Here is a 72,089-nt window from a genome sequence, read left to right as displayed (position 1 = left end):
GATTGCTTTGCTCTTTCATGCAGCGCCATATTTATCCTCAGCTCCTATGGGTCCACTGCACGGCGATTCTCTATTCACCCTCTCTTATGCGAGCTGATATCATTTTATACCCACCAACTCATTTCATCTCCCCACCTCACCCTCTGGCATCCGAGGCTGTGTTTGGCGCCCCTTTGTGTCTATGGCGCCGCCAGCTAACCGTCAACCGTGTGCCAATGTCTATGTGCGAAGATGCCATAAAACATCAGCGAAAGAGAGAGAGAGAGGACAGAAATTCTTCGTTTGGCTGGGATCATCTAGCCTGAGTCTTAAGGTGAGTGACCCCCTCAGACCAGGTCACCATCGCCAGCTCCGCCTCCTGAGCACTATTTAGCAAACGTGGCTTGCATCTCTCACAAAGCCTAGAGATATCCATTGACCCAAGGCAATTTTATTAAAACATCATAAGAAAACCTTTCATAAGGAAGAATTTAAGAAAAGAAAAAAGGTCACAGTGCATTTCAGAAAGTTGCCTTATTTAGTTTTAAGGCATCCTTACGGAAGGAGGCTTTTTCACCGTTAGAAACGAGCATGGGATTGATGTTATGAACTTTATAGGCTCACTGCTCATTTTTAAGCTAGAAAAAAGTGCTACACGCTCTAAAAGTCAATGAAACAATTGCAGGAACACCTGTGCAAAATTTGGAAGGATGGTGTCTGGTATGGACACGCCGTCTGCCCCTTTAGTTTTTAAAAGGTTTACCGTTGTCATAGAAACTGGCGGCTCGCGGGGCCGGACAAGGTGGTTAACTAGAGACGCGTGAAGTTGCGAGTGGCGTTTTCTCCGTCTGTCCCTGTTTGTTTGTGCGTGCGTGTCGGCGTCTGAATGTTTGTTTGTGTGTATATGCTTAGTTATTGAGTGCTTACGTATTTGTTTGATTATTTATGCTTGTGGGTAATGTGTTGCAGAGGCGGCAGTAAAGCGAAAATTGAATTTTATTGAAGGAGCAGACCTACTTCTTGATCTGAAAGCATCGAGTTACGATACCAAACATTGTGATTGCACACGACATTACACACGTACAAGATAGATTGTCAGAAGCTTAAAGAGCAGTTGAACAGCCAGAGATTGACTTGCGACCGCGCACCGAGCAACGACCTTATGCATTCAAATACCAAAAAAATGGCAGATCCCACGTACAGTAGGAATAGATGAAATGAGAAGCACGATTGAGAAAGGTTGATATGTCACTTTATAATAAGCACAGTGTTACGAGGTGGAGGTAAATGACGTCTTGCATAACTTACGTGTCATGACTATCATGTTTGTATGTCTCGTTTACCTTCGTCATCTATTCAAGTCACGTGATACCAAATTTGGTATATGTGGAGCTAGCGCAACGGCCGCGAGCGCATCATGAAGGGCCCAATATACTCCAATGTAGCGTCGACGCGCATGCACGCTGGGCACAGCGACGCTACGTTACAAAACACGAGCACTCTATAGTTGACGCAAGGCGCGACTGGCGCGACAAGCGTCCGTCGGCGCGGCCCGATGGAAACCGGCGCGACGGGGGACGCCGGACGAGCTGAAACGCGCATGCGTCAAAGCAACTCAGCGCGGCGTGCACCTGCGAGTATATGGCAGGACTGGAGCCCGGTGTGGCAACGCCAGCGTGACGCCACGAAATGGAACGCTGGAGAGCACGTGTGCCGCGTCACGTCGGTATGTATTCGCGCGTTGACTGTGGCATGCAGCCATGTTCTCACATGACACAAATCTCAGGATTATCAACTTTGCACCAGTCACATACCTTCGTCATCCATTGGCGTCACGTATTAAGGAATACGGCATATGTGAAGCTAGCGAAACGGGCACGAACGCATCATGAGTGGGGCGTGTAGTCATGTTGTTACATGACACGCATGTCATGGTTACCATGTTTGGATGTGTCATTTACCTATGTCTTCCATTCGCGTCACGTAATACCAAGTTTGGTACATGTGAAGCTAGCGAAACGGCCACGAGCACATTATGAGCGTAGCATGTAGTCATGTTGTTACATGACACCCATCTCATGTTTACAATGTTTGAACCATTATCATACATTCGTCATTCATTCACGCCCCGTAAACCAAATTCGGTATATGCGACGCTAGCGAAACGGCCGCGAGCGAATCATGTGCGCGCAGTGTTGTCATGTTGTTACATGATATGCATGTCATGATTTTCATGTTAGGGTCTGCTGCTTGCGTTCGTCATGCAATCACGTCATGCCATAGCAGTTCCTAAACATGTCATGTGAACAAATCCACCGCAAAAGTAGCAGGATAATGAATTTTAATTGATGACATTCATAAGATACATGTCAGGATTTTCATGTTATGACTTGTCACATATGTGCTTCGTACAGTCATGTTATGTCTAACCTAGTTTGGTACCTGTACGATTATCGAAACGGCCAGGAGAGCTAAAGGTCGTAGGCGACAAGATAGATAGATAGATAGATAGATAGATAGATAGATAGATAGATAGATAGATAGATAGATAGATAGATAGATAGATAGATAGATAGAATGATAGATAGATAGATAGATAGATAGATAGATAGATAGATAGATAGATAGATAGATAGATAGATAGATAGATAGATAGATAGATAGATAGATAGATAGATAGATAGATAGATAGATAGATAGATAGATAGATAGATAGATAGATAGATAGATACGCTCAGTCGTCGAAGTTCGCTAAAAAATGCTTCGCATTTAAAATTTCTGCCTCCCTCTTCTCCCCACCTCACCCGAAAAAAACTGCCGTGCATTTAGGAAAATTTATTCGATCATTAATTCTTGCAGTAGTAAGTAGAACTAACAGACAATGATGCCAAAAAATATAGGGCATTTTACTGTTAGTAACCGCAATGCCAACTTCAATAAAGTCAAGGAGACGAAAAATAACGTGCCGCTGGGAAGGACTTAACCGGTGATATCCGGATAACGTGTCCGATGTTCTGCTAACTCAGCTACACCTTGGTCATACCGCCATGATATGGTCCTCCTTATGACGTATATGGAGGAGGAGGAGGAAGAGGAAGAGGAAAAGGACGAAGAAAAGGCAGGAAGGTCAACCAGAAGCGTGTCACGTTTGCTATCCTCTATATACAGAGGGAAGGAGATTAAGGGATGAATAGATAGAGAGAGAAAGAAAGGAGCACGAAAGAAAGGTACACGTGAGCCTAAAGTACACTGCGGCATTCGGTAGTGGAGGAAGAAGGACTTCAGGCATATCACGTGTAGACCACCCAGTTCTGGGACTACTGAAGGTTTGCAAGCAACGGACATAGAGCCTCCTGTATCTCATGTACGGACTCCCGGTGTGGTGATTTCATTCAGCCGACAAACACGTGAAATGGGCCTCACTGGGATCGTAGCATTGTGAGGACTAACTTGTCTTCTGGGAACTTGACAGTCGTGGATGATGGGTTCACAGTTGGCGATGTGCGTAGTGAATTTGCCTAATGTGGAGACTTTGGCACCGGAGGCCAAGCTGCGTCAGTTAAGCGTCCATGCCTTTCGCGAATATTCTGATTTGTGCCAGCCGCCACCGATCGGTGTGTTTGTGGCTTCGGCAATGTTGGCCTAAAGGAATCCACCGCAACCATGCCTCTCATTGCTATCTCAATCGAACCAGCCGTGTAGCGTCCGGGTTGCAAAGTAGGTGAAGCTGGTCGTCGAATACGACGTTACTACCAGCGGTGCTGATAGCACATATATTTCCCGTAAAATAGACGGGAGATGGCCGCGTCTGTAGCTCTGTCCACAGAGCATCAGACGCATCATTTGAAGATCGCAGGCTCGGTGTTCTTTAGCTGTAAATGGCCTTTTCATCAACATTTTCGCTTTACATTCACATTACAATTACTAACATACCCTACACTTTTCTTGACATCATTGTCTGTTAAATTTAATTATTGTGGTGTCTATTAAGGAAAAAGTAACAAGCGCTCAAATTTCCACTTCCTTCCTTCCTGTGGTGAAGCGCATTCATCGTCGAGCCATGTCCGCAATTTACTTTGTATGTTTATAATGCAGAGTATAGTGTGGCCGGGGTATTTCCACCAAGTCGCTGTTCACAATTTTTAAAAGTGTCTGCACTGAAGAAACATAACGCCTGTCTAGCTGAGATATTGTGGGAGGGAAAACCGCGGTAGTTGGGCTCAATTTAGCAGTAGCTTCAGGACATCTTGATGAAGTTCTCTCTTCGTGAAGCGGAATGTACTCAAGAACACACCATCTCTAAACTTTCAACATGGGCCTGAAATTCTTCACTGATTGCATTAGTTTCCTCTCATTTTAGCAGCGAGGTGGATGCGGTGGAACGTTATGGTTGTTTGTGCAACCCTGCTCTTTGTGGTGCAGGATGCGTCGCCTGTGTTAAAAAAAAAAGAGAAAGGCATTTGTTACAACAGTAATTTTGTCTAGGAACTCAGTACTCGCCCGCATTTGTTCAATTTCTTGTTTCTTTCAAATTCTGGGTAGGTGCGTCATATTTAGGTTTGATTTACATCACTGTGTAAGAGTGTTGGTAAAGAGTTATATGACTTGCGGCTGTAAAAATACTTCATTCGTGAAGCAGTGCAGCCACACAAGTGTTTAGTAGTGCTGCTTGCATAGTTGCCGGAACTAACTATTGAACAACGCTATATGTATTTTTTTGTCAGTGTTAAAAGAGGTCAATCTAGTGTACGTCGCCCAACGAACGTATTATTTCCTGTTACCAAAAAATGAACTTCAATTTAATCACACTCATTCATCTATGTCTCGCTTCATCAAAGTCTTTTTTATAATGCCGTGAAATAAAAAAAAACAGCACCGAAGGGTGAAGGGCTACAGAACGAAACATCTCGTCACTGTGGCGCCTTCCAAAGGGTGCTGCCTTTGTAAAGATTGAACGCGATAGTGCCGTTCCCCGATCGTGGAGCTTCAACTTTCACTTGCTATTCTTTTTTTTTTTTTGCTTTTGTATACCACTCCCACACTGTCGGCAGCCTCAAGCCATATTGAACGAAAACAAACTTGAAGCGCGGCTTCATTACTTCACGTCTACCGCTTTCATCCAAGTTCCCAACGTCACGATCTCTGGATCAGTGAAAACAGCGTTACTTACATTACTCCTTCGTCAAAAAGAAAAAAATGTATAAAGGCAAGCACAAATAAGCTGAAGTTCCCACTATGTTTACTGGTTTATATGTTTTCTTGGCAAGCATTCTTCCCGCTATTGCGCAAACACATTTTTTTGTTTTCTTTTTCTCAAAAATTTTTATGGTGCTAATACTGAAGTTGCCAATACGAACAAAAGAGAAAAGTACCTCCAACTTTGTATTTCATAGATTTTTCTCCGTCCGATGAAAAAATGTTTTTTTCTATAAAACAAGACACAAACCGAAAATTTCACACCGTGTCGGGGAATTCGAGTTTATTTCGAACACTCAGTTTCAGATCTGATACTCACAAGAACATTCCATGCTAAAAAGCTTTTGAAAAACATTTCAGCATATTACAATGTGCGAAATACCATTGATGAAGCGGACTGACCAAGGAGAAAGCACACTTACAACAGAGAAATTTCATGAACTGGGCACCAAATCCTTTATTTCATGATAACATACTAAATTGTTTTCATCGTGCAAGGTTTTTGACTTTGAAAGTGAAGTTAGGTATTCGCTTTCATGATACGACACAAGTTTTGGGCGTTGTTTTGTGCTTTGCGTATCATTCACTTTATGGACAATTAAACAATTTACTTTATGGCGCTCTGACAAGTGCACTTCTAACAGTAACACGTTTTTACGTTGGAGTCTACTCGAGGCAAGCTGAATTGTGATTTCTCATGCTTATTCAATAACTTGACCTGAGGTCTCTACAATATTATTTCATAACATCTAGCAATACTTAATAGAATTTGTTTCTTTATTGTGATCATTTTTTAGAATTCAGCGTTTCTGTAACCGTAAATAGCTATATTTGACCAGGGATAATTAGGAAAATGACGCGAGAATGAGGGAGAATGATAGCCGCTACCGCATATTTTCAATACCTTTATCATAATTTTACATCTCGCAGTATACTGCTGTGGCGCAGCAATTAATTCCCTAAAGAATACTGAAGTTTTAATCAGCTTAGTTTTGGAGTTGACTGGTTAAAAATTTAAGTTAGAATAAAGCGTGCACTTTGCAAGAGTGGGTGAAACTACCCGCTCTTGCAAACCGCAATATAAATGGATCCCACGAAATATATCAACCACTCCTACGAACAGGTCACCTACCTGTGGCGCTCACACAAATATTTGCACTGACGGGTGATTACGTTACTCAAAGGTCTCACCGCCATGACACCTCTTCTCCAATACAGCTGCCCACCACCACGCCTGAAAAATTTTACGAACACGGCAGCACAGTCTTGGGTGACGTTCCTCATGCAGAGCGTTCCCAACGCCAAGCAACAAGTAGACTAAGAGCACAGGTGCTTGCTGGCGCACACCGGCACCGTTCTTTATCGGCTTTCCCCTCTTTTGCTACGAGACGCCACTGCGGGCGCTATTCGTGTTGTCTCAGCGGCGTAGCGCAAGAGTGTGGATAGGGCTGGCAGAAAGGTACCATTAGTTATTGCGCGGAAGGCCACAGCCTAAATGCCTGCCTACCCTGTGGTGTCATGGATGAATACTGGGCTCTTATTAATGCGGTGGCCTCATCTCGTGTTAAGGGTGGCATTCATTTGTGAATGCGGCGAATGCGCGTAGCTGCCGTCCTCTTCAATAAACACGTTCTGAGATGCATGGGATCGTCTGTACAAAAAGTGCATCGGAAAAATAGGCTTTCATTTTTGTTTAGGTCATTTCCAGGCTCAGTAAATGCGAAATTTTGACCATGACACAGTGCACGTTGCTAAAAGCCTTTCATGAAGATCTTTAACTATACGATTCAAACATATCGTCCTCAGACAATATGTGTATGAAGCTCTCCTGTGTGTCCGCGTTGTACTGGAATCTGAAAGCGCTCTGTAAGGCGATATAGACGAGAACATATAAAGCTCTAGATTACTTCTATGATTCTGTCGCTGACAGAAAAGCTCTTCTCAGGCATGGTGTTTCGGGGACCCCTTGAAACATGTTGAAGTGATAAGTGGTCCTTGCAGCGTGTAAAAGAGAGGGGACAGGTCACAACACAACCCGTGAAATAGGTGCCTCTTATCTCTTTATTGTGCAGTTTCGCAAATTAGCGACATACCAAAATATTCTACGTAAGGAAGTCACGAAATACGTGCTGGCTTTAATTCCGGCTGTTAATCTGGCATCAAAATCTGGCATCATTTCGTGTAAGGTATTCTGGCCGGAAGCAAGTGTAGCTGATGGCGGAGAGCGTGAAGCACGTGCAAGAGCTCTCACGTGTTCATTTCTTCTCGCCTGAATGACGTAAGTTGAATGTTTTCTATTTACTTTATGTAATGTGTGTAAACCGAAGAGGTGGAACATGACATGCTACGTAGTTCTGAAGTATAGCTTTTCTTTTTGTTGCAAGGTCTTCGCTTCTGCGGCATGTCGCAAATTCACAGCATACCTACACGTATGCAATAAAAAGAAAACTTGGGTAACTTGAATACAGAATGAATGAAAATTTGATATTTCAAGCTGCGAAGATGAAACAAATTTCTTAGGCAGTTTTGTAATTCAGGCAATAAATGGATAAATGACTAAGCATGGCCAAACTGAATTGCCACTTCTATTCGATATGAAAAGTTAGTCATTAAATTGTGCGGTCTGCAGCAATATGGAGCCAGTCTATAGGTGTGCTTGTTCTACAAATTTGCTAGCCTATATTTAGTGTTCTCTCGTGCTTACGTCACAGAAAACTATGACAAAAGTTTACAGCTGTGTCTTGGAGAAAAGAAACGTAAGTTAGATTTGTCGTAATGCTATAACACTATACGGCAAATCAGTAAACAAAAGATCATAAGGCGTCGCTGCCACGAGACATAGTAGTACGCAACCGAAAACGTTTTATTCACAAACGGGCATCACACACCCCTAAAACTGGCATCATACTTCCCTGGAATCCACCAACCTCCATTTCAAAACCACTTGACTAGACCTCCAGTGACTGGCTCATTTACTGACGCAGTAGCTAAAATTTTGTTTCATCTCTTGAATATAATATTAGCAGGTTTTAAGAGAGCATACCACGAATTCCGAGCATATATACCTTAAGATGCTGACTGCCAACCTCAGACATGTACCCGCCAGTCGCTATAACCAGTAGAGCCCGGACAAACGACACCCCTTACCCTTAGATCCCTATCTCTCTGTCCTCTTTACAACCACTAAAATTCTAACTCCTGCGCTGGTTTGCAAACATGTTACTTTAACCAGGTTGACCTCCCTGCATTTTACTTATATCTCCCTCGCCTAAATGAAACAGGTTATTCGTTCGCAGTCGCTCTCTAGGACCTAAGTGATCATTGGTCGTATGAATTAGAAGCAGTGTGGGCTTGCGCATAACCTTGCGCACACTCAGGCCTCGCCCCCCTATTCGGCTGTGACCAGACTAAGCTAAACATATCATTTAATGGCAACTCCGGTTTCTTTTATACGGTCATTCCTTCCCCCAGTGTATGGTAGCAAACCGGACTCACGTTTAGTTGACCTCCTTGCATTTCTTACGTTTTCCTTGTTTCATTTCCTCCTGTTCGCTTTTATTCGTATTTAGTGACCGTGATAGCAACAGTGATGTGGTAATGAGTTTATTGTCTTGCTGCTATGCTTGAGGACACGTGTTCAATTATCGTTGACGGCGGCTGCATATTGACGGGGATAAAAATCGGTAAAGGCTATCGCACATCCCCAATACTGGCATCGTATATGCCCTGGCATTCAAGGACCCCCATTTCATAACCACTTTCAGTGATTATGAAATAAGGATCCGTGGATTCCAGGGGGTATATTATGCCGTCACTAGGCCTCCAGTGACGGCCTGGCTCGCTGAAGCTGTAGCTAAAATTTTGTTTTAGATCTCCATTATACTATGCGCAGGTTGCATGGAAGCATACCAGAACTTCTGAGCACATATACGCTAAGATGTGGACTGCCAACCTCATACTGGTACCCGGTGTGCTTTGATTTGGGGCCAACTTAAATAACGCAGCGGGGTCTCATAATGATATCTTGGTTTCCGGAGCATTCACAAGAAATCTACAGCAGATCAACTGCCGCCACAGTGTTCGATAAAAAAAACCAAAGAATACCAATAAAGAAGGCTGTAACACAAGGGAATACGATCTCTTTAATGCCATTTACTGTGTGCTTACAGGAGGCTTTCAGAAGCCTAAAATAGGAAGAGTTAGGCATATGAGTCATTGGAGAGTACCTTAGTAAAAATCGCTTCGCAGATGGTATCATAACTTCAAGTGGCTCGGGGGCCGAATTGCTGTTCATGATTACTGAATTAGACAAGAGGAGCATAAAGGTAGACTTCAAAGTTAATCTGCAGAAAAAAAGTAATGTGCAACAACCTGGGAAGAAAACAGTGCTTCGAGATGGGTAGCAGCGTCCTCGAAGCTGTAAAAGAGTACGTCTACTTAGGGCAGGTAGTAACCACGGAGCCGAACCACAACATTTAGGTAACTAGAAGAATAAAACTGGAGTGGAGCACATTCGGCAAGCATCCACCAACGCAAGCAAGCCACCAACGGAAAGGAAAACTATAGGTGTAACCCTAATATACAACAAAAGTGCAGAGTAGATTAGGGAACCGACCGTTGTTAAAGATATTATAGTCGAAATAGGAAATTTTCTTGGGCAGTGAACATAATCATTGGCAAGATAGCCGCTGGTCATTAAGGATCACAGACTGGATTCACAGAGAAGGCAAGTGGTTGAAGGGGAGAGAGTAAGTTAGGTGGGTAAATGAAAGTAGGAAGTTTGCAGATATAAAGTCGCAGCAGCGAGCACAGGGCACAGTTGACTGGCGGAACATTGGAGAGGCGTCCTGCAGTGGGCGTAGGCAGGTTGATGATGATATGAGCCATGGCTGCCCGGATAAAACCTTCTCAGACCACGAATATAAGTTTTTGCAAAGCTTGCTGGCATGCTATGAATCCAGATCACTCCAGAATGATGAAAACATGTTGTCACGGGGCAACCCTGCATGCCCATAACCCTTCGCCCTCCACTTCACACGCGCGAGCTGCCATCTCCCGTGGCCCCGCCGCGGTGGTCTAGGGGCTAAGCTACTCGGCTGCTGACCCGCAGGTCACGGGCTCGAATGCCGGCAGCGGCGGCTGTATTTCCGATGGAGGCTGAAATGTTGTAGGCCCGTGTGCTCAGACTTGCGTGCACGTTAAAGAACCCCAGGTGGTCGAAATTTCCGGAGCCCTCCACTACGGCGTCTCATAAAAATAGCAGTGCCATCTCCCGTGCTCTCACCGCCCGTGCCCGGTTCTCATCGCCCCAGAGCGCACAAAAGTCGCTTGACGACAGCCAACATAGGAATGTCGATTTTACTCCGGGCACTATCGTGCTACTGTGGCTCCGATCCCATCGTGTCGGCCTTTGCGAGAACATTTTATCAAGATATGTTGGGCCTTACTGAGTTCTGCGCCAGGTGACATCCATCATCTATGCAATTTCCCATAGTATGAACTCCACTGTTACATCCAGAAATGACATTGTGCATGTTTCTTGCGTGAAGCCATGTCACAGTGACACCTCCGTCTAACAACAGCAGGCACCGGGATGATGCTTTTTCGTCCGGGGTAATGTCACCGTAATAGAAAGATACCTTGGGCACGGGCACCGGAATGACACAGAAGGAATAAAGATGACGATCTAGTTTTAGGGCTCTGTCTGGGCTGCCTTGATGTTCTGCATCCTTGTGCACTGTGTGCAGTGTTAACCCGACCGGCGTTAACGTGTTAAATACTATCCGCTAAAATTATACTAGCAACTGCTAAAAAACGAAACACCTTACTAAGGACACCATAATGTCTCTGAAAAAAAAAATTAGCTTTGCATCGAAATAGCGAAGAGATGTAAGAGTGAAACTCACATGCCAATTGCTTTAGGTCGCATGTTTTTTACATGAAAGAACCAAGGTGATAATGTTAAAAAGCACAACGTATCGGCGAACTCGTTCTTCTTTTGAATGCCTGATGTTTTGTAGCATTTCTTAGCAAATTTTGGGGACATTGAGCTTATCTATCTATCTATCTATCTATCTATCTATCTATCTATCTATCTATCTATCTATCTATCTATCTATCTATCTATCTATCTATCTATCTATCTATCGATCTATCTATCTATCTATCTATCTATCTATCTATCTATCTATCTATCTATCTATCTGTCTGTCTGTCTGTCTGTCTGTCTGTCTGTCTGTCTGTCTGTCTGTCTGTCTGTCTGTCTGTCTGACTGTCTGTCTGTCTGTCTGTCTGTCTGTCTGTCTGTCTGTCTGTTCATGAGATATGTGAAAATCTTCTCGTGTACGACGTCAAACTAGTATTTAGCAGAACTAGTATTTAGCACTACTATAAAAGGAGTGACTAAATAACACGTGGGCTAAGAAAGGCATTTTGCATCGGAAACGTAAAAGCGTGTTCTTAAGCCAGGAATAACTAACCTTGTAAAATACAGCAGTTTGTGCACTGATAAGTCTTCAGTTCATTGATTGTATGACACGTATTTGTAATGTTGCCTTTTTGGCGGATTGTTGCATTTCGTTTTCTTCCTTGTTTCTTGGGAGGAGGTTTCATCTCTATACATATTCAGCAATGCTTCCCAAGAAAATTTCAGTTTCCTCTTCTGTGCCTAGCTTAGCGGTCTTTCATGCCTTCGGCAACAGCTGTTTTTTTGTGAGTACTCTCTCGATTGGGCGCAATTTCTAAGTATCATATTACGTGCGGAGTACTTTGGTGAAGCAGGCTGTCGTATGTTGTCGTCGTTGCTTGGTGTAACATAGGCAAAACCATACATAGGGTGCCTATGTGTAGCATAAGGAGCGAAGCACACGCTCACAACAAAGACAAGTTATTTTTCTGTTGTGCTTCGAGTCCCTTGATGGTGTGTTTAACGCGAGTATTTTTTTTTCGCTCTTCGAACGCTTTGATGGTTGCATTGACGAAGGCAAAACTACATATTCGCGTGCACATACACTGTACAGAGAAAATGGTCCAATGCATCTTCGAAATAGGGTGATGTTGCAAGTTGTACAACAACACCTAATAAACTATTCCACATTACTATTGCATAACGGGAAAAAGGAGTGTCGGAAAGCATTCGTGCGTTTGAAATAAGGTCGAACAGGTCTAGTGTTATTAAGACAACCACATCGCCTTCCAGAAGTAAGGGTACGTGCTAGTCCCAGTATTCGGGTCTAATCGATATTTTATGAGGTTTTAAAGGGTCAGTCACCAGGCCCCTTACCAAATTTTAGTTAGACCATGGAACTTGTTGGGCGTCCAATCAGGAACATTTGGCCCCCCAAATTTTTTTATCGGTTCATTAGGAGCTGAAAAAACTGTTTTTTAGAAGCGGCGCGAAACGAGGACGAGAGGAGGCGAGCTCGAAACAGTTGCCGCTCCTCCGCGTTGCCTTCGCAAACCGAAACTTTTTCCTACCCTCTCCAGCATCCGACCAAGGAGTCACGTGTGCACGACGTGCCCGAACAAGCCCAGCCGTTGTGCACGAGAGCAGCATTTTTTTGAATGCGAAGCATTTCTTAGAGAACTTCGGCAACTTCAAGCTTATCTATCTATCTATCTATCTATCTATCTATCTATCTATCTATCTATCTATCTATCTATCTATCTATCTATCTATCTATCTATCTATCTATCTATCTATCTATCTATCTATCTATCTAGCCGCCTACGACTTTTAGCTCTCCTGGCCGTGTCGCTAATGGTGCTGATACCGAAATTGCTATGGCATAACATGACTGTATGAAGAACATTTTTGACTAGTCATACCAGGAAAATCATGCCATGTATGTCATGAATGTCATGATTTACAGTTCACGGTCCTGCAGCTTTGGAGGTGGTTTCGTACACACGGCATGTTGCAAAACTGGTATGGTTTGACATGATTGCATGGCGAACACAAGCGACTGACCCTAACGTGAAAAATCATGACATGCGTGTCATGTAACGACATTATGACATGTCTCGCTCATGATGCGCTGGCGGCTGTTTCACTAGCATTAAATGTAGCAAATTTGGTAATACGCGACGCGAACGAACATTATAGGTAAATAGTACATACAAACGTGATAATCACGACATGCGTGTCTTGTAACAACATGACTACACGCCAATTTCATGATGCGCTCGCGGCCGTTTTGTTTGCTTTACACATGCTAAATTTGGTACTGCGTGACATCAATGGATGACGAAGGTATGTGCCTGGTGCAAACTTGATAATCATAAGATGCGTGTCATGTGAGAACATGACTATACATGCCGCAGACTAGGCGCCAATACATTTTAACGGGATGTGGTGCGCGTGCTCGCCGGCATTCCATTTGTGGGGTCACGCCAGCGTTGCCACGCCAAGCACCGATCCTGCCATATACTCGCAGGCGCGCCGAGATGCTTTGCTTTCACGCACGCGCATTTCAGCGCGTTCTGCGTCCCTCTATCACGGAAAAAGGGAGACGCGGTGTTGTCTGGGTAACGCATTGGCGCGAAATGCTGCATGTCGCATTTCGCGCCGGTTTTTGACGATTCCCGCTGACGGACGCTGGTCGCGCCGGACGCGCCTTGCGTGAGACTGCTGTCGTTTTGCTAACGTAGCGTCGCTGTGCCCAGTGTGCACGTGCGTCAACGTTATATTGGAGTATATTGGGCCTTTCATGATGCACTCGCGGCTGCTTTGCTAGCTCCACGTATACAAAATGTGGTGTTACGTGACGTCGATGGATGACGAGTGTATTTGACTGCTGCAAACATGATAATCCTGACACACGTTTCATGTAGGAACATTGCAACATACCACGTTCATAGCGTGCTCTTGGTCGTTTCGCTAGTTACACATATATTAAATTTGGCAGCACGAGACGTGATAGATGACGAAGATAAACGGCACATGCAAACATGATAATCATGACACGGAAGTCATGTACGGCATCGTTTACCTCTACCTCGTAGCTTTATGCTGATTTTAAAGTGGCATATCAACCTTTCTCATTCGGGGTTCGCATATCATGGATTCCCACTTTACGCGGGATCTGCCGTTTTTTTTCTAGATTTCTTTACTTCTTGCGTTTTCTTATATATAGATACGCATACATATACGGTGAATGGCATCGACGGCGTCGTCGACGCCGACGAGGGCAGCAAAATCCAGCCGAAAGTGCCTATATAATTGCTGTCACAAAAAAAAAAAACTTAACAGGAACAAAGAGCCCCGCACTTCCTCCAGGTTTGGCACTACGCGGGTGAAGCTGCTTTAATTTTTGTTTGCACCATGGCAGGCGAACGTACAGATGCACAAGTAATGAGGTGCAGAAATATGTAATCGTCACTTTGTAGTAGTTACCTATGATTCATTTTGTGTGAAAGAGCTAGAGCTGAAGCGGTTGTGGAGCAAAGCGTGCACATACCACGGCTTCTTAGGGGGAAGCGCAAAGTCTCACGTTCGCGATAAACGGAGGCTTCACTCATTGTTTTACATTGTTGGAGGGTGAACACACTTCTTTCGCATTCACGTATCGGTGTTTTTTTATGTCTTCTCAGCAGTGCCGACTGCACAAAAAACATATAAACAACTACCACCAGTGCGATAAATTGTTACAAAGCAATAACACGTTTGGCGATAAAATGAAGATGGAGCCGTGACTGTTCAAAAGTGAGGAGCTCGCGTTGTCCAACAAGTTAGTTGTTTATATATCAGATATCATTCTCTATATATAAAAGGCTTCATCGCGATAGGCCCGGGATTGCATAGAATTCCTTAAGAGTCACGCAATCGGTGATTGACTCCCATTCATCAGCTGGCCCCTGGAGTGGATGAAAGGTCACATATATATATATATATATATATATATATATATATATATATATATATATATATATATATATATATATATATATATATATATATATATATATATATATATATATATTTTTTCACCTAACGATGCTGTGTGACTCTATTCACACCCCTTGATTCCTTTCGTGTTAGCAGCTCTGTGCGAGAAAAGATATCGCGTCTCTCATAATCAAACGGTGGTTTTGGGACGTTAAACCCCACAAATCAATCAATGCGAGAAAAGATACTAGAGGTGAAAGAGGAGAGGGAAGGAGGCAGGAACAACTTTCAAGAGGCTTCGAACCCTATATATGTTGGTTGCTGGGTTCGCACCAGTGCCCGCCTTGCCTGGGCCATATTTGCTTGTTCTAAGCTCCTGGGTCGCAGCCCTTTGATGCCCCCCACAGTGATCGATCGAAGCAATCGCCTGGCTCTCTCGTGCTTCACAGTGAAAAAATGTTTTCGATGCCAGCACCGCCCTTTCCACGCGCGGCTGGTTCCGCCCGATCAATCTACTTCCTCCCGTGCTCGATTGTCTCGCATGAACGTTACTAACAAGCCTCCGAGTGAAGCCTTACCACTATTTTACTTCACAAACCAACAAGAAGAAAAATTGCCGCACTGTTTTCGAAGTCGGTATTGTTACCTCAGTGTATCACTGGCGCATACGCACATAAGATAATGATTCTCCCGACGCAAACGGCTTATTTTAATTGGAAGATGCGGTGATCGGTCATCGTTTGCTTGCAAGTGAGATAGATTCTGTAGTAGAGTGAATTCTCGTGTTTTTCATCCCTGAGCAGAAAGTGTCCCAAGGGACCTGTTTTTCTTACTTCGAAGGGCTCATATAGAACACGCCGTCAGACGGAGTGAATTCGCATATTCCTACGCGAGCAGTGCCCACACGACAGAGTAGATCGTTTTTGGGTCAGGGGGTGTCGTGATGATAATATGGTTCAGCTCCCAGGGGCGCAAATCTAAAGCTTATATGCCAGGCGAAATTCGTGGTTGAGGATGGACAAAAATGCAGAAGGCTATGATATGCGGCGGTGATGATGGAGCAGATCGTTTCTTACGATGATGTTATGATGGGTAGCGCCATGATTCTACAATAAATCCTGTCTAAACACCAGAAGTTGTCAACAGTAATTCTACATCAATGTCTCCATTAGCCATTTTTCAATAGAAATGGTGGCCTTTGTAGTTCATCAGCATAACTTCACGCTTTATACGCTGAAACCAAAGTTGAGGCATTGTTGTTGATTTTTTTGTTTTAGGCAACGAAAAACATGGGGTCAGGTTCTTTTTTGCCGTCATTGTGATGTCCGTATATAGACGAACAGTATTACATCTGCCCGAGCCTCATATGTTCCACTTGGAGTAAACATGTCTAGCTTTCACCGATGAGCGCAGCTGAAGCAGAGAGTAAACGAGCCAGCCTTCTACACAGCCCGAAGGGCACATTCCATAAAGTTGCACCACGTTCGAGGCTTGCCATCGATGGCTACTCAAGCAAAAGCGAAACATCCTGTCCGTCAGTTGTAGTGTGAAGGAGAATAAGAGGAGGTTGGGGAGAGGGAGGGCTGAGTTGCTCGGGTAGCAACAAGACATATCCCGCGACTGCAAACTCTCAGCATAAAGGTGCGGTCGCAAGCACTGGCGGCGTGCTATCCCTACAATTATCAGTAGTCAGCTCGTACACACGTGTAAGTTGCTGTGCTCTCACCGCTTAGTATACGCGTCAGACGACAGGAAAGGGCGACAATCTTTTCGTTTTCTGGAGCGGCCGTATCCTCTTACAACAGCATATTGTAGAATTAGGCAAGATAGGGTTCATAAGAGTTGCGAGTAACCTTACTTTATAGAACACTCTCATTTGTTTCTATCACATCCATTGCTTCAACTTCGCGGCACTTTTTTCAATTGTTTATTTAACAGCATCGTTCAAGCTTCTCTTCGCAACAACGCTAATCTGCGCCTTGCATATGAGTATTTGATATTTGTTTCAAAAAGTTTGGAGTCTTTATTTCCCATGCTTTCCTCAATAAACCTGGTCCTATTGTAATACATTGCGTCAATACTTGAATCTTTGATCAAGGAGCTCATTTTGTCCTTACATAAAACCTTGTAAAGCCAACAGACAATCAAGCGAAGGAGAGCATGGCTGAAAATTTGAGTAGTTTTCAGGCATAGTAGAGTAAATATAAGATAGATAGAAATCTAAAGTAGGCGAAAGGGAAAGCTTGCAATCGATGTGGACCAAACTTTCAAGCATGTATTGAAGGTTGTAGTAGATGTACTAACGTTAAAGCTGTTCAAAGAAACTTGCGGGTCGAGTTACGACCACCTTAATAAATTATCGCTTGGACCAGAAATACGAAACTGAAAGCAATAAACTGAAGATTTTCAAAGTAATAAACTGAAACTGAAACTGAAACAGTTGAATATTCCACTTGAGCGTTCCTTGGCCTAAGTCTCTGCCTGATTACTACCCACCACGGCAGTCGAGTGATTAGGGTCCTAGAATGCTTACCAGGAGGTCATGGGATCGAATACCGGCCGTGACGGCCGCCTTTTCGATGGAAGCGAAATTGTTCGATGTCCGTGTGTTTAGATATAGGTCCACAATAAAAACCCCAGGTGTCCGAAATTTCCGGAACCCTGCACTACGCCGTATCTCATACTTGTCATACTATTGGGCCATAAAACCTAAATAATTACCCTTACGTCCGCTGCCTTAATAGAATATAAAATCAACGTTTTTTAGCAACCAAACATGGCCTTCCATCCCCCCCCCTTATTTGCTCACTAAAAATCAAAAATATAGTAATGAGAATGCGTGCTTTGTAGACTGGACAATGAAAACGTGGGTAGATCACCTGTCAAGCTCTGTATTTGAAATCATTGTTTTAGAACAGAACACCTACGTACGCCTATAGTAGTTGCAGACATAATTTACACTTTTTTATGACTGGGTGAGTGAAGGCTGCTGATCATTTCTCACTTCAGGAGATGTCACAGACTTTAATAGAAGCCTGCAGACCTGTCTAGTCGAGTTGATATTTATGAAAAATTATAGCTGTCATTCGTGATATAGGATACAATCAGCTTTAAATGTATATGACCATTGATCCAAATCTCACTTTCGTGCTTTTTGAGGCTTGCTGCGCTAGCGCTTGTTCTGTTTTCTATCTTGCCTCGCCGTTTTTCTGGCTTTAAAACCTTATTGTTGTCGGATTGGGTGTTCGCATTTAACTGGCCACACCGAGGTAATTGCGTCAGTCCACTTTCTGGAGAGGCGTGTGATGTAATTTTGGCAGCAAAAACTGCTCCGGACAAAAAACGGTGACATAGAGGCATCATATTGATTACGATTCGGCAAATTTAGGATAACACTGAGGCCGGAAAGAACGCGTATTAGCCTCTCAGCGACAGCAAGCAACTTAGGTCGCTCCTTTGAAAACGGTATTGTTGCCGCAGCAGCGCTGTTACAGCACTCATTTTGAAATCTTATGCATACAAAATTGAAGAGAAATTTTAGGGTGCGTAATGCTGGCTGCATTCACCTACAACCGTGAAAAATACCAGCTATAAAGAGCATTATAATTGAATTCACGCATTTGATTATTCATATTTCAAGCCCCTATATTTTATCGTAGTGCTCGGATTATTATCACATACATGAAAAATTCTATATAGGTGCGATAATTTGGTTACTACGCATCACTTCTGCTACGATACAGTATTGATGCCCCCAGATCGTGGAAACGAGAAACTGAAGTCTCTCTAGATCCACATATGGTGCATGACTGCGAAAAACAACTTATACTTTTATGAAATGCTGATCAAATAGCTCGCGGCGTTCTGCATTTGTTCACTGGTAGGTACTACATTGAAGGGGAATCGACACCATTTTTTCGGAGGTGAGCTTACTCTCCCATAAATATCTACTCTATGCAGAGACTACTCTGAGCAAGTTTGAAACTCAGCAGTTGGCAAGAATATGCAATATTTTGTTATAAACAAGCAATAAGCAATTTTTATCAATGAAGTTAGTATCAGAGCTTGACACTAACTTCACGTTAAGCCGGAGTACTAATTCTGATTCTGGTGACTTGACGCAGCAGTCTGGCTAATGATGACCTCAGGTGCTAAAACTTTCAAAATGGCCAATTTTGTGTCACTTACGAACCAACAGTGCGAAATGGTAGCGAAAATGCCACAATATATTGCGTTGGCACGTGACCAGAAGCTCATACCGCACTGTGACGTCAGAGGTCAGTATGAACCGAAACTGCCTTTTCCAAACATTTCGCCATTAATTTTGCATAGTGCACTATTTGAGGCTCCTCAGTGCTTGACTTTACATTTCATGCAGGAAGACGAGAATACAAACTTTTCTTGTCGGTGCGCCTTTAAATCATTGTTCAAGGTATTTAGGGCCATAAACGTCGTATTACTCATGAATCCTTTTTCTATGTGAAGATAAAACACATGTATATTGAACGCAACTTTGTTTTTTCCATAGGAAAATTCTATTCACGACATGTAGATAAAAAATCGTAAAAGCAAAAAGCGTCTAATATTGTTTTTCACGCATAAAAACTACATCATTTGCATCTAAAAATAAGGATAGCTGATAGAGTAGCTGAAGACATAGTTTGAAGTGGTAGTGACAATAACAATATTAATCCAAAGCGACCCGCATTAGAAAATTTGGAAATGGGCTAGTAAATTTGCTCGATGTCTATTGCAGCAGTTGAAGTATCACGTGAGCTCTGAAGACGAGGACCAGCAAAAGTAAACGTAACTCTGTAAGGAGACCAGCCGATACATTTAGAAGGTCAGCTGTCAGTCCCAATTTGCGACGCGCTATTCCTTATCTGCTTAGCCAACGAGTCCAAGTCCAATGTTGTCGCTCCATTTTTGGCAACTGAACCTCACAAAATATGGCTCCGCTGTATTCGCCGATTAAACACATACACCAACTGACAGCATACAGAACTGATTTGTTGAATTGTCATGTGCAGCTGCTTTCAAAGAGCATCCCAAGTACTTCTTGGTCATGATTTTTTCAGACGCCGGAGGGTATAGATTTTCTGGGTGCTGATGCCATAAACGAAAGGAAAGCGCTGTCGGTGACACATGTGGGGCTCGAAATAGGTACCTGTCAACCATGTTAGTTTGAAAGCACGAGCGCGAACAATTTTGACGACCTGTTTGGGTCAGGAACACTCGTGGATTGCTCCATGTGACGTCAGGCAGTGGACAAACTCTATATCATGCTCTTTTTGTATCATCTTTCCCGCACCTTTTTTTTTTTTATTTCGGAAGCATTGCACGAGTAAGCATTTTTCGTCTGAAGAGTTGGATAACAGTTATTGAAGCTTCGAGAACAATTTTAGAAGAAAACAATTGGAGATGGCATTCAAATTTTGGGTCCGACCTGAAGCACACTGTGTTCTTGACCTTTCGTCATTTTCGTGATCCTTGACGTAGACGAAATGTGAACTTACGGCACTGAGAAAAAGCGCAGAGTTGTGGTCTAGTCTTGTAGCATGCTGTGGTGTTTTTTTTTTATGTAGCACTGTGCAAATAACTCCATACGACAGCTCCAGACTTTGTACACTTCGCATGCACAAGGACACGTTTTTAGTCTGACGGTTAACTTAAACTTTCACACCAAGGCCTCTATTTACTGTCTCGTCTTTCTCGTAGGGGCTGTTATATATTGTGCGAAAAGATATTTCTTTCAGCTGTAAACAATTTTTATGGAAATGAAGGAGGGAAAGTAAAGTATCACATAAAAGTGAGAACGAGAGAAATACACACACAAAAAAGCAGAGACAGAAAAAATAAAGAGAAAGAATCAAACAAAGAGAGAGAGAGAGAGAAAAAGCGAACAAATTGAAGAGACGGTATGAATACAAGAAAGAGAAAAAGTACAAAGAGAGAAAAGTTAACTGAGCGTTCCATCAAACTTTTTTAATATACGTCGCTATATACAGTGGTCACACAATACCTTGCACAAGTTATACTAGTCGCAAAACTCCACAAAACTTGTCACAGTGGCTTAGCGACTGCAGCTTTGCAGGACCAAACTCAAGATCACAGGTTCGATGGCCAGTCACACTGGCCGCATGTCGACACGAGCAAAATGTATTAACAATAGTACATTCAGATTGGGGTAGAGGATTGATTACCTTTGACAAATATAAATAAAAAACAAATACCCAAACAACAGTGGGTAGTTAAATGTAATCAAGACTACCTGTCTCATTAGAACATCGAGGATGTGGCATCGTAATCACTAGAGACCGAATTTATACACACTAAAAAATAGGTTTTAGGCGCCAAAGGTAGGCAGGCGAAACACAATCTTAGGTCTCAAAAATTGTAAATATAGGAACTATACCTTTTCGCAAAAAAATAAATTTTCGAACAAATACGTGCTGGACCCGCGTCTGCGACAGGAAAGCAAAAATAAATGTTTCACCTAATGATGGTACAAAGAAGCCGTTAGTTTAGCATAGCCATGAATTTTTTTCCTGCAGCGCCTGCAGGACACAGTGTCTCCTTTTGTTGTGCAGCATGGTGGCTTAAGTGACCACCATCGAATAAACATGATTTAATGTCTCTTTTTTGGCATAGGTGACAAGGACATGCACGACGAGCGAATAACGAGACCACTTATAGACCAGAACGTTCTGTCAGCCTCCTTCAAAATCGGTCTAGTCGCGGAAGGTCAATGAAAACCTTAAGAGGCCTGTTACCTGATTTCAGCATTTCAAGCTGGCAAGAAAAATGAATGCACTGCGCGCCCACGATCTTTAGATAGTCTGCCAAGATTTCCAACGCTACGTGCCCCGGACAGACGCGAAATGTATTGGACTCATGGACACGCACCCCAACATAGATTACACGATGTACAACAAGGAATGGTCTTGCGCAGGACCATAGTAGAGTCTAGTCATAGCCAAGGGATCACAGTCAAAGCTCAGGCTTCTGAAACCCCCCCTCTCCCCCAATGTTTGTACCATGCATGCATAGCACAAAATAACATTTGTCTGCCACACTGCCACATTAGATCAAGGAGCCCCCCCCCCCCCCCCCGGAAAGTTTTTGCATACGACCTTGGCCATGCATACGTCAAAGTAGTACATCACACTGCTGCGACAATTACGCGAGGCGATGTGTGTAATTTATACAACCTGTTGCTTGAATAGAAGCTCAGTGTGAAGCAGCGCACGGGGACATGTCAGAAAAGGAACGAGATAGAAATAACCACTGCACTCAAAACTGTATAGCTCATTTTGCCGACAATAAGGTTAATATAGAACATAATAGCGTATCACGTGTAGCAGTGGCATTCAAGTTAAATATTTTTCAGTGATCCTTGAAAAAGGACATTTCGCAATTGCTTAAAACAACTGATGCTTGACTAATCTAAAACAAAAAAATGATTACATCAACCAAGAATGACTTGTTAATGCGTCTGCGTCGTTTCAACTTGCATCTCCGTGTTGCTCCGGTACCGAAAAGCAAAAGAAGGAGCTTGCGAAGTCTGCGCAGGGCGAACTGCAAAGGTTTCAGGCTCCCCTCCTCGCATCATGCTTTCGCTGCTTGTGATGAACCAATCGAAAGATTGTATTTGTACAAAGGTCTCCATTGGCCACGTAACAACTTCTAGTGTCTAAAATTTCTCATGCGACCTGCAAAGCATCGTTTAAGAACTAAATGACAAACAAAACAAGAACGACGTGGTCATCAGAGTTTTTATGTTCCTACATGTATAGTTTTCGCTGATGACGCTTGGCGGTTTCGCGTTCCTTCTTCGTAAACTTCCGGCTGCACCGAAGCACCTCCTGTTGCCTATACACACGCGAGCAGACGTCGTATAGATGCGGAGCCGACGACGCGACACTGATCAGCGCATTAGTTGAGGTTAATTGGCCTTCCTATTTGCTTAGAAGGGCCTTGTAGCCTTGACAGTGCTGTAAGGAACTTCCGAGATGTATTATGGGTGGCCGCCCATGGAGTTGCGAAAGCCGAAGTTTGCCCGGTAACAAAAATAACGACCGCTAACTGTACTCAAAAGCAAAATGTTAGGTTAATTAGTGGTCATAACGAAACCAATTTTGAAAACAGCCATTTATCAGCCCTTATAGAAATTTAGGCACAAACATCAAGAATAGGCAATATTAGGTGCTATAAAAACACTGTAAAAGCACTTCCTAATCTCTAATTTATGCTCATATATCAATGTGGCACGATATGAACGCAAGGAATCCGGTCTTTAGCAATTGTTACCTGCACAAGTGGAACAAATCACCTTGGCAACGATTATTTTCACTCGCGTTCACCGCAGTGGAGCAGCGACCACGTTGCTCGGCTGCTGGACCGAAGGTCACGGGTTCGATCCCGGCTGGCAGCGACGGTCGCACTTCGATGCAGGCGAAATGGTAGAGGCCCGTGTACTGTGCGATTTCCGCGCACGTTAAAAAAACGCCAGATGGTCGAAATTCCCGGAGCCCTTCACTACGGCCTCTCTCATACTCATATTGTAATTTTTCGACGTGAAAAACCAGATAATATTGTTTACACTCGTCGCAATTCCTTGATTGATATGTGGGGTTTAACGTCCCAAAATCATCATATGATAAAAGCCGAAGTGGAGGGCTGCGGAAATTTTGATCTCCTGAGGTTCTTTAACGAGCACCCAAATGTGAGCACACGGGCCTATATTTCCCCTCTATCAAAAATGCAGCCGGGATTCGCTCCCGCGATCTGCGGATCAGCAGCCGAGTATACTTTAGCCACTAGACCGCCGCGGCGGGGCTCATCGCAATTTAAGCGGCCTCGTTGGAGCATGCAGCGCACACAGAGCATTTATTTTTTCGTATATAAGACAAGGATCAAAAGTGACACTGTTGCCTTTTTCGCAGATGGACTTTCGACCCAAAATTAGAAAATAATGTTTTTTGGCCCACAGGAAGCACACTGTCACGCACCAATTTATTGCATTGCATAAAACACGTATGTTTCGCTAAATCTTCTGCTTTGCTCAGTAGATATGTTCAAATCGCAATGCTTTTTTTTCATGCAAATGTCTTACGGGGAGCACTCGCGGACTGAAAACGAGCAATTATGGCTAAGTAGCTCACATACTATTGTTTTCACTGTCATGAGTTGTGTCTTATCGAGGCAATTTTGATTCCAACGTCTGGATCATTAATTTTGGAGACCAGACTCCTCCCCGCAGGACGTGGTCATGTTCTCGAGTTATCGGTACCAGTCGTTATGCAAAATAAAATTGATGTCTAATTTGAAGCTGCAAATACGTCACGTTTTGACTTCACTATAAAAATAATTTTTCTTGAACCTTTAATTTTGTCACATTACTGGGTATTGTTTTAATTTGACCGAATATACACTAATGAAAACCGACAAGCCCACAAATGGGAGTGCACACGCACTCAAGGTTTTCTTTTTATTTGATTGATTCATTGTTTGATAAGTTTTCTTGTAGAGTATTGGTCACTGGCCGGTAATAGGTGCCTTCGTTTTTCGCTGGTGCGAGGAGCATGCAAATTTTCCCGCACTGGCTGCTCCTCTCAAGCGCGCTGAATCACAATACAGCCAGAATGAGCGTCGAGAGGAAACAGTCAATTCCTGAGAACCGTTGGGCGTACTGCCGTCAGAAAGTTCCCGGATTCGTTTAGCATGTCTTTGAGAAAGTTTAAAGAGAACGTCAGACGCCTGCATTTCGCCTCCGATTTTTTCAACAGGCTGGTAAATCTGCCATTAAGACGTGCGTCAACAAAACCCCCTGCTTCGCCGTTTTCATAGATACCGCAACAGCTTCGTGCCATCTGTGAAGAAGATAGGCGAGCGACCACCGCGACGACAATCAGCCGTCACCGAGTGTCCTGCCTCCCGTTTAGCTTCGTGGCGTGAAAGACAAAGATAGAGGTTCAGTTGCAGGCAGGGATGTTAACAAAAACATTTGTCGATTTTCTACCTGGCCCTGGGGAAGAAAAAAAATGCAAGTTGCTATGATTTAAGCTGGCTGAATAGGAAACGAAGCATAAAGAACTCGTTGAAGCCTTTCAAGTTTTTCAAACACTTTATTGAGTTTTTTTACGATACAGTTCATGTAAATTCACGATATTGAACTGTCGTCGACTTCACTGGTGTGGCAATCCACCCCAGGAGTTTCCAAGGGTGCGCCTATAAAGCGTTGATGAAGTGACCGGCGTAGCGAATTGGGAGGTTGGTATTCCTCAAGAAAGAATAAATCACTTAAAACTGTGTGGATGTCATGAAAATAAAAAGTGAAAAATGTTTCACTGCCACGCAAACTCTGAGCAACAGCAAAGCTGGTCGATCCGAGAGACGTAATGAGTGAAAGAGATAGCCAAGTTCAGGCTAAACAAAACATACCAAAATCTAACAGCACTCAAGTATAGACCTGGCAAAACTCAGCGAAATCTAACAGTAGCCAAGCTTAGATTTAGAAGATTTAGTTAAGCATAAGGCAGCAGCCATGTTTAGATCTAGCCAAACAAAGCAAAATCTTGAAGCAGCCGTAGTAAGGTCCTCATATCGACCACTTGAACCATTGCTCTTGCTTTGCCCGGCACTGCAAAATTTTTTTCTTCAATTCTATGCTAATATCTTTGAATTCGTTCATACGATCATATCAAGAAACCCAGTATAGAAAGAATTTAGCCACAAAAGTGTGCAATAGATGAATGAAAGGCCGGATTCGCTCGTATTCAAACGTTAAAGAGAGTAAGATCACTAAAAAAACTGTGAAAAAACAAGGGGCTGTCAGAATAATTTCATTTTTCTTCCCAGCCTCAGGCTTGATTCAATAAGGGAAGCTTTATTTTACTCGTTATTTTTACACAAGTTTAACAAGAAAAACAACTAAGGACAGTGTGTACATCTTACATATGAGCAGACAGAGCTTGTACACATCCCCTATACCAAGGTCTCCTGTTGACGCACTCTTACGCTGGCTGTTAGTGATTGCACCCTATGTATGAGCTGGTCTGAGATACACTAAATATTCAAAATTGAGAGGGGTCCATGAAGCAAACTTTCAAGCCTCCAAACTACATCACATATTTTTATGCATAATATCTTTTACTTCCACCATTCCATGAAAATTAGAGTGACAAAACACGAGACTTGACATGTAATAAAAAAAGGCCATCAGTATGGCTCACTCGCATAATGCAATACGCGGCAAAAAAAGCTGAATACAGCACAAAAGCTATATAGAACAGACATCCTGAGATTGTAGCCTTCATTTTGACTACGATTGAATTTTTGCCGTCGTCGCTAAAGCTCCGCAAGAAGGAGACCTGTCCCGGATGGGCTATACAGCTGCGGCTTTGTTTGTTTAGGTGAGTGCTAGTGCCTGTCTGTGTTTGCATTGGTGTTATGCGGCCTCTAGGAGACTAGCGTTTCCAAGATAGCTATGAGATCAAAAACTACGAACCGCCGCACAGTGACTTGCTGTTTCAGGTTTCAGCCACTGTGGCCACCAGCTTTTTATGGCACTGTAGTTTTATTTATACAAATTTTTGTGTCAGTGTTTATCCCTTAGGAAAAGAAAATAACAGGACGACTCGTTGGGACACGACTACTGTGTTTTGTCGACCTTCAGGCGAACGAGGACCTGGCGTCACGTTCCAGCGCTGTTGATCTGGCAGCGGAGCTTTGTGTGGCATCGAATACAATGTGGCGGGGAGGTGTGACATCGGCAGGCATTGCATTGAGTCGATCACGGTGAAAAAAACGGCCGTGAAAGAGACGGCAAGCAACGATAAAGAACCGGAACGCAAAGTGAAAGAACCCGCCCAAACGTCGCACTGTTTCTGACAGGGTGAATGCGACAATGATTGCCCGGAGAAGATGGACGCAGACATTTCTGGACACCGAGATTGGAGGAGATGTCGTCGTCAGGAGCATGTTTCTTTCGTGGCCGCCCCCATAACGAAAGAAATGATGGTAGACACATGTAGGCGTCACCGACGCCTGCGTTGGAGCCCTGTACTTTTCCTCTCTCCTGGCCACATCCTCGACTGCAAGAAAACCTACGGGGCGTATAAGAAGCGCAAGTGTTTTCACTATGTTAGATAACCTCATTTTTTTTTGCAGTGACAGATGCAAGTATTTTCTTGCGGCAATAGAGAGCCAGAGGTAAAAGAATTCAACCCTTTTCCGTTACTCGCGCGCTGGCTATACAGCGCAATGACTTGAAAAGGTTCACCTAATGAAACCTAATGAATGTGTGCTGATGGTCTAGTCGATGCGCCACGAGATGCGTAAAACACGTCTGAAATGTGGCAGAGAGCTCTTACTAACATATTATGCAGCAGTTACGAATGAACAGTTTGCTGACATGCTTTCAATTACATTAGGTACTCAAAACTTCGACAGCAATTGTGTTTCTTAGTTGTCTGGTCCGTTTGCTTCTCGTGCACTTTGCGACAACATATTACTATAGTGTAGTGCATTTTTTACCTGTGCCTTTTTTTTGTTTTCGTTTCGCTATCCATGTACTGAAATTAAAGATTATACCAAATTACAAACTACCTTTGAAAGCGTGCCTATATTGCAATCCTTAATTATGATAAACCTTCTCATAGTCAAGGTCTCTATGGGAGATTTAAAGTAACTTAAAAATTATCATATCGTGTTCCTGTCAATATTTGTCGCTTGGAGAGAATTGAAAAGAAAATTGAAGAAGGGTTTCCTGGCACCACCTGAGAAACGGCAGGCCTAACTTCCGTAAAAAAACCGAGAAAATTTTCTATTGAAAATTGCAGCATATCCCCGGAATAATGATGATAAGCGGGGCGAAGCATCGGAGAGTTTAATCAGTAAACCATGACACGTCCGTCCGCTGGGCGTGTCCATCCATCCGTCTGTCTGCCTGTCCATTCATCTGTCTGTTTGTCTGTCTGTCTGTCTGTCTGTCTGTCTGTCTGTCTGTCTGTCTGTCTGTCTGTCTGTCTGTCTGTGTGGGTGGGTGTCTGTCTGTCTGTCTGTTCGTCTGTCTGTCAGTCCGTTCATCCACCAGTCCGTCCGCCCATCTTGAGAACGCTCCAAGTACCACCATCTCGCATCTTTTCATCACATAATCATCATACACAAACACCCTCATCCAGCGGACATTCCGGGGACTGAACGAGAGGCGGCTACCTATTACGACTACTACGTACATCGAGGACGCACGACCCACGGCTTAAGGATCTTTGCCCCTAAAAAGTATGGATTATTTTCCCGAAGGAAACCTTAGTGGCATACAAAGCAGCAGCGGTGCGCACGACGTTGACCCGGCTCAAACGGGTGGCGACGCGGGTGCTGGAAGAACGGTTTGGCGGTTTGAAGCGTATCTCGATGTAGCCTTTACTCAAGTAAACGTTTCTTTGAAATGCAAAGACGCGGAAGGTGGGTTGGGTTTCGTGCAAGTTTCATAGCAGGTCAACGAGCCAAAAGAGTGTTTCCATTCGACGCGCGGTTGAGCGTTGCGGGCGGTGGTGAGGGTGAATACAGAGAAGGGTGTTGCGAACGGTCGGAGGAGCAACACCACCTTGGTGTGTTGGAAGGAGCCGGTAGCTGCTGCGGGTAAGAGAAAGAGAGATTGAATGACGTCATTGCGCAGTTGAGACTCGACCTGCCTTGCGTCGTTTCAAGAACTTTGGGCCATCCAGAGAGCCCATGATGCGGCGGTCAGGCTTAGCATGCCCCTCCCAACGTTGAAAAAGCCCACTGCGTGCTTGGCGCGTTTCTGAAAACTACAAATAAAGTTCTTCTAGAGATCTATTCATACTGACTTTTCGACAGGCGATTCTTCGTTTTAAATAAATTTTGGTTTGTTACGTTGCAATCATTTTGACACTTTTTGATGTAATAGCTACAATTTAACAACTAATAATTTGTGTTGCACTTAGTTTCTGTATTACTCCAAATATTGACTTCTGCAAAACAGCTGCAATGGCTCATTATATCTATGCAACGTGTATTTTGAGGTGATAGTCCTAATTAGGATTTCTTTGGTGGGTTCTCTTTCTGTATGCTGATGTATGGTTGAAAATCTCCCGCGAAAGATATCAACACAGAAACTCGAATTGAATGCTCTCATTCATCCGCTAGCTTAAAGCTTGAGGAGCCGAGTGGAAATCATTTTCACAGCATTTTGAACATCTTCATATGAGGATTTGAGAATTATTGATCACATGTACTTATCCCGATGTATTGAACAAGTCTTGAAAGTAGCAATGCAAATATCCTCTTAATTTCTTGCAAAAAAGTACCATGTTTACCATTCTACCATGAAACATGGTTACCGTTGAGAACCTAATTTTTTTTTCGCATCAATAAAAGCGCACAACAACTGCGCTAGAATCTATGAACAATGGTAATAAGTCATGAATAATTATTTCACTATTTCACTAATTTATATCTGTTTTAGTCTATGAACACCTGAAAGCCATAATAGGGTTTCACTTTTGTGACCCAAAGAACAGAAAAAGAGAAGTCATGGGACCTCAATGAAACAATGTACAGGTATGCAGCAAATTGAAAAAACTGGCAGATCTCCTGTAGAGTGGGAATCGATGATATGCGAAGCACGAATGAGGAAAGTTGATATGTCACTCTAAAATCAGTACAATCTTACGAGGTGGAGGTAAATGATGTCGTACGTGACTTCCGTGTCATGATTATTGTGTTTAGACGTGCCGTTTACCTTCGTCATCTATTTACGTCACGTGATACCAAATTTATTATATGTTGAGTTAGCGAAACTGCTGTGAGCACGCTATGAGAGTGGTATGTTGTCATTTTCCTAAATGACACGCTTGTCAGCATTATCATGTTTGCCCCAATCACATACTTTCTTCATCCATTGACGTCACGTAACACCAAATTTGGTATAGACGGAGTTAGCAAAACAGCCGCGAGCGCATCATGAATGGCCCAATTGACTCCAAGGTAGCATTGGCGTGCACGCACGCTGGGCACAGGGATGCTACGTTAGCAAAACGCGAGAACTCTATTGTCTGGCGCCAGGCGCGACCGGTGCGACCAGCGTACGTCGGCGCGGCCTGACGGCAACCGGCGCAATATGCCACATGCTGCATTTCGTGCTGATGCGTTACCCAGACAACACTACGTCTCCCTCTTATCGTGATGGAGGGACGCCGGACGCGCTGAGACGCGCATGCGTCAAAAGCAACGCAGCACGGTGCGCGCCAGCGAGTATGTGGCAAGACTGCCGCCTCGCGTGGACGCTGGCGTGACGCGACGAAATGAACGCCGGCGAGCACACGCACCGCGTCACGTCGAAACGTATTGGCGTCTTGACTGGGATATGTAGTCATGTTGTCACATAACACGCACCTCATTATTATCATGTTTGCCCCAGTCACATACCTTTGTCTTCCAGTCACGTCACGTAATACAAAATTTGGCATGTGTGATGGTAGCGAAATGGCCGTGAGCGCATCATGAGCGTGGCATGTAGTCATGTTGTTACATGACACGCAAGTCATGATTTTCATGTTAGGCTCTGTCGCTTCTGTTCGTCATGCAATCATGTCGTACCATACGAGTTTTGCAACATGTCACGTAAACAAAACCACCGCAAGAGCTGCAGAATCATTGAAAGTAAATCATGACATTTATGACATACATGTCACGATTTTCATGTTATGACTAGTCAAGTATGCTCTTCATACAGTCGTGTTATGCCATACCAAGTTTGGCATCGGTACCATTATTGAAACGGCCAGGAGAGCTAGAAGTCGTAGGCGGCTATATAGATAGATAGATAGATAGATAGATAGATAGATAGATAGATAGATAGATAGATAGATAGATAGATAGATAGATAGATAGATAGATAGATAGATAGATAGATAGATAGATAGATAGATAGATAGATAGATAGATAGATAGATAGATAGATAGATAGATAGATAGATAGATAGATAGCGCCGAACAGTGAGGAAGGAAAATATCGGCTCCGGCTCTCAACATCTGTTTCCGCCAGTTTATCAATGTGTCATTGAATGGATTACATCGATCGACGTATAACATCGAGGAGAACAAGGCTACATCAATTTTCTGCGGTGGGTGAACTTTTCCTCATTTTACGAGACTTTTTGGGCTGACGACGCCGTTCTTGAGGTAGGCCTACGCCGAGCCGGGTCAACGCCACACGGACGCGCGCCAAGTGGCGTTCGTCGGGGGCGAGTGGCCGCGCGTTCGACATGCAAATAATGTTGAACGGGGAGAGCATATCTCCCGATGAGTGTACCGAAGAGTAAGGGTGGCAAGCAGCAGTTTCCAAGTGAATGTTGACCAAATCCGCTGTTAGCGGGGACTCAGCCGGAGCTGGGCCTCACGTGGACGCGGCGTTTAGAACATTTGAGAAAGGCAATCAGGTCTAGAACAGATTCACAAGGGCGTCCCGCATGCCCTACATGCCTAAGGATCACTTCAAGATTATCCTACGGCCACGTGGCGGCATCAATATTAGCAAGTTGGGTTCCACCAAGGTAGGCAAAGCCATCATAGAAGCTGCAGGGTCGGGCTCGGATCAGACGGCGTCAGATATCATCTACCCCAACGTCAGCCAGAACCTAATGGTGGCGAGTACACCAGAGCGGGAAAATGCTGAGAGGTACGTGAGAATAAGATCAATAGACCTGGGCGGTTGCAATTATGAGATCAACGCCTATGAGGCTGCTCCAGACGATACGTGCAAAGGAGTTATAAGAAACATCGACATCGCCGACGGGCCGGCAGAGCTTGAGAGAAATATTGTCAACCCAAGAAACCCCTTGGCGCTCGCGGCTAAAATAATTAAGAATACTGGCACGGTGATCATCGCCTTCGACGGTTGCAAGGTTCCAAATTTCGTCAGGTATGATCCAATCCTGGTGAAGTGTTCACTCTACTAGAAAAAGATCGATATATGTTATGCTTGTGGCTGGCTCGGTCCCAGAGCTGACGTGTGCCTCACCCCGAAAGAGACCGTGTGTAGAGGATGTGGCGAAATAAACGTGATTAAGGAACACAAGTGCCAACCCAGATGTGAACTTTTCGGTGGTCCACACCCCACGTTGGACAAGATGTGCAGACAGCGTTACACAATTCCATACATTGTCAGCAGAAGAAGAGTAATGGCAGCTAACGCTGAAAAGGAACAAGTAGACAATCCGTTGAACCTGCACTCATCCGAGCTGCACTCCACGGCATCAGCTCCAATGGACGACTCGAAGCCAGCAGCAGCATCTCGCGGCAGGTCCAGGTCTCGGAATCGCTACCGATTCAGAGGAAGGAGTGTATCTAGATCGAGAAGAAGGAGTGCATCCAGATCCAAATCCGTGGTGAGGTCTGGGAATCGGAGTCCATTGATCAGCCCAGAATCCGAAGGGGGCATTGGTTCCACGTGGGCCGACAGAGTCAAGGGATTGGCAAGGACGGACAAGACGCCAACTACCAGAGGACAATCTTCCGACAAAAGACGACTTGCCTGGGCCGATGGTGTGCGAACCGAACCGGTAAGTGTCATGCTTTGCGACCCACCCCAAGAGCAAAGTAGGGAAATAGAGAGGCTAAGAAAGAAAATGAAGAACTAAGGGAAATGAACAAAAATATGCTTACAGAATTATCAGCCATTGAAAAGCTTTTAGTTGAAACCAAGCTGGCCGAGAACAAAAACGCGCCAAAGGAAACGCCAGTTCCCACGCCTGTGGGTGATGGGGCCATGTCGGCTAAGCGCAGAGCCGTCGAAAGTAAGCTCAAGAATACTGAAATGCTCATTGAGGAAATGAAACAAACACTAGCCTCTTTGCAGATAAAATGAAAATGATCATGGACAGCGTCTCACAGTTGACGATGAGTGTGGGACAAATGCAGAGTACATTAAATGATCCAAGGGAAGGGCTTAAGGCATTTAGCGAAAGAGTGAAAACTCATGAAGTGATGAGTATGTCCGGCAACGACTGAGCGCAGCGTGGACCATCGTTCCTCACAGCCCCCATTATTTCCCAGGCAGCGGATACGAACACCCAATATGGCCCACACTAAAAGAGAATTTCGAGTGGGGCAATGTAATTGCGGGGGGTACAACAACAAACGTGCCACACTCCAGCAATATCTCACATCACTACACTCTAAGCCGGATATGATAGCATTCCAAGAAACTGGGTACGGATACGTCACGCTCACTGGGTATAGAGCTATAGAGTGCGAAAACTATGGTAGAGGCTTATATGTGTTTGTAAATAGGCAGCTGACACACATCTCTCGCGATCTAGGCATTCGGGACAAGAACTTAGAGTATCTCATCGTGGAGGTATTATTGCCGGTCTCATACAAAAATCAAAGATGCAAGAGCTTATTTGCCCTCAAAATTTACAGTAGCCCGAAGCACTACAAGCAACAGTTCAAGATAATTTTCGAGAAAGCTATGAAACTCGCGGAACATAGGCCTTTAATCATATTAGGGGACTTCAACGCTGCTCATGAACTCTGGGAATATACTGCGACAAACCCCAAAGGCAGGAATCTTTGGCATCATTCTGACGAGCAAGACCTGGTATTGATTACGGATAAAGGGTATCCCACAAGAATCGGCAATTCTGTCTGTAGAGACACCACACCCGACCTAACCTTCGTCAAGAACATAGAGCATCCCATATGGACAAGTACCGGTCATAACTTTGGCAGTGATCACTATGTTCTCGAGGTTAGGCTGGAGGTTGAGAAAGGCCGCACTCGAGAATTTGATGTTGTTGATTGGGATGTCTTTCGCAGAATTAGAACGCAAAGCGAACCAAATGCTACCAAACCAAGCCTCAAAGAGTGGTGCGAATCCATCAGGAATGATATCAAATCAGTCACCAGAAAGCTTCTCACTGACGCTAACGTGGAGGCCATGGATTCTAAACTAGCCCACTTAACTGAAGCAAAGCAGGCCATTACTAAAAATTGGCGGGCTCAAAGACTGAATCGTAAACTAAGGAAGAAAATAGCAGAACTGAATAAACAAATCGAACTGCACTGCACCAACCTAAGTAAGCAGCAGTGGAATGAATTTTGTGCAACAATTGATGGGCAGATCAGGAACGGCAAAGCTTGGAAACTCATTAAGCACCTCCTAGACGAACAAGGCACCAGGTCCAACCAGAGACACTGTCTTGCCCGGGCCATACACACAGCCCTTAAAAATGAAGACATTGAAACAGTTACTAAACAACTCATAGACAAATACCTACCAGTCGCTAAAGAGCCAGAACGATTCCTATGATCGGAATACAGGGGAGCCCCTCAGCCGGAGCTGGATCGACCCTTCACTTTATCTGAAATCAGAAGGGTGTTGAGTGAGTTAAACAGAAAATCTGCCCCTGGCCCAGATGGCGTCACCAACATGTCACTCAGAAATCTCGACGAACCCTCTATTGAATCACTGACTGATTTTATTAACGAAGCATGGAATTCGGGGATGTTCCAGATGAATGGAAACTTTCTCAAGTCATACTAATACCGAAACCGGGTAAACCTCCAAGTCTGGAGAACTTGCGACCAATATCGCTAACATCATGTGTAGGGGAAGTTGCCGAGCATGCAATCCTCAAGAGGCTTGAGGATTTCTTGGAGGACAACAACATATACACCAACAATATGTTAGGCTTCAGATCCTCACTATCTACTCAGGATGCTATGAAGCAGATTAAACACCACATTCTAGACGGATACTCTAGAGATACCAAAGCCATCCTCGGACTAGACATGGAGAAAGCATTCGACAACATTAGGCACAAATACATCCTTCAAACGATTGAGGAAATTGGACTTCGATCAAAAATGTTTAATTACATAAAATCTTTCTTGGGGGCACGTACGGCGAGGTTAAGGGTAGGAGACACCAACTCAGACATGGTTAAACTCGCTTATCGTGAAACCCCTCAAGGTTCGTTGATCTCTCCCGTTCTCTTCAACCTGTGCATGATCGGCCTGTCCAGGAAACTGAGCAATATCAGCAACATTCACCACACCATCTATGAGGATGACCTTGCCATATGGTGTGCTGGTGGTAGTGAAGGGCACGTACAAGATGCACTCACAGAAGCGGTGCAGACAGTAGAGGAATACTTGAGGCCCACTGGTCTCAGGTGCTCCCCACAGAAATCGGAGTTATTAGTTTGCAGAAAAGAGAAAGGGGGGAGACCTAAGGGCTGGAAGCCATTATCCGAAAGCGACATACATATATTGACCGAAAACGGGGTAAATATACCCAGAGTCGACACGATGAGGGTACTGGGCTTTTTTATAGATGCAAATGGAAGGAATCACATGGCGCTTAAGAAAATTGTCTTCAAGACAGAGAATGCATACCGGATGATAAGACGACTTGCAGGGAGAGAAAAAGGCATGAAAGAGGACAATCTTATCAGGTTGATCAACTCTTTCGTGCTATATCATACTTCATATGCGGCTTCTATGTATAACTAGACACAAACCCAACTAAAGAAGCTGCACGCGGGGATCAAGAAAGTCATCAAGAGGGCACTGGGTCTTCCGCTTCGCACCAGCACTCAAAAATTGCTCAAGTTAGGAGTACACAACACAACTAGAGAAATTGCGGAGGCTCAAGAAAGGTCACAAATAGCAAGACTCTCTACAACTTGCACGGGGAGATCGATCCTCGATAGAATCATGATCAACCCTGTGATCGACCAAGAGACGTACACCAAGATACCAAAGGACTTTGCTGAGAGCATCATCGTTGCCCCGTTGCCAAGAAATATGCACCAAACCTTCAACGTCGCCAGAAGGATAGCCAGGGCTAAGGCTTTATTGAAGAAGTTGGATAAAGGAGGTAGATGGCTTGCTTTGTCGACTCAGCCTCATGTAAAGACCGAAATAAGTTCGCCGCGGTAGTAGTTGACTACGAGGGCAGGTGTACCAACTGCGCCACAGTTTACACTTCCAAACCGGAAGTCGCTGAACAGGTTGCCATCGCGTTGGCCCTGACGGATGATCGATACGCCGAGATATACAGTGACTCAAAACCAGCCATCAGAGCCTTCAGCAGGGGCAGGATCACACCACAAGCAGTTCGAAATATTAATAGTAAACAGGCCACTGATACACATTATATATATTGGTTCCCAGTGCACCTTGTATCACTTGATGGCATTCTTATGAATCCAAATGAATCGGCCAACAGCATTGCCCGCGAACTTACGGACCGGGACGCTTTTACACATGGCTTTGATTCTGCTGGATTCGAAAAACTACAACGCGATACACCCATGACATATAATGAAATTACTAAACATTACTACCTGGGGAGGAGAGAGTTTGCACCCCGTCACAGTAGACTAAACAGAGCACAAGCGGTCACACTTAGACAATTACAGACGCAGTCTTATTACTCACCGGCACAGGTAAAAGAATGATACGATATAAAAGATATGGATGTTGTTTGCAAGGTATGTAAGAAAGAAGTATGCACGCTTGAACATATGCTCTGGGAATGTGGCTCGCATGGTCGTGGCATTTGCCGGGAACGGTTTACAGGAATGATAAAGTCTCACGAGCATATCCCCCAAGTCCTGGCTGTCCAGTACGCCCATGACAGGGCTAGGAGGCTTGACCTCCCAGTCCCAGCGTGGGATTAGCCAGGCAGCTGGCTACACCCTGTACAGGACGTATAAATAAGGTTATTTCCATCCATACGATAGATAGATAGATAGATAGATAGATAGATAGATAGATAGATAGATAGATAGATAGATAGATAGATAGATAGATAGATAGATAGATAGATAGATAGATAGATAGATAGATAGATAGATAGATAGATAGATAGATAGATAGATAGATAGATAGATAGATAGATAGATAGATAGATAGATACGCTCAAAGTCGCCGGAGTTCGTTATGAAATGCTTCGCAGTAAAAAAAAAATGTGCATCAGTATGGGCACCCACCAAACTGCAAATGTCAACTAACCTGTCAACATAATAGGGTAAGGTATTTTGTTGTGTTGCGATGTCTGCAATAGTATTTTAAATTCAGACTGAATGCACATAGAGAATGGCGGGATTATACAAATTAGTAGGTCGAGTGGCACGTTAATTTGAGGCTGGAGGAGACGCGAACACAACATATCGTTATGAACTGATCTATACAAGAAATTCGGCAAATCCCACGTACCTTGGAAATCATTGTATTGCGAAGCTCAAGGGTGTAAAGTGACGGTGCTGAAAGTCTTTTATAGAGCAATACTTTACGAAGGGGCACAAAAGGTATGTACACATAGACGCGCAGACATATGTTTTTGTTTTTTAACACCAGTTGTTTGTAAAGGCGTAACGATGCCAGCAGCAACATATGTTTTAGGAAAACCAGAAACGGTAAGCTCAGGCGTAAAGGTAGTAGCCCTGGACACTGCTACATAAATGAACTTCAGCAGATGGCACCCAACCTTCCCAAGTATACATATTAACCCTACATTACACCTGTATCATAGGTGTGTTTATTTATTGTTTAAAAAATAGACGGCCAGCTCTGCAACCACAATTGATGTTTCACAAACAATAGGGTTGCTATTTGAAAAGTAGCTCCGAGACTATGCGTTGCTTATTGATGGAACGCTTGATCGCCACAAAAAAATGCTGTTCGATTCACGCTAGGATTCTGGCAATTATTTTTTTCCATTCAATGACAACAACACTGCCAATGTCACCTTTTTCGCGCTTCAAAATAACACATGTCTTTTCTAAGCATTCCTGGCTAAAGAATAACTGTCAATCGCCTTTGGCACATACCCACATGCCTGCGGCCCATACGTACCGGCAAGTATGTGCGACACGTATGCAACAAAGGGTTTGACGTCGTACGCGACGGGATTATGACTTTGTTCATGTCATTACGAGCGAGTCATATTCTTGAAACCATATTACTCTGCCACACTAATTTTGGATTAGCCCATGTTAAGAGAGTGATCACAAGTGTTACCAGACACAGGTTTATAGATAGATAGATAGATAGATAGATAGATAGATAGATAGATAGATAGATAGATAGATAGATAGATAGATAGATAGATAGATAGATAGATAGATAGATAGATAGATAGATAGATAGATAGATAGATAGATAGATAGATAGATAGATAGATAGATGCTCATAGTGCCTGCAGTACGCAAAGAAATGTTTCTCATTTATTCACTGTTCTGTAAAAGCAGTAACGTAGCCAGTGAATGACACAGCATGTTTGTATCACCCTACCCTCCTGAAATGCAACAGAAATTTGTTTATTGCGTACAGACAACCTAATCCCGGAGACAATTTTCTGTTTACCCCCTTCTACAATATACAATGGCCATTACTCCCCTTGTTAACATGCATCAGTATTTTGCCTATTAGCATAATTATAATGCGAGTGTGATTGTGTGCTCGTGTTTCTAAATGGTGCAATACTTCACCTGTCCTTCGAACATCACATTGACCTTGTATTGCAAATGAGATCTGTGGAAACCCGTAAAGTGGCGGAAGGCTGAAGGAAGGGAAAGAATACCACCACCCCTTCGTAGCACGTAGCCACAAGGAAATCTATACAGATTTCTCGGAAAAAAAAGCATCCTTTCTTGCCTTCTCAGTTGCCCTTCCGCCACATTGCGGGTCTCCGCAGATCTTATTTGCAATACTTGTGTCCATGAGCTTCGAGTTATCGATGGACACACTCTCGCGCTGTCATTTGCTAGCTTTCTTAGCTAAATTAGTATAGAGCCACCATCCCGGAAAGGCGTTTGTCTTGGGTTCCAACCTCCGACTAGGACGAAGTTTTCGGCCACTAAGAACATTTATATCCGAGAAATCCGTACGCATGTTCTTGTGGCTTCGTGCTACAAACAGGCTATTTTCTTTTTTCCATCAAATGCACATTGATAAAGTTTTGTGCAACAAAAAAAGATGAGCTTACGATATAGCATGCGTTTATTTATTCTCAAATTTTACATGATATATTGAACAAGCACGCATCTATAAATATAGCATGAACAAGCCAGCATATATGTCGGGCATAATAACCCGGTGTTAGGGGTAATATTAATATGATACAGACAGAACGAGTGTCAAATTGGCGTGTATGTTGGAAAAAGCTATGCTATAGAATAATTATTTCTCAGCAATAGGCTTAAATACAGGTCCAAGCAATGTTGACAGTTACAGTGATAACAACAAAATTAGCACACCAAGGTTTTCGTGCATAATCGGGAAAATGGACACAGGGTCAAGACGTGAAGAAGAAGCATTCTGTAGGTCCAAGATGAAACTGTTTATTTGGGCAAAAGTTTTGCTGGTGAACGGAAAGACAGATTGCAGCAATACACAGTGGCACTGATAGCGGCGAACATAGCGTCAACAGTCGATCAACTGACGAACGGTGACGCGCGTCGGCATTGATACATGTGTCGTCAAATATTTCAGCGTTATCGCTTGCGACCCAGTAAGTTCCGGGATAATATGTAATGTTTGTGTCGTACCACGTAATCTTGACAACTTATGTAGTGAAGCTTCTAAAACACTGAGTCGCGGCTTGCTTTGGCCCTCGCTGACAGGGTTTGTGGGCGCAAACCAAATACAGCAAGAACAAAAATAAACGCACGTGGGAATGCCCATCTTTGAAAAAGGATCGTGCCGACGCCTAAAGGAATATATACGGGCGAGAGAGGAAATGTATGCAACACTAAATTACAATATAAAGCAAGAAACTAAACAATCATCATCAGCAGCATCAGCCTGATTACGCGCACTGCAGGGCAAAGTCCTCGGCATTAAATAAACAATAGGCACAATATAAATAAACAATAAGCACAAGCAACCAAATACAAAACAAAAATATACAGTTCTCCGCGATAGAGTCCTCAAAGGTACAGTTCGCTAACGCTCATGATTCGGCTTGAGGCTCACGACAAGGACGGCTTTAGGTCACGCACGACGCCGTTAATAATTAGTTATGACATCAAGCATAACCTCATAGTCGAGCGGGCAAACACGTCGAACTAGTTCTCATGGTCTCAAGTACCATCGGCGTCCATATGAAACATGGTCACCAGGCTGGTATTCCACGAAGCTTCATCGAAGACTGTAATGGCGCCTCTCGGTCTTCCACAAATTCTGCATGCACCGACAGGCGTGTTGACGAGCTTCTTCAGCCTGCTTAAGGTAGACAGTGACCTCGAGGTTTTCTTGGTCAGTGACGTATGGAAGCAGGCGCGGAGTGTCGTTGCCGGGCTTCTTAATTAGACCAACTTGTACGACGTCATCAGCGTCATTTCTTTCACGGCCATTTTGTACGCGTACGTCACGTACGGAAGGATTAAATCACATATTCTGCTCGACATCAACGTACATGGCCAGCATATCGGCGATAGTCTGTCTTCCTAAGGTGCTCAGTGGCGCCATTGCGGATGGATGGATGGATGGATATGGCTGTACCCTTTAGATCGGGCGGGGGCTAGCGCCACCAAGCCGTAATACTTAATGAACCAAAAAGTAGATTTATTTTTTTCCTCTAAATGGTGAGATTGAGGACTCGTACTTTGGAGTGAAGGGTTTAATTTTCACTCGTGCCTTGACTTTAGCCACCAATAAGATAACCTCGTTCTAGTTAAGTCTACCCGCTTAAAGACTATTTTGCCCTCCCGGTCCCTAAACCCCAGTGCTTTGAAAAACTCTGCGCCATCATCCTGCACTATAGGGTGAAACCCTTTACAGAACATTATCAAGTGTTCGGCAGTTTCTTCTTCCTCTCCACACGCACTACATACTGTGTCTACCCCTTCGTATTTGGCCCGATATGTCTTGGTTCGCAGTACTCCCGTCCTGGCCTCAAACAGTAGAGAACTACCCCGAGTATTATCATAGATTCTTTCCTTGGCAATTTCCTGCTTAAAAGTTCGATAGATCTCTAGTGCGGACTTCTTAATCATGCCCATTCTCCACATGTCTGTCTCCGTTTCCTTCACTTTCTTCTTGACCGATAGTTTTTTTGGTTTGGCCACCTGCTGTTTTCCAAGTATTTACCAGTCAATTTCCTGGTTCGCTTCCTCGCTCTGGGTGGCTTCCCTGCCATATGGTGGTGGCTTGTGTGACTGTGTGCTGAATCTCTCGAGTTAGCTCTGCAGTGAAATTCATGCCTCTATTAGTGATGAGGATCTTGGGGCTCTGTGACGCAGGAGAATGTTTTTAACGAAGAACTTGCGTACCTTTGCCGTACTGCCTCTAGGTAGGGCCCTTTGTTCGGTGTAGCGGGTGAGGTAGTCGTTAGCGACAATGATGCACTTATTCCCGCAAGACAACGTAGTAAACTTTTTTAGTGGGTTCATACCTATTTGCTGAATGGTAGTTGAGGTGGTTCGATCAGCTGAGCGAAGCCTCCTGGTCTTGTCAGTGGTGTATTTTGTCGCTGACAGTCTCGAAATGTCCTGACGTAACGAGTGACGTTGGTGGCATGTCTTGGTCAGTTATACAATTCGTCTTTTCTTGTCAGCATACAGAAAACACCAAGGTGTCCAGCCGTCGAGTCATCGTGAAGAGCATCCAAAACTTCTTGACATAGGTTACGCTGAGGGTACCACGCGGTGGTAGCTGGCCTAAAGTGGGAACGTCAGTAACGCTGAAGGTACTGCGAGGAGGTAGTTGGCACGAAATGACGAAGATTTCTTCTTTAGGAGAACGCCGTTGCGCAAGAAAAACGAGTCAACTCCTTGTTAGAATTCCTTTGGAAGAGCGGTATCCTCGCCATCGAGGTATTGTAGAAGACCCTCGATTTCCGGATCAGGCCGCCATCGTTCGGTGAAAACATCAGCGTTTAATCTTTCTAAGAAGTAGTCCCTGTGTTCATGGTCTTGCAGCGCGGGTCATCCGGGGCACCAGACAGGCAGTTTGCGTCGGAGTGTTTTCTTTCTCCAAGACTTGTACACTACGGCAATGTCGAATAGTCGAAGTCTAAGACTCTATAGTGCGAGACGACCTGAAGGGTACTTCAAGTTAGCTAGCCAGCAGAAGCCGTGGCTCACAGCTTTGAAGGGCCTTTTCTAGAGGTAGGGCTAAAAGGTGGACGTAGCGCAGACGATGGCAAGACACTCTTTTTCAGTTCTGGAATACTCACCTTCTGCCTTGGATAGCAAGCGGCTAGCATAACTAATAACACTTTCTTCGTCAACCTCCTGCACTAGAACGACGCCGAGTCCTACGCTGCTTGTGTCGGTGTGGATTTCCGTATCGGAGTATTCGTCGAAGTGTGCAAATATCGAAGGAATCGGCAGTCGTTGTTTCAAATTTTAAATTTTTTCAACTTGCGTCGTTCGCTACTTGAATACGACATTGGTCTTCGTAACAAACTTTAGTGGCTCGGCGATCTGTGAGAAGCCTCTAACGCTCGTTATAGCCGCACAAGCAAGGAATCGGTGCATGGTCTTCTGGTCGGTGGGTGCCTGGAAGTCGGCGATGGCAGCTTTTTTCTGAGAGCGTGGGTGCTCCCCAGACTGGCTGACCACATGACTCCAGAAGAGGAGCTTACTGTACGCGATGCGGAATTTTTCTGGCTTCAGTGTGAATTCAGAGCCCTTGATAGATTGTAATACAGATTCAAGTCACTTTAGGTGTTTATCGAAGTTCGAGAAAAACACAGTGACATCGTCCAAGTAAAGGAGGCAAGCCTGCCACTTCAAGCCAGCCGGTAGTGTATCCATGACTCACTGGAAAGTCACGGATGCCGAGAAAAGACCAAAGGCCATGAACTAGAACTCGAACAGGGCGTCGGGCGTTCTGAAGGCTGTGTTTGTCGGTCTCTTTCACCAACATCAAGTTGCCGATAGCTGGTCTTGAGGTTCATAGAAGAAAAGTACCTCGCATAATGAAGTCCATCCAGGGCGTCATCTATCTGGGGAAGATGGTAAGCGTCTTTTTTTGTGGTTTTGTTCAGGCTGTGATAATCGACGCGGAAGCGACTAACACAACGAATGACACCGACAAACACAACGAGTAACACCCATGGATATTTTGAAGGCTGGATATTGTCGTCTCGTAGCATTTCGTCGACTTGTTTTTTCATGGCCTCGCATTCTCGCATCGACACTGTACGGGATCAGACAACTTTCGTCTCTCAGGATAGGAAGTTTTTCGACCAAGGTATGCTGAGCTCTTGACGACGATGAAAAACAGTCCATGTATTGCCGGAGCAGAGTTCTGAGTTGTTCTTGGTTAGGCATCGGGCGGCCTGCGTCAACGTCAAAAGCTAATTGATGAGCTTCGTTTGTCTAGCAGGTTCGGTAGGCTCAAGGTCGAAAGCCTTAGTGACTTGCACTATCTCTTCAAAGTAGGTGACGTGGTGCCTTTGCTAATGTGCTTGTACTCGTTACTGAAGGTCGAGAACATGACTTTTGCCTTCCTTTCTTCTACCTAGGCTATCCCTCTGATGACGCAAATGCCGCGGTTGAGTAAGAGGCACTGGTCGACTTCAACGACCCCTATACTGTTTGTAGTCTAGTGGCTAAGGTACTCGGCGGCTGACCCGTAGGTCGCGGGATTGAAACGCGGCTGCGGTGGTTGCATTTACGATGGAAGCGGGAATGTTGTAGGCCCGTGTGGTCATATTTGGGTGCACGTTAAAGAACACCAGGTGGTCAAAATTTTCGGAGCTCTCAAATATGGCATCTCTCATAATTATATGGAGGTTTTGGAATGTTAAACTCCACAAATCAATCAAATCAATTAATTGATTGTTTGTTGATTTATGCGTGCCAACGGAAATGGTTATGGTAGAGTGGAGGGGGTTGATAGCTTCCACTTCCAGCACATTCAAGGCGTGCTTTTTGGACGCCGTGTGCGGCGGGAGTGCTTTTTCTGTCGATAGCGTTATAGACTTTTATCTCAGGTTGATGACTGCGCCGTGAATGCTTAAGAAGCCCATACGAAGATTGGCATCTCTAGAGCAACGTTGTAGGACTACGAAGTTGGCGGGGTAAAATCCGGGTGTTATTGCAAACTGTTCATTTGGCCGAACTTGTGGCCGGTGAACGGAAAGTCAGACTATATCGATACACACTGGCGCTGACGGCGGTGAACTGAGCGTCGGCAGTCAATCAACTGACACGCGGTGACGCGTGTCGGCATCTATACATCAGCCGCGAAATATTCCAGCGTATCACTAGCACCTAATCTCCAGAAGAATCTGTAATGTTCGCGCTCTGCACATAATCTTGACAAAATGATCTACCACGATGGTCAAGATTTTAGAACACTGAGTTGCGGTTTGCGCTGACCATCGCTGATAGTCATTGCAAAAGAAAACCGAATACAGAAAGATCAAAAATAAGAAACGCCAGAGGCAATATGATCACCAAGTGTTCTGTCAACACTTAGATTGTTTGAAGTTCACTTGCTAGAGTTCGCGAAAATGTTAGCTTGTAGAAAAGGCCAAGACAATGTATCCTGTAACCAGTCAGCTATGCTTTTATCTAACACGAAAAGTAATCAAATGGGGACTCTAGAAAGGTTGAAGTATTTTGTGTCTATAAATATTCTGAATACCACAGATTCGGTAGGGCGTAAATGAATATATAATGGAAGAAGTCGTACAGCTATTCTGCCCCACAAGGAGACCCTACTGCAGACAGCATTGTACGATAAAAAGCATAACGTCGTTGTTAGTCACAACAAAAGATAATTTGTATATATTGCAAAATATCTTTCTATGCAGATTTAATGTAATTTAGTAGTTTTCTATGCTGATGTAATTCGGAATAGTTTCCTTAACGTATGCTAAGGTGACAGCACGTGCATTCCACATATTATTCTCATTACCTAACAGGTTATACATGTCGCACACAAGACACCTTTCGGTACTACTTTCCTAATTAAGAATATTTGATTTATGAGGTTTTCCTTTGTTGATTAACAATCCTGCCAATACTGTCTGCCAAAGACGGTGTGTCTGTTCATCTATAACGTGGCGTGATTTTTTTTTTACCGCGGCCGTGGCCTTGTGGTAGAGTGTCCGCTTCGGCTGCGGGAGGTCGTGGTTTTGAACCCACATGCCGCCGGATACCCACCGGTTTCACAAAATGGGCACAGGCGTCCCACGGCCAGACACTCGGATGCTTTCAGGGGTGAGCCACCGGGGAAGGGAAACCTACGCCATTTGAATCCCGTTGAAACATGTGGGCAAAAAATGAACTCTAAAAAGGTAGGTTCCTTCCTTTGCGTTCTTATGGATAGGTGGGTGTACGTTAGAAGCATGTTACCAAGAAATTTACTGACACAAATGTTGTTCTGCAGTTTGTACCAATAAGCTCTCTATCCTGATGTTTACCTTCCACCTCGTTGAAAACTTTGCTGATATAAGCCTTTTGTTGAATTGAGAAACTTGCAAACACATATTTATTCATTTTCAAAAACTGCTATCCAATACTGGGCTATTGCCCAAATAGGAAACATAAATATAACACAAAACAATAACACCGTTATATAAACAAGTTCTTTACATAACAGGTATTGTCAACTTCTAGGCACAATCGGGTACAAAATGGGAGAAAAGGTATTCACGTCACTCAAATGGTCCGAAATATCTGATATATTCGTTTACCGAATAGAACCAGATAGATCGTTCCAGCAAACAATCATCCCTGGATTAAAAAAAAAACTATTTCTGAGCATGTTACTACGTGAAAAAAATGGCTTTATGTTGATATTGTGACCACGTCTCGTTGACAGAGCACTAGCATACACCATGTAATTGTCATTCCATAACCGGCATGACGAGTGAACGTAAGAGTGCAATAGTTTCACAAGTCGATATCATGACGAATGCAAAATGGTGATAACTTCCAAGATTCCTTGACAGATTAGCGAGAAAAAATATAGTTGTATCAATTGCAAATGAAACCAACTTTTTCTTTTGGACTGTTTCAATGTTTTCCACATCACAAATTTTGCATAAATTCCACACGCACGAAGCGTACTCTAATATAGGGAGAATCAGTGTTTTGTACCTTAGGATATTGGTGCATTGTTTAGATGTGGCTCACGTACGTCTTAGGTAACCTATTTTTTTATCTTAGATGAACCTCGCTAGCTTGGCAATCAATATGCAATGGGAAAAATACAATATTTAGTGAACATCTTACGACTATTGCTAACTTTCTTCCACATGTGACAACATGGTGGAGTCTTGAAGAAACTATCCGGCATACAATGTTGAGAGGCAGTGTCCACCATTTGTTCTAGTTCTCCTCGACAATATAAAAATGTCAACTGAAACGGTTTTTACGTGTCAAAAGAAGATATAACAGCTGAAGGCATGTAGCCAAATAAATACGTATACTTTGAAGTAAAACAGACTTGAACGAGTGGCTGGGACAGTAAGGTCGGGTACCAAGCAAGGGTGCGGATTGTATTATTCCGTGCGTTATGAGACTGTGCGAAGCATCGACAACGCTGGAATGTCAAGGGGCGAAAGACTGCTGGGTCCTTTATTGCGCTTACTTACAAAGCCACACCAACAGCAGATAGGCAAAAAAAAGGGCACGGCGCGCGTCAAGGAGACATGATGACGTAAGTTGCACTTACGCATCACGATACATCTCTCTTCTTTTCAAGGTGTGCATATAAGAACAACAGCTAGTGTCATTCATGTCTTAACAGCACTTGAAAAGTTCAAAACAACTGTTGGAAACTGAAGTTATATTCTATGCGTTGCTGTGGCCTGGACTGGCGGCTGGATGTTCAAACCAATGTAGTGTGGTCTGACGTCACGACTGGCGTTGCACTAAACAGGTCGGACAGGTCTGGCATAGCAGATGTTGTTTGTTGGATTTTGTCATTACCGGGTTCAGTTTTCCGGGCACCCTGGACGAAAGCTTCTCTAGTGTGTAGCAGATGTGGCCTGCTTCGAAGAAATATTTTTTTGCCTTTTGTCAATGCCTCGTACGATCTTGAATACATTTGCTTCGCGACTTTCACTTTCCGTGACCAGTACTATTTTTGGTCCTCACGGTCTGTCCTTCGTCCAGTGGTGGCAGGTTGTAATGTTCCTTCTGAACATGTTTCCACACTTCCGTTATCTGCTGATCACTGAAATTTGGTATTGTCAACCTTAAGCTCCTTCCTTGTAGTAGATTTCCGGGTAATCGTCGATTCTCTAAAGTCTTCATCTGTCGCTAAAAAAAGCTCAACCAGAAATCTTCTCGGGCATCTTTCGTTTTCTTCAACTTTCTTTTCGCCCTCTACAAGCCCTTCTCTGGTAGTCTGCTGGATCTTGAAAAGCCCGGGCTTGAGGTGACATGTCTGAAGTAATACTTGCTTGTAAACTGGCTGAAGTAGCGGCTGCTGAATTGCGGTCTGTTGTCTGTACATACCTCATATCGAATTCCGCATCTCACAAATACGGCCCCCAGCTTGTCGATGATGGTTATCGCCGATGTGTCACGCAGCCCCTCAACTTCTGGAAAATTAGAAAGGGCGCCACACACGGACAGAAGAAACTTTCCTTCTATTCGAAAAGGCCAACGCCAACTTTACACCACAGGTACAGGGATTTTGGTGTCGGTTTCATGGTAAGTGGTTGACTGGGCTGACTATAGGCTTATAGTGTTTGCAGACAGCACACCTACAGATAATAGCTATAATCTCCGTATTATTGTTTGGCCAATAAATGAATACTTTTGCTCTTACCTTGCCCTTATTGAGGCCCATGTGACCTGTATGGACTCGCCCTATCATCTCTCTCCTCATAGATACAGGTACTATCACTTTGGTACCTTTCTGTAAGATGACTTCCACCACTCATAGTTCACCCGTGAAAGACTTCAGCTCTCATTCAACAATTTAGCCAGCGCGAGTTGCCTGTATTACTGAGCGAAAATATATATCATTTACAGTTGTCTCTTGTAACCGCTTCATTGTGACATCAAAAAAGCCGCAACAGTACTCACGGCCTGTATTTCCTCGTCGGCGTCGGTATCCGCATCGTCGTTGTCCGGCTTAATGGCTTTGGCTCCCGACAGCATGTCCACCCGGATAAGTTCTTTTTTTTTATCTTACTTCAGCAGGCGCAGAAGGAATCGAGGCGGCATATCAGCGGTTGTTTTTTAAGCTATAGCTATCGACGGCTGATGAGAGGTTTTCAGCATTATCTGTTGAGCATGGATGAAATAATGAAATTTTCGGCATCCTAACGTCCCTGGTAATGCTTGCTTTCCAACCTGTGAATAGCACTGTTCCGCGTCACTCAGCACCCTTGATGCGTACGCCACAGGACGCCATTCGCTTTCGTAATATTGCAGAAGTGCCGAGCCCAGACCACTCACTGACGCGTCTGATTTCACTTTTGTTTTCTTCTGAGGGTCAAAGTTTGCCAGAAAAGGCTGTTTTCTATGACTGTCGCCGATACTGTGCCATTCATTTGTGTGATTTTGGGTCTATGCAAATGCAGAATCATGCTTGATTAGGCTGCGCAAAAAAACCATCCTCTGCGAAAAAGAGGGAAAGCCCTTCAAAAAATAATTGGCTACGCCCAAAAGACGCTGTACTTCCTGTTTATCTGTTGCCGGTTGCCTGTTTCATACACCCAGTTAGCAAACGGCTGAATTCCTAACCATCTTTCGGGATAATATTCCCCTGAAGCTCAATTTTGTGCACTCCAACCTTGCAATTCTTGGCGTTTAGCTTCAGCCAAGCCTTCTTAGTGGTTTTGAGGATGGATCTCAAGTGCTCGTCATGTTGTTTCTGCGAAGTTTCCTAAATCAAAATCTCATCATCAGACACATGAACACCCGACAAGGAGTCAAATGTTTTGCTGAGAGTCTCTTCAAATACTTCTGATACTGCTGCAATCCCAAAATGCATCCGCAAGTACCTATAAATCCTAAAGGAGTGGCAAAAGTGCAAATTGGTGATGTTTTTCTTTGGTCGAGGGGCACTTGATGAAAACGAGCTTTTGCGTTAAGTTAACTGAACACCTTTGCCCCAGCTAGTTTTGCTTCGATTTCTTCCCGCCTTGACATCTCGTAACGCTCCCGTTTTATGCTAGCGTTGATTGTCCTGGAATTCATGTAGACCCTTAGCTTTCTATTTTTTCTCTATAATTACCAATGCGCTTACCCATTCAGTAGCTTTGTTCACCTTCGTCACAATGCTAGTTTGCTCCATTCGCTTAAGTTCTCTGCGAAGTGGTTCCTTCAGTGCAAAAGGGGCTCGGCGGGCGGCTTGAACCCCGGATACAGCATTTGACGAGAGAACTACCGAGTATGGTCGTCGCACGCAGCCGGTACCTTCGAATAGCGTGCCGAATTCTCGCACTACTTTTTCGGAGCTGTTCTCTCCTGTCCTCTACTGTTTTGCTGTGGATAGGTTGAGGTCCATATTGCCTCGGCTACACCATATCAATAAGTTCTGTAGCGAAAAAAAAGAATAATACTGAATGATATTTAATACTAAACAAAAACATAATAGCACACTGAAACCACTTGAAATATTATGCCAATGTACACTTTGCTTGCAGCAGTTCACACAGTCATAATATGTTCCCACGCACACCTTTGTTTTCTACTGTCAATATATGCACTAACACATCATTTCGTATGTGTCAACCCCTGGCCTTCACAGGCGTTTATCCAGCCGGTCTCCACTAACAAGTCTGTCAGGAAGATGTTCGCCTTTTTCTGAAGATGCATCTCAGGCAATGGTCCGAATAATTTCTTTATTGTGAGCGGCCGTCTGTCCTCACTTTCTAGTTTGCTCCTTAGTTTTTCTCTATCATTCGCGTATTTGACGCACCCCGAAAAAAATATGGCGAAAATTTTCTCCTGCATGACCAAAATGGCATTCAAGGCAGTTATACCGATGTATTTCGTGCAAAAAGCTATTTGTGTATGCTACTTCCAGTCGAATTCTGTGTATTAACATCTCTAAGTGTCGTGGGTCATCTGCCGCTGTTGAAAATTTTCTGTGCGGATAAACTTCATAGAGTATTGATTTCTTTAATCAAACCACTTCTTCATCAAACAATGGTTAGCTCCTTGCGTTATAAAATTTGGAATATACGCCCCAGACATAGGGAATGCGCAATGCCATCCTTCATTCAATGCTTTCTTGGCGAAGCTGTCAGCCTCTTCATTTCCTTTAATTCCAACGTGACTGGGTATCCATTGGAATACAGTGTTGTGACCCTGCGCTGAGCTGGTCGCTGCCACTGCGTTGACAGGACAGGTAACTATACCAAGCATCTCACTCGCAATGAGTACGTACCTGTAGTGACTGTATTCCTTTTTTGGGAGACGTAAAAGGTCAAATGTTGGCGTTTGTCACAAATAAATACTTCCTTACTAATGCCCCCAATGTGTCAGATGATGGCCCCATCGTATGACCACAGAGTGGTGGTGCTGCGTTTGATAGGCGGAATCGGCCGAAGCTCCCTGTAGGCGGAATGTGGTACGAGGTTAGCTTGAGGTCCCGTGTCGACTTTCATTGTGACTTCCTTGCTGCCAAGCCTCGTTGTTACCATGTAGTCTAGTTCGTTCTGTTTGCTGCTGATACACACTTCTAAGATCTCAACGTCGTCACCATCGCAGTCATCCTGTAGGTCATCAGCACGGGCTGCTCTTCTACAGAACACAGCGGAGTGATTCCTTCCTTTGCAGATCCTGTACGTTTTGCCGTAAGCTGTGCAGTCACGGGGCCTGTGTTCTTTTCTGTAGTGGGAGCACTCGAAGGTTTCAGGATGTTTCGTTGAAGCCCGAGCAACATTGACCTGTTCCACTTGCTTTCCTTTATCTGTCTATGCTTTGCATTGCTGACCAACTGCCTCTTCTGGTTCGCATGTTTTCTCGACTTTGGTCAGCGTGAGCTCATTGTCTTGCAGAAGTTTAGCTCGCAGTCCGTCGTTGCTAATGCCCACAGCAACTTGGTCGAGTATCATGAAATCTGTCAGTTGTCCGAAATCACACGACCGGACATGCATCCTAACGTTTCGAAATAGCTGTTCAAAACTTTTCCCCGCAGTCCGCATTTTCTTCTTTGCTAGAGCAGCCCACTATGCGTCGAACTTAGCAACGACGGTCTCCTAGTCTCTCTTGCTTTCGCCTTCGCTGAAAGAAAAGTTGTTAAAACTTCCAATTCGCCATCGCCTGCTAACCTCGAAAATATAGCTGTCTTCGCTTCCTTACTCAAAAGCTTCTCATGCGACTTCGTTACCTTGTAGTATAGCTCCAGCTTTTGCTTAAATTGTTGCCCATTCTTGCCCTTATCACCTGTCATTACCTGTGGTTCGGGAGGCTGAAGCACCTCCATGTTTCATCTCGGGTTCACTCGAAATACTGCTGCTGCTTGAAGGTGTTGCACCGGGTGGCCACTTCTGGCGCCATGTATCGTTTCATGCGTTATGGGTGTGTACAAAGCAATGACGAAGCTGGGATGCTGACGGGCGAAAAACTGCTGGGTCCATTATTGCGCTTACTCACATAGCCATAACAACAGCAGAAAAGGAAATGAGAAAGAAATGACACGGCTTGTGTCGAGTAGATATGATGACGTAAGTTGCAATATCACATCACTATACACGGACTGGAACTTGCTGTGTGTAGGCTGTGTTGTGTGCTGCCCCTCTGTCTCTCTCATCGACATTTTTAAATATCTGTCATGCGGTTGCGACGTGTAGGGTAGCTTCCTGAAACTCATTCCTATGAGTTTCCTCTTAGGTTTACAAAATCAGGGGTTTACAGATTAGGGGGAATTTTTCTAAATTCTGTGCATTTTCTTCGTATTTACAAAAACAAAACTATAAAATTAACTGCATTGCATTATCAGTTAGATGCAGTTTGTTTCGTTTTAACCATGCAAGTAGAGTCACCCCGCCTCCTCCCCTACCTACCACGACGAGCTGTGGTGAACATGCTCAAATTGCGGAATAGCTAGAGGTTGCAAACAGTGCCTTCACGCTTTTGTCGCGAAGTATTTGCCAGAACTATCCGGAAGGACTATTAAGCTATCCCGATTTCTTCCTTTGTTACCCTTTCCTTTCTTGAATTCTAACGTTTTCGCACTACATTTACAGAGTCATGCAGTGTTAAAAAAAGAGTTCTTAAAATGCACAGCAGAAAATACCGTACCCCGTTCCAACAACGCAAGCCGTTACGTTCTCTTTGCGCTCCGTTGCTTTTTTCTTCAACAAAGATGTGTATTTATTACTTTGCTGCGCTAAAGGTAGCGTATGAAGTTATTCGGGTGTAGCATGTGTTTGGCGGTTAGAGTGGTTGAAATAGAGTAAGCGTGGAGCGTGGGCTTGGTGTAGCATCTGTGTTGCTCAGAAGGAATTCAGACTGCTGTTATGGCGCTTTGCGGAAGGGAAAACAAACACACATTTAAGCACTTCGTGGCTTATCACTGCGCCACCGGAGTGCGTGGGTTAGAATGTTTCTAAAGAGGGCATTTGGCATTTGAGGACTGTTGTTATTTGCAATATTGCTCACAGTTTGTTTCTTATTTATTGTGGTAACTTGCTACGACTCAGTTTTCTATTTTTAGAAACAAGAAAAAAGTTAATCGAGCAGTGTCTGGGTCATTCGTTTTCTTTTATATTACTGGATAAATGCGTATTCAGCGTGGGTGTTCTTTCTAAACAGCATTCCAAACGCTGGCGGTAATAAAAAAGCACTGCCATCCTGGCATTATACGACACGATTTTGCTGCTGTTTAGCGTATACCAAAAAAATTACATACTATAATTTTGTTATACATTAACTGCTTTTGCGTTTCTCCAGGTGCAAAATCATAAGAAAAAAAGAGTACCAGCTTTTGTGTGCAGCCGATGCCTGTGGTGAAAGCCGCGGCGCAGACGGAGACCTATTTCAGCAGGTGCACGTGCTTGATCAGAACTGGGTTTCGGGCAGGCAAGTGTGGGGGATTGTCAATATCTGCTCTTTACCACATAGTACAAATATATTTCGGGAGGGGCGCGTGCCCGCTGTGTAGCCAAGGGCGGCAGTGATGTTCAAAAAAAACCGAAATTTGTCCCCGACTACTGCAGCTCCGACTTTATTTTTACCTGTTATGCTGTATGCGTACGCTTGTTACACGACGCATTTTTAATTGACTGCCTGTATTTATTATAGCTAACTTTATGACTGCCAGTGAAGGTACGCCGCAAGAGTACTTGCCTATCTTGTGGCTTTTTCACGAATACACACACACAAACACAAAATGAAAAAAATGCCACCGACGATTCCGATACTGACCAATGCGTCATCTTAGCGCATCGTAATTTAGCAAGCAAGGCCTTCTGCGCTTGAAATTGTGGCATTGCGCAAGATATCAGGCACGCCGTGAATCATGTATTGGTTAAGTGTAATTTATTTTCAATTCTGGTCATTTGGCATTGTTTGCTGTTTTAACCACTCAGTTAGAATGTCGTTAAACAGACAGAAAATCGTAGTCTTTATTATTTTTACTCGAAGGAGCAGGTTCTATTCGCTCACAAAAACAATGTAATCGAAGTATATCGAATATTCTGACGTCGCAGTTTGACTATTTACCTTACACGGGCATACGAACATAGTAATAGGAGCGTCTGACTTTGAAAGACTGGCCGGTATCAAGAAATTTAATGATGAGCAATGTCTTGCCATATGAATTCCCAAAGCTTGTGAATATAGCCACGGAGGTAGCAGTTGTTCATCTTTAACAAGCAAATACTTGAACCTTCAAGGCGCTTTTGCCGAAGCAGTGCGCCATACTTCATTTTTTTCAATTATATGCTTCCCTGGTGACAAATTCCAGCAACACACAATTTGGGCCTCAGAATCATAAATTAATGTTTTCTTGAGAACTGTTCTGAGTTAGCACTCACGCAAAGCAATCGTTCTAACTAAGGAATTTCATAATAATATACCAATGGCAATGTCTCACAGCAATACCCCAGTTACTTAACTCTAATAAAAGAAAATCGCCTTGCGCTGGGGCTTCGAATCTTGGCCCCAGCGTTGTGACCAGTAAATATCGTAATTCAAGGCAAATTATCTGAGGAGGAGGAATAAACTTTATTATAAGAATCCAGCAGGTTTAGGTGGCCGGGCCAGGGAAACAGACGCAATATACTTGTTAGCCAAAATATTGAACGTTGGTAAAAGCAGCAATAAAAAATAAAAAGTAAGAAGAAAAACGACCGGTATGCTTAGAACGTGCGGTACAGTCGCAGGGAAATATACAAGAGCGGCCTTTCGAGAACCGATCAATGAACACCTTTGTGGCAAGTACTACAGGTACACTTCTTGGGTACCCATTACGCCATAAATCATTTGAATATTCGTGAAGTAGGGAAGCTCCCACTACGTCACTATTCAAACTTCAGAGTAGCGTGGCCCCCCTACACAGCTGTAAGGCTTTATGTGTACTTGTTGATGCTGTGACTCGACCTTTTGAAATAATTTAGAGGCACTCGACGATTGACTGGTAGCATAATTTATGTTCTGTGAAATATGGTTATCATTACAATCTTCTAAAAACTCTATTGCACACCAGGAAAGCTTTTTCTGAGTCTTCGGACCAGACGAGTGCCGTGTTACTTGCGAACAGTTGATGTAGACGCAAGCTTTGCGAAGTCGCGTTTGTAGCACGGAAAGTAGAATGCCAAGCCTAAAAAACTGCGCAGGTCGTTTGAAAGCAATGGACGGAAAAATTTGAGGACGGCGGCGAGCTTTTCAGGATCCGATCGAATACCATCTTTGCTGACCAAGTGCCCTGAACCTTCATTGCCTTGCTTGCGGAGGTGCACGTTTTTCGTATTCAGCTGCAAACCAGCTTTCGCAAGGCAAGCTAGGACTTCGAGACGTTGTAGATGTTGCGAAAAGGTAGACGAAAACACTATGATGACGTCAAAATAGCATAGCCAGCTTTCCCACTTCAGGCCACGTAGTACGCTATCGATCATCCGTTCGATGGTAGCGGGCGCGTTACAATGTCCGAAAGGCATTACGTTAAATTCATATACAGCTCATCTGGGGTGGAAAAAGCAATCTTCGTTTTGTCAGATTCGGACACTGGTATTTGCCAGTAGCTCGATTGCTGATCAAGGCTAGAAAAATGCTCTGCACGATCCGACGAATCCAGTGCGTCCTCGATCCGGGGAAGAGGGTAAACATATTTAGGCGTTACTTTGTTCAGTGCCTGGCAATCAACGCAAAAACGTACTGTTACGTCTTTTGAACTAAAACAACTGGCCAGGACCATGGACTCGAGTAAGGATATATAATATTCTGTGGAAGCATGCCTGAGAGGTTTTCCTTGATTATCTTGTTTCTGCAGGAGACACGCGGCATTGGAGCTGGTGAATAATTTGGAAGCCGTCAGCCGGAATTCGGTGTGTCGTGGAAGTTTCCATACCAAGGACAGCAAAATATAGGTCCAACATACAGAGATGTCGAGGGTTTCAACAATTCTTGCCTTTGGGCGGCTTTCAGATCAGGGCTCATCGTCGCCATTAAAGGAGTGGAAGAGTTGAATGTCGGTGAGCTTGCCTACGGTAGGTCTTCCTGACTCGGAAGGGTAACCATGGTTACGGGATGCGGATATGGCGTAAGTGACTGTTGATCAAGAGGGCAACAATAATGGTCTAGAGGTCTGATTCAAGACAGTAGGAAAGCAGACCCTTCATAAACCAATTGGCAGATGCCACGTACCGTGGGAATTGATTTTATGCAAAGCACACGCGAGAAATTTTCATATGTTATTTTAAAAGTAATAACATTACGAGGTGGAGGTAAATGATGCGGCACATGACTTCTGTGTTATGATTATCATGTTTTGATGTGTCGTTTACCTTCGTCATCTACTCACGTCACGTGATACGAAATTTAGTATATGTGAGGCTAAAGAAACGGCCGCAAGCACGCTATGAACATGGTATGTTGTCAAGTTCTTGCATGACACGTGTGTCATGATTATCATGTTTCCACCAGTAATATACTTCGTCATCCAATTACGTCACGTAACAACTGATTTTGTATATGTGGAGCTAGCAAAAGGGCCGCGAGCGCATCATGAAGGGCCCAATATACTTCAATGTAGCATTGATGTACGCGCAATCTGGGCACAACAACGCGACGTTATAAAACGCAAGCACTCAATAGTCTGACGCCAGACGCGACCAGCGTCCATCAGCACGGCCCGACGGCAACCGGCGCGAAATGCGACATGCTGCATTTCGCGCCGATGCCTTACCCAGACAACAATGCGTCTCCCTCTTTTCGTAACGGACGGACGCCAGACGCGCTGAATTGCGCATGCGTCAAAGCAACGCAGCGCGGCGGGCGCCTGCGAATATATGGCAGGACCAGTGCCTAGCGTGGCAACGCTGGCGTTACGCGACGAAATGAACGCCGGCGAGCACTTGCACGCTTCACGTCGAAATGTATTGGCGCCTTGACTGTGGCATGTATAGTCATGCTCTCACATGACAAACATCTCATGATTATCATGTTTGATGAGCCAGTCACATAGCTTTGTCATCCATTGGTGTGACGTAATACAAAATTTGGCATATGTGAAGTTTGCGAAACGGCCGCCAGCGCATCATCAATGTGGCATGTATTAATGTTGTTACATGCTACGCATGTCGTGATTATCATGTTTGGATGTGTAATTTACCGATGTCATCCGTTCGCGTCGCGTAATACCGAGTTTGATACATTTGAAGCTAGCGAAACGACCGTGACCACATCATGAGCGTAGCATGTAGTCATGTTGTTACATGACAAGCATTTTATGTTTATCATGTTTGCACCAGTACCGTACCTTCATAATTCATTCACGTCCCGTAATACCAAATTTGGTATAAGTGAAGCTAGCGATACGGCCGCCAGCGCACCATGAGCGTGGAATGTAGTCATGTTACTTGACACCGGTGCCTGGCGTTGACACGCCTGCGTTATGCGACGAAATTAACGCAGGCGAGCACGTGCACCGTGTAACATTGATATGTCATAATGAAACATGATTATCATGTTTGCATTATCGTGAAATGTGATGATGAAACATGATTATTATATTTGCACCAGTCACATACCTTCGTCATCCATTCACGTACTGTAATACGAAATTTGGTATATGTGATGCTAGCGAAACGGCCGCGAGCTCATCATGAGCGTGGCATGTAGTCATGTTGTTACATGACAGTCATATCATAATTTTCAAGTTAGTGTCTGTCGCTTCTGTTCACCATGCAATCATGCCATACCATACCAATTTTGCAACATGCCTTGTGAACGAAACCACCGCAAGAGCTGCAGGACCATAAAACTTAAATTATGACATTCATGACATACACAGTGTAATTTTCATGTTATGACTAGTCAAATATGTTCTTCATAGAGTCATGTTATGCCATACGAAGTTTGGTATGGATACAATTATCGAAATGGCCAGGAGAGCTAAAAGTCGTAGGCGGCTAGATAGACAGACAGACAGACAGACAGACAGACAGACAGACAGACAGACACACAGACAGACAGATAGATAGATAGATAGATAGATAGATAGATAGATAGATAGATAGATAGATAGATAGATAGATAGATAGATAGATAGATAGATAGATAGAGATCGATAGAAAGATAGATAAACAGAAATCGATGGAAAGATAGATAGACAGAGATCGGTAGAAAGATAGATAGACAGAGATCGATAGAAAGATAGATAGACAGAGGTCGATAGAAAGATAGATACATAGATATACAGAGATCGATAGAAAGATAGATAGATACATAGATAGAAGATAGATACGCTTAATGTCGCCGAAGTTTGCCAAGAAATGCTTCGCATTTAAAACAGAGAAGGCCTGGAATTATCAGAATGCCCCGATGTAAGTTGTGGCGGTAAGGTAGTAGAAGCACGTCAGCTTCCACAATGTTTATGCAATTAACAATAATTACTCCTTCTCGGGTTGTCCTAAGATCATAATGCGAGGTGTAGGCGAGGCGAATGCGCCCTTTTTGTGTTCGGGTAAGGACGACTCAGTGGCATTGAGATGAATGAGGCACTGTCGACAAGATATAGAAGCGCACGCAGACGACAGGAAATCCCACCCAAAAAATTAGTTCGTGGGTTCACTCAAGGAAAACTGCAACGGCAATATGATGACGAATACCGTCTATGAGAACACGAACTGTACACTGGGTGAATGGGCGACTAATGGCATTCCTCGTGGCACGGAGAGACGGGCCCGAGTAAGGTGTGGTCACTTTGCGGAGACGGGCACAAAGGTCTGAGCGAATAATCGAAAAAGCAGTGCCAGTATCCCCTAGAGCTTCGACGTGTACCCCTTCTACTAGCACTGTTAGCAAGTTCGATGACATCTCTGAAGAAATTGTTGGTTGTCCTGTGGATGCACTTTCTCCTCCTAAACCTGCATTCGGGAGTTTTCCGAGTGGTCATTCAGAACATTGGAGGCGGGTCACAGAGGCAAAACGGACGGGCAATTCGGAGATGGTGAGTGGTGGCGAGACTCACGGGAGTTTGCAGGCATACCCATACTGTAAGGAGGAGTGGGCGACCACTGAAAGGAAGACCGGGAAGGCGTGCGCTCGTAGTTCGTGGGTGGACGGACGCGTCCGCGTTTTTTAGGGGCGAAGCTCCTTAGGGCGTGGGCTGTGCGTCCCCTGTATGTAGCCACCTCTCGTTCAGTTCTTGCAGTGTTCACTAGATGGCGGTACTTGTAGCTGACGGCATTAAGTATTACGCTAGCCACCGCCCGATCTAAAGGGTACAGCCATATCCATCCATCCATCCATCCATCCATCCGTCCATCCGTCCATCCGTCCGTCCGTCCGTCCGTCCGTCCAAAAGATGCAAGATGTTATAAACTAGACGGCGGTACGTGTAGTTGATTATGAAAGATGCGAGGTGTTATAAAATAGGAATGATGCCACATATGGCGCGCGTCATCGTTCGATATAGTGCGGCGACGTACGCTAGGGGGAGCGTTGCAATAAAATCGAGTGGGCAAAATGTACGGAGGATTCATGGTTTACCAGGTTTACCTCCGGAGCTTCGCCCACTCATCATCATTCACTTCGTGGATATGGCGGCACTTTTTTTTGGAGTGTAGCCAGAATGCTTGTCCTGTTGGCGCCTTCGGGAAAACGAGATATGTGGTCACTGTAGCTGCAGTACTTACAGATGAGACAAGCAGGACACGGCATCGTGTAGTACGGCTGCGGATGCATCGGTAGTGACACGAAAGCCACAGGTACATGATCGCCTGGTGTAGCTGCTGGGACAGTGGTGGCTGCTGAGAGCGCCGCAACGTTGGCGCACGCTGGTACCTCACGAGGGCAGGATCCGTCGGAACGAGGTAGATGTGACGCGGACGCATTCTCTGGCCTAATGATTTCCCGCAAGCTGGTTGGAGCTGAGGCTAGAGGAGATGGTGGAACGCAAGTAGAGGAGCGCCCATGAAGCTCTTCACGAACGATGTCGCGGACCAAGGCACGGATGTCGAGTGCCGCAGGAAGACGAATGTCCGAGGCATCGAGGCAGAGACGAAGAGACTGAAGTTCTTCTAGTCTCTGGCAAATGGTGATGACATCTTGATGCGTGTAGGATTTTGCAACGCAAGGTCGTTGAATGCGATGGTATTTATGCCATTGATAATATGGCGTATTTCGTCGCTTTGGGGAATGGATGAGTTTTCGCGCTTGCACAAAGCAAGAACATTCTCAATGTACAAGGTGTATAATTGACCCACCCGCTGAATGCGTTCGGCAAGCTTCTGCGTTGCTGCCTCAGTACGAACAGTGGGGCCACCAAAAATCTGACGAAGCTGATGAAGCTACCGTGGGAAGATCTTGGGGATGAATCCAAAACCAGGTTTTCGCAACAGCAGTCAGGTAGAAGGGCATGGTACGTATACGCAACTTGTGAAGAGTATCCCACCTGTTCAACTCGCTGACGAGGTCGTAGGTGTGTAGCCATTCTTCAACGTCATCATCTTCGAGACCCGAGAACATTGATGGATCACGCTGGTGGCTGTGGATGGCGAGAGTGGACGGCGGAAGCTACAATGGGCCGGTGGTGTCAAACGAACGAGGATTGTCTTGAACTGCCATTGCAGGTGGTAGTAGACGACGACTCGAGCGGAGCTCCAGTGATAACGTGCGAGAGGTCTTGTGTATTGAGAGGTACCGTCCATCATTTATGAGGAAGCGCTTTATTCGAGACGGGCTCGAGCTGGCACACTGATATTATCTACAGATGAGGAAGTTATACAAATAATGATGACACGTCCAATTGATCAAAAAGAGTGTGTGACTGCGCTCATATTATATACCCGATTCCTCCCTGACATGAAGCATTGATGGCGTCTGTTCACAAAGACTTCCTAAGTGCAGGGGTAGCTTTAGAAGAATACTGGCCTACCACGTAGAGGGCCCGCATTCGAGTCTCAATATTTTTTACTTATATTGTTTTTGTTGTTTCCAACGATTGTGTTTGCGGCACCGGCGGTGGCATGGGCAAACAACTACGGCGCCAGAAGTGGCCGTTGTTCTGATCTCGTGAAAGCATTCACCGTAAAGGAAATGCGTAATTAGAAACAACCACTAGTCCTGAGTTACCGGCTCAAGGCCACTCTAGCCCTCGCATGCCGGTGGCCGTCAGCAACGGCAAAAAACAAGGAAGTGTGAGCCTAAGCGACAAGTGAACACCCGTGACGGCTGTGTGAAGCAGTAAAGTATCGAATTGGGCTAGTTGTACACACTCATTACGATCAGCACAACAACATAAAGAACACGGAAACACAAGGAAGTCCACGTGTCGCGCACTTCATTGTGTATTCGTGTTCTATGTTTTTCGCGCTGATCGTGATGAGTGTAAGTCAGGCCGGCAGAAAGCAGTCATGACCCACTCACGGCTCTTCCACCATCCACAAACACCAACACACTTCCTTTCCTTCAATAGGAATGCGTGATCCCCTCTATTATGAATAACATTATGAAATGAGTGCGCGAAAAAAACACAGCATATCCAAGGAGTGAATGATGATGAGTATGGTGAAGCTCCGGAGGGTGTTATCAATACACCGTGAATTGTCCATTCATCCAGCCAGCTGTCTGTCTGTCTGTCTGTCTGTCTGTCTGTCTGTCTGTCTGTCTGTCTGTCTGTCTGTCTGTCCGTCCGTTCGTCCTTCCGTTCCTCTGTTTTTCCGTTCGTCTTTCCGTCTGTCCATTCGTCCATCTGTCTTTCCGTTCATCCTTCTGCCTCTCTGTATGTCCGTTCATCCGTCCATCCGCACCAGCTAACTGAGTCATCGAACTATAAAATCACGTAACATGAGTTAGGAAGGACAGACCCACGGGTTTATGAGCTACGCCTCTGATACAACGGCGCCGAATTTCGCAACAGTTGTAGTTGCTAATATAGTTAACATACATAAGCACAAAACTAATGCGACTACATAAAAGACAGGCAGTAAGACATCTAGCAGAAAAAAATAATGAGTGAAATGATGCAAGTTGTAGACTGTGAAATCCGTACAAACTGCCGAGCGAAACCAAGGGTATACCTTGCTTTTAACGCTTGGGTTATGTTTTTCTGACTCGGAGGTGCAGGTGCGCCTTTTTATTGGAACTCAGATTCGTCTGGGTCTCTTGACACCACCGCTCTTTTCATTAGTTCATTGCCCGACGTTGGCGCTCCTCTAGCAAACACAGACAAATCAGCCCTTAAGCGACGCGGGCGTCCGCGGGCAAGCGCTTTCCGCGTTCCAAACATGAACTGTCAGTGGCGTGCAGGCGTACTTTCCCTTGGCCTCTTTTCGTATTGGACCTGTAGTGTGCACTCTTTGTCTATTAACGCGATAGCGCTAAATAGCTTGTCTCGCAAAAATACCGGTGTTGGTGTGGGTGCGTTGGTTCTGAGAGAGACGTCATCTTGTGCGTGACCGAAAAACAGAGCAAGATGGAAAAAAAATTGACAGCAGATCCACGAAGTGAACGATGATGAGATTTGGCGAAGCTCCTAGAAGTAGTACCGTAAAATTTTCTTCCGTTAATTCACTTGGCGATATGCGCGCTTCTTCGCCGCTTCCCATTGTCAAACATTTTCAAGATCTGCTTCGCGACGTTGACGTGCTGCCTCGGCCTCTCGTTCTCGTATGGAAGGATCTTGCCGACGCTGACATGCCGCTGCAGCTACTTGTTCACGTACGGCGGGATCTTGTCGAAGCTGCCTTGCTCATGTGGCTTGTTGTTCTCCAGGATCTTGCCGACACTGACCTGCCGCTTCAGCTTCTCGTTCACATACGGCGGTATCTTGCCGACGCTGCCTTGCTGACGTGGCTTCTAGTTCCCGTACAGCACGATCTTGCCGACGCTGCCTTGTTGATCTGGCCTCTCGTTCCCGTACGGAAGGATCTTGCCGACGCTGACGTGCCGCTGCTGCTTCTTGTTCACGTACGGCGGCATCTTGCCGACGCTGCCTTGCTGATGTGGCTTCTTGTTTCCGTACAGCAGGATCTTGGCGGCGACGTCGCGCAGCTTCCCGGCGCGCTTCTGCCTCGCGTGCTCTCACTTCAGGGTACTGTCTGCGAGCGCGCGCCGCCGCTGCCCTGCGCGCCCGCCTTTCGGCATCCTTATCCATACGAACACACACCGACGGCAACGAGCATCGGCAACTACAAACCTGTATTGATCTGGTTTTGATTATAAAATCATTGCTTTAGAAAACACCGGGCGTCTTTCGTTATGCAGCTGGCGTCTTCTTTTTGTTTTGCTTTAGAAACATCTGGCGTCTTTCGTTGGTTTATATCGTCAATCAACGGCGTTTTGAACAATTTTTTTATTGTTTATTCACGCACAGGAGAAATCTCACCAGGCACTACCTTGGAGATAAACAATCGCTGCTACTGGGAAAAAGAGACCACAGAAGTCGGCTTTTAACACTTCTAACGTTTCCTACTGGAACATGGCAATGGCTGCTAGTGGGGAATGATAAAAAGAAGAATTCGGCTTTTAGTTAACGCGCACGCTGCGAATTTTTTTTATTGCTCAACAACGCACAGGAGAAATCTCCACCGGCACCACCCTGGAGGTCAAAGCGCTAGACTGGTTACACACTACGACTACGACTACGACTACGAGGGACGAACGGGGGCCGCTATAAGGAGCTTTGCCCCAAAACTTTCCGGTCGCACGTGAGGATTGAACCCCGGCCGCTCGTGTGACATGCAGGTGTTCTACCCACAGCCACGCGTCTTATTGAAAACAGAGCTAATAATGGTTTACCTGCTTGTCAATGCATTTGAAATTACGGCAATGCTTTAAAATACACGCGTACTGTATAGAGACTTGGCAACGCAACGTATAATCTGCTAGTATTATTGCAGCAAAAGGGGAAGGTAGGCCAGTTGGATTACGTTCACGTTTGAAACTTTGGCTGACGCGCTCCGACAAGACACGGACAGAAAAGGCTGACAAGTTAATGACCATCTTAGAGAACACCACGCAATATGTTAAAACATCAAGAGACTCTCATCATGCAGGTCAGATTAAAATCTGTGCATATTACTCTCTGTAAAGAAACCGAAATAGTTTTTTTTAAATAAGGATCAGCCGACATGGGAGATAGTGAAGTCGTACCGCATCCTAAAGATCAGACATAACTGTGTTAGATAAACTACAATTGTGCTGCATGACGAATACTCGCACATAAATACGCAGTGCTTGCGATTTGGCGCCGTTTTGCTTGGAAGACCATGAACCGAAGGGTTTCTAAGACTACGAGTCCTTGGTAGACAAGGAAAATGACGATGCTCTCAGAGACCTAGCTGGGGTGACCATTACTGTGTTCCTGGCCCTATTGCACCTAATGAAACAGGTAAATGCTAGATCATCCTCTTAATGACACCAAGCATGTCATCTTCACAATGCAAAATTTCTTTATTTTATGTGATATTATATAAATTTGACAGTAATATAGATTTGCTTGTGCATGTATTAGTTCAGACTTTTTTCGTGTATTTTAATGTCCCTTGAGAATTGTCGCAGCCTCCTCACACTTTTTGCTTTTTTGGTTGTGAAATAATTAACTGCACAGATGTATGCAAGATGCTGAATATAATAAGGATTTGTTTCCTATTCATTGTGACAGGCCTACGGTATGGCCGCATGGTGGCATTCCCCCTTGTTTTCACACGCACTAGTACACAATGTATCTGCTTATGACTGGTATGTTTGAAGCCAAGTGGTGTATCAAACACAACTCAAACAATGAACTTTGTCCCCGGTTTGATAGTATTTAAAGTTAGCAATGCGGATAATCTTTTCACATAATGGCACTTTATCACCCATTTCTCAAGCGCCTATTTGTTGCGTTGAAAACAGTAAAAGCTTTAGAATATTTTGTAAACAAAAGTTTTTCAAAAAGTGGGAACTTTCAGAATTTCTCAGATTGTCATCTGGGTGTTGTTTGTAAGAAAAATTATTCTAAGAGAACCGTTTCTCATTTTGATACCAAGTTTGGTCTACATATTAAGCAACTTATTGGCAAAACATACATTCATATTGGCAAAATTCCTGGAAGCGTATAGCACACAGCAGGAGAATTGCACTAATACTTTTGAGCTTCAAACATATTGCACAAAAGGCTTCGCCTAATATGTAAACTGTTTTTTGGTATTCTAATGAGAAACAATACTCTTAGAATACGTTTCCTGACATACAACGCCCAAAAGATATCAGGGAAATACTGAAAGCTTTCTAAGTTACAATTTTTTTCTCTCCAAAATATTCTTGCGAATAAATGTTTTCCATCAGTAAACTTTTTTCAAACACACTTGAGAAGGCTGCCGAAACGACTGGAAATTTGGCATTGAATGACCTACAAGTGTTCGTGTGAGACAACACTGCACGTGTACCCTTATAACAGCAAATTGACTGGAAACTTAGTGTAATATTATAGAAGAATATAGATTAGTGAGAACAAAAATTGTTTTGTGTCATCTCAACGACAAACATCGTTCCCTCGAAATAGCCTTTTTTTTACAGGTGTGTGGCAAGAGGTACTTGGAACTGGCAGCGGGCAGCAAGCTCCTGTTGTGTCTTATGAAAATTAGGCACGGCATTACGATCTCTACGTTAGGAGTTCTCTTTGATATGAATTGCACTAGTGCGTGGCGGATTTTTTTATGCCATTTTTAATGTCCTCTATGTCACTACTCAAAATTCGGCCGAGTGGTTTTCAAAATATGTTGTCCAAGCAACATTGCCTCCCTCTTTCTGCCTGAACTATCGTAGAGTTATTGTCGACTGTTCAAAAGTGAGAATAGAAAAACCTGGTAAAGTCGCTGACAGGGTTAACTGCCGGAGTAACTACAAGAGTGACTTTACTCTGAAATTTCTACTTGAGATCACTCCATCCGGTTATACAACATATAATTCGAATGTGTTTGTGGGCAGGTCGAGTGACACCTACATCTTTGCGAACTTTGGATTGATCGACTTGTTAGAACCCGGGAATATGGTGATGGCGGACAAAGGCTTTCCGCGTACGAATTGCGACTTGGAAAGCAAGGACGTGACACTTGTCGTGCCACCATTTGCAAAGGCCAAACAGCAATTCACGAAGGTGGAGTTGCAAGAAACCTATAGGGTTGCATCTCATCGCATTCGTGTAGAGATATGCATTCAGCGTGTAAAGAGTTTTGAAATATTGAATAAAAGGCGAACTCCAAAACTTAAGTGTAACATCGACAAGATAGTACATCTGCGCAGTGTGTTGGTGAATTTAAAATGTCTTGTGATCAAGACTGTGTAATGACTCCTATGATCTACAAACTTGTGCTTAGCAGAATATGAGCACTGCAAGCACAGCGGAATCAAATTAAGGCCGTGATTTATTTATTGAGCAATAGCAATAACGGCAGATATTTGTGCTGTTGTCTACTTTTGTAATATCACCTGTTTTTATACAATGTTTACACAATATACAATATTTATACAACATTTTAATAGCAATCCTGTTATTGTGCCCCATCTTGCCGTCTTGAGTATGGAGTGATGTGATTGGCATTTGTATTAAAGGAAGGAAGACAATTCTGTGTATTAAACCTGTTGGGAGTTGCATTAAGCATGGTGGAACTTTGATTAAATTCACAGGCACACGGCCTGCTTGTTCTGGTGCTTGTATTAAGTTGGTGCTAAGATTAAACGTTTTCTACATACATTACATAGTTTGACGCTGTAATCGCTTCTGTGACATTTTAATTATTTTAGCTGGCACTTGCATTGAAGTGAACAGGAAGACCTGTAATTTCGATAGTCCCCCCTCCTCCCGGTACACTTTTGCGAATCTTGTACAAACATTAAAGTGACGATGCAGAACATGGAATGGTATGTGCAGCCGAAAAGATTGTTTCAATAAAGGAGCAGACGTCAGTGGCTTTTCCTTCGGCTCTTTATTTCAGGCATTAAAAGGTAGATGTGCTCTGCGTGACTAAGAACACAGCACCTGCATTCCCATACTTGGAGCACACAGCAACGAAAAAGATTTGACGTCATTGCACATAACAGATACAAAAAAAACGTTATTCACACAAACTTTTCTTCCTCAGCGCAGCAACGAGGTATTACCTAAAAAAACACTCATTTTCTGCATTTATTCTTCCGGAAAAGAATTATCTCTTCTTACTTCCATACATTTTGACCCCTTTGGTGAGTACATGTAGAAGTCGCATCTGCTTGCATTTACTACATACATGCTTATTCGAACCTGCGTGTAGTAGGGGTGACTTTCTCGTAGTGTCAGCTTTTTTCAGTTGAAGTGGAGACAGTCGACGCTATATCGTGGCCAACTACAGGCCGTGACTCACACCTGTAAGAGGCATTAACTTCCAGCAAGCGGATTCCTTCTTCTTCACCAATCAAGCCATCGGGACTGCAGCACAGCCACGGCTGCGAAGTGCTGATCACAAGTCCGACTTGAATGACCTTGCGGCCTGTTGGGGACTCGTATTGTTTTCGTGCAACTGGCTCCTTTGATATGCCATATGCACATGCAGCGCTTTTAAGGATTGCGCTGTAACAAGTTGCTATGCCAAGCTCTCGAAGACCGCTTGATGTATCTTGATACGGTGAGCCTTGGAGCTGGCAGAAATTCTCAAAGACCATGCGCAGTGCCACTGCGGACATACACTTTGAAGAATTGTCTGCTTAGCAATGTCGTTGCGTTCTTTCTCAGTGACCACGACTTGGAGAATAAAGTCATCGCTTTCTTCTTCGACTGGGATGCTTTGTGCTCCAAATATATTGCTCGGCTGTCGTAGCCGTCCGAGCAACTTGTCCAAATGAGCCAGGTTTTCAGCAAGTTCTTGCTCTTGGCGGAGCATGATGCCCAAGGGGCAGTTTGAATCGATGATGGTTGTGGGCACGGGTTGCCTCGCTAGCTTCAGGTATGGGGGTTTAGGAGAGTACATTTTGGAGAACAAGACGCCTTTGTTGTACATTGGAAGCTGCTTGGCATATGGCCTCTTCCACACGTTCTCGACGGATGTCATTGCCGAGGTGTCCTCCTTATCGAAGAACATAACCACTGCCGCTGCATGTTTGCAGCAGCCTGAGATTTCACTTCGGCAGTTGCAGTGAGCTTGTGTTAGGTTCTTAGTGACATCGAGCTGAAGAGAAAAGAAACATACGCCAGGTATTTTACTACGGCTCAAGATTGATGGAAGGTTTTAATGACCCTTATTAACTCGTCATCTACAAATAATTCAAAAATTTAAGCAGTGCAATGCTAGGTCAGTAATTTACTTGGTTAATTTGATAGGACCACTAATTAGGGGCGAACTGAGTTGCGTGTTAGCGGCTCGGCAGCACTTTGCGCACTCGGCAGGACCATTCTAGGATGCAAAGTAACAAAACTGCATAGCATCCACGAAAAAAAACGGAGCTTTGCGAACACTCTTGCGACGAAAGCACATGCCCCGCCATGGTGGTCTAGTGGATAAGGTACTCGGCTGCTGACCCGCAAGTCGCGGTTTTGAATCCCGGCTGCGGCGGCTGCATTGCCGATGGAGACGGAAATGTTGTAGGCCCGCGTGCTCCGATTTGGGTGCACGTTAAAGAACCCCAGGTGGTCGAAATTTCCGGAGCCCTCCACTACGGCGTCTCTCATAATCATATGGTGGTTTTGGGACGTTAAACCCCACATATCAATCAATCAATGCGACGAAAGCACTATGTTTCTTTCCAAGAGCAGCATAAACAACGTACGAGGTTGTAGCAAATGAGGAGGACTGATGGGGGCCGAAGTGACCGTGCCGTCGTTGTCGTCGGCGCCACATCAGTTGAAGCGAAAGACGAAGAGGGGCCGATCGTAACACTTTTATTTCTCGCCTGCACCTCAAGTTCTTGGCATCAGCCGCGTGAGCGGCGAGGTAAAAGTGATCATTATGAGCGGTGATGCTCCTGCATCGTTGCTACACGCGATGATTTCAAGCAAAATACTCGGTGGTTGCGTATTGACATGACACCAAGCCGCGAGGAAATAACTACAGCACCTGGCCACTCGCCGAAGTTTCCACAACGAGTGGCCGTAGAGCCATCGATGATTCTAATTGTTCTGAGCACTTTGCTAGTACACGTGCAGTGGGCATGCACCAATAATAGTCTAAGCATGAAAGAATGTGAGCTTACCTCGATAGCTATGGAGTAAGCCTCTTGGGTGACGCACGCCTGACGCACGCATTTAGCCGTTAGTACTGACGACGCCGCATCAAAACGTTCACTCACGTCAAAAACGTGGCGGATCTCGTGCAGGTTATCCCCTTTTTTTAATGGTGGCATCGCGGAAAAATGATCCCATAACGATATCTCTAAAGCCAGCTTGAAGCACTAACGCGCCAGCCACGGGCGCTTGAGCCGCCATAGCTGTCAAAGCAGTGAGACACTGTCGTCTGCTAAGGTTCTCGCCGTTGCGTACTCGCCGCACAAGTGGCACTGTGTGCGTTTTTCAAGGCGCCCTCTATAGGTCCTGCACAAAGTGTATACCATCAGCTTGATGCAGTAGTGCACCTTGAGTAAAGGTAATGCTGTTAAGTCGCATGTAGCCGATGCATTCGTATCTTCTGAGCTTGGCATGTGGGGGAGTATGTCACCTGCGTTCAAAGTAATAGTGTTGCAAGAGGACAGGATAAGTTAGTGGGAGCAATTGTGTATCTTCTGGTGGTGTTGTTTTATGGTGCGGGCTTCAGATCTCGTACATTGATGAGCGGCTCACGTTCATTTCACTCGAGGTCTTCGTGACCTAGAACATGAACGATGCATGACAGTAGCAGAGCTTTTATTGGGTGTTTTTTTTTTCATACCGAAAGGATTGCACACCAAAGTCTCCTAGTGCGATTGACGTAGGGAACTTCGTGAAGTTGACTGCGAGCCAATGTCCATAGAGAAGGGTAGCTTGGCGCCGTTGACGGCCCCAGTTTTGGTTTGAGTTGGTGTGTAGCTTAGTTGAAGCAGTCTGGTACTGATTATATTTAGCGTGTTGGACTCCGTTGGATTGACTGTGAGACTGCGAACAGGTATAGCAGTCTGTATTGCAGCGTATGTCCTTGAAGGTGGATTTGAGTATATGCGCGGCACAGTCCTTCGCGACATTTTCGTTACTGGTATAGCAATGTCTACGTAACCACTGAAAGTTATTCTAGTGGCCTTTTCGTTTAACGTGGTGGTGTAATTTCTCCAACCTAAGGTCCTAAAGTTGGTCTGCTTGAAGCAAGCTTATTACAATAATTTCGTTCTCTTTGAATGCCGAAATATTTATCCCTCCAAAAGCCACACAGTCATAGTTACAGATCGCGTCCTTGGAAGTGGCTTCATCGAAACTTTTTCTAGGGCGACTGGGTTCACTGTAGAACGAGGGTGTAGCAGTGCCAATCCACACTCATAAGAGCAACATGGTGGATTCACATGCGCTGACTTGCTTTCAATTTTCATGACAGAATTAAGCACAATATGCACGCCAGAGTGAGACATAGAAAACAAGTGGGATGGATAACAACGTTTTTCAACGCACATCATAATGGCATCAAATCCAGCTGAGGAATACTCACAAGAAACACGAGCTCTTTGATTTTTCTTTTAAATCTTAGACCCGACAGCTGCATCTAGCAGATAATAGACAATTGGATCTTGTGGTAAGATATTTTCGTATATACGTTTGTTAAAGCGAAACCCTTATAAAATTATCACAAGGCCACCGCCCAACTCTGTTAAACTCTATCAACCGAAAACTCCCCTAACAAGTTCGACGGAAATAGGGAAATAGCGAAATGTGACACCTGTGTCACATGGCAGTTTCGCTAGCTTTGAATTGAAGCTGCCAGAGGCCCATTAGGAGCTGCAGCACCTTCTTTTCATGCAAGATGTCGCACCAAAATCTTCTGAAAACATTTCCAGTCTTAAGCATAATTACATCAGGTGTAATTTATGTACACTGAAACAAGGAAAAAAACTCGCAAGTATCTCCCCGAGGATAAACATGGTTAAGTGCGAATGCACGGGGTGATGCTATGAGGGCGAGTTAAGTTAAAGTCCGTTGGAATTCGCCAGTGAGTTAACGTAAACTCCCCGTGTGATCACATTGTGATTCCAAGGAACCATTAGACCCTCTCGGGAAATCTTTATGAGTTTACGCGTGTATGTGAGAGCAAATTTGCACTACACTCTAAGGCAAACGGGTGTTAAAAGGGTTTGTGGTTCGCCCTTTTGGGGACTAATGGGGCTGCCACAACCACTAATTGCTTTAAGGACGAACGGCACAGTTAGTCCCCACAGACGAGCTCAAAAGACTAACAATTAGTACTCACACTTACACCTTGGTGAGTAACCGTTCGTCCCACAGTTCACCTCAAAGAACAAATATGTAGTCCTCACATTCGCACCTTATAGGGCAACTGTTAATCCCCACATTTACACTTTACCAGGCAACCATTATTCCTCACAATTCCACCTCGCCGCACGAACGCTTGATCCACTCAAATACTCCAGTCAGATGAACTTTTATCGCCAGTTCAAACATTGTTTTTGTTTATTTTCCGCCAGGCTTAATACAGTTTTTCGCCTTTTTTTCTGCGCAGTGAGCAACAAATAGCGCAGAAAAAAACACGCGAAGAAGTAGTTAGCTACCTGTGTGTAACTGACAGCAACAACGAAAGACAAAAGTGAGACACCGAAATCTTTTACTTTTCTATATACACATGAAGTTTCTCCAATCTTTTAAGTGAATTCATGGTGATGTGTACAAGTCCAGTCTCGTTGTCAAATCTTTTTCACTCCTTGGGGAGCTCCTCCGACGGAAGCAATAGATTACAGGCATTGCAGACGCCTGCGCACGTAGCCTTCTGTGTGTTGTGTTGCCATGGCTGCACGTACAATAAGATGGTAAGAATAGTTGGACACACGTGACAGAAGATGAAGATGCACGCATATGACAAGTACGTGTACGTTAATATAAAAACAAGCGTTAAAATATGACACACAAATAACTTTACCTTCACATGTCGCACAGTCCTTCTGAAACTGCTCTGACGAAAGAGATGGATGACAGGCATCGCAGACACCAGCGCACCCAGTCTTCTGCACGGTGTGTGCTCACGGCTGCACAATAAGTATCTAAAATAGTGAGTCATACGTGACAGAGGATGAATACAAATGCATATGAGAAATACGTGCAAGGTGAAATGAAAGAATACGTGAGATATGGCAGGCTAATAATTTCACCGCGATTTCACACATCGTCAAAGACTCATTTCGATCCCCGTAGGGCGAGAGCTTCGGAGCGGCGGCCGCAGCCACAACTCCGCGAACCACCATGCCGCTAACAAGTTGGCGAGTCCTAAGCGAGCGACGTCGTTCAGCTCGAGCAAGCGAACGCGAGACCA

The 72,089-nt window shown here is 44.4% G+C and overlaps 1 pseudogene; it reads left to right on the top strand.

Annotated features, from left to right (window-relative positions):
* Positions 1–31,566: 31,566 nt before the first annotated feature.
* LOC142814449 (uncharacterized) lies at positions 31,567–65,968 on the top strand (annotated as a pseudogene).
* Positions 65,969–72,089: the final 6,121 nt, after the last annotated feature.

This window comes from Rhipicephalus microplus, chromosome 4 (assembly GCF_043290135.1).
Source record: "Rhipicephalus microplus isolate Deutch F79 chromosome 4, USDA_Rmic, whole genome shotgun sequence".
Classification (NCBI taxonomy): Eukaryota; Metazoa; Arthropoda; class Arachnida; order Ixodida; family Ixodidae; genus Rhipicephalus; species Rhipicephalus microplus.
The sequence above is the reverse complement of the archived record's forward strand: the minus strand, read 5'-3'. Positions and strand labels throughout refer to the sequence as shown.